Here is a 72,089-nt window from a genome sequence, read left to right as displayed (position 1 = left end):
TAACACTGGGTTTGGCCTGTTAGCAAGGGTAACCTACATACTCATATGGATAGTAAAAAACATAGGGAATGATAATAGAGAAATGGGGGGGGGGGGGGAACTGTGAACTACACAGCTTTAAAACATTGTCTTTACGCTTGAGTACTCAAAAAAGGGAGGGAAAGCAGATCCATCCCAATATCACCAGTTTGTAAAGGGTGCACCCTGTCCCAAACACAAAATGGTGTAGAAAAAAAACACAATCAAGAAAATGAAGAAGTCCCTCTTGATGGTGGAGCTGGCTATATGACAAACCAAATAGATGAGCATTGCAGTGTATGAAAGATCTCTCTCTCCTGGGGAGCTTTCCCAAATGGTTTATTTGATACTAAACAGAAAGCTGGCCTGGTTTCAGTCTCTTACAGAAAGAGCATAGTGCACCAGTTTTTCTCTCCCAGTATCTGCCAGCAAGGGTTTATGCTTGACTTTGGCTGAAAAACTGAAGCAGATAAGATGTGATTCTGATTTTGTGACAAAAGGCTAGGAAATAAACCTTTTCCATCCTCTGCTAAGATACTCTCTGAAAAGTTTAGAATAATTAACTCAGTCTCTTAGGAGGATGATCCAGTCATGTACTCCTGGGCTTAGATATCTCTGGGAAGGAAGTCTTTCAGACTTTCAGCTCGTGGACCCTCTGTCCCATGTTGGGATTTTACATGTAGCACAACTATGAAGCAAGAACAGCTGTCTGTTGTTATGTTTGCTAACCACAGTACCCCTCAGCCGGCTACACTCACCCTCTGCTTGCTGAGGTGGGCCCGGGCTCCCTGGCTACTGCAAGAAGCCACCACCAATGCTGCACAGCCCTGCCACCTCCCAGGTCTTCCGCCGATGCAGCAGCCCTCCCAGGGCTGAGCCGCCTCAAAAATGCCACCAAGCCGCCCCTGGCCACACCTGAGACAATGACGCCTCCCTTCTGGGCTGGCGCACCCCTAGGTGCATGCGCACATTTCTCCCGAAGATTTAAAGGGCCCACGGTGGGAAATGTCCCATGGCCCTTGCTGAAGATGTCATCAGCCTCTTTCTATTTAAGACAAGCTCTGGCAATCAGAGTTTGCCTTGGCAAAAGGTCCCACTGCTCTCCTTGAGTTGTGCTCCAGAGTGCCTGCATTCCTGCCTTCTTGCATTCATGCCTTCCTAAGTTCCAGCCTTCCTGAGTCCCTGCCTTCCTGCTTCTCGCTGCTCCTGCCCTTGGATGGACCCTCAGCCTTTGACCTTCGGCCTGGACCTGACCTTGAATATTGCCAGCTGCCTCTGACCTTCTGCCTGGACCTGACCACGGATATCACTCTGTCTTCACCCTTCTCTCCTGGCCATCTCCCCATGGTATCATCCACGCAGAGGCCCACCTAAAGTCTAGCTGGCCCTGGCACCCAAGGGCTCAACCTGTGGGGAGCGTGGGCTTATATTTATGAAGCCCCAGCTGGCTTCTGATTCCCGTGCCCCCACAGGTAGCACCAATTACCCCTCAGTTCAAGGATCTACATCTGTCTCCAACATCTGTCTCTCTATTTCCTCAGAGCGCAAACTTCTGCCTCTCCCTCTTGATACTTAGCTCTTCAGGAGAAGAGCTAATTGTAGGCCTGCCAGATGTACTCCTCTCTTCCTGGCTCTAACTCCTGGCTGTCTCCACCCTGTACATACAGAAAGAGCCATCCAAATTGCACCTTTTCTGCCTGAGATGGTCTTCCAGTATTTCTTTGGCTTCCTCCTCTGCTGGCTATGTAGTGCTATTCTCTGGACAGGCTAAAGAGTACAGCCTGTTCCTCAATTTGTTAACACTGTGAGTGCTGGATGCTGGTTCTTGCAGAACATTTGCCATTTACAGGAGAACACACAGGGGTTTTTGATGCATTTTTATATTCCTTCACTTTGGTTACAGTGACTTGCAGTCTCTGCAGGGTTGAAATGAGAAATTTCTACTTATCTGATAATTTCCTTTTCTTTAGGACAGTCAGATGAATCCAGAACAAGTGGGTTATGCACCTCTACCAGCAGATGGAGACAGAGAAAACTGACATCGCAATACATATACCCCTGCAGTGTCATCAGCCCATCAGTATTCTCTTCAAAAGCAACTGTGAACAGACTAGCAAAATTTAATAATTTCTCATTTCTTAACGTCTTAACGTCTAGTCAGATGAATCCAGAACAAGTGGGATGTACCCAAGCTACTCACGAATAGGGTGGGAACCTGCCCACAGTCCAGTCAGAATTGCATATGCAAAAGCTGCATCCTCCTGGGCTTGCACATCCAGACGATAATACCTGGAAAAGGTGTGTAAAGAGGACCACATCGGAGCACGGCAGATGTCAATGGGAGACAGCAATCTAACTTCTGCCCTAACCTGACTAGATAACTTCTTCCTAGCATCCAAGTATGCAGCCGTGATTACCTTCTTAATCCAGCAAGCTAAAGTAGCCCATGAAGCTGGCCCTCCCTGTCTAGTACCACTGTGAAGGACAAACAGACGATCCAACTTCCACAAAGGCTCAATAACAGATATCTTACAATATGTCTCTTGACAAACAAAGAACGCAACAGACGATACTCCTCTACATCTCTCTGTCCAGAGATGTCAAGGAAATGTACTGATTCAAGTGAAACTCAGTGACCACCTTTGGTAAAAAGGAAGGAACAGTAAGCAGCTGTACCACCCCTGGAGTTACCTGGAAAAATGGTTCCCAGCGAGACAAAGTCTGCAGTTCGGAAACATAGAAATGACGGCAGAAGAAGACCAAACAGCCCATCCAGTCTGCCCAGCAAGCTTTCACACTTATTTTTCTCATACTTATCTGTTATTCTGACTGCTGAGGTCAGGGCCCTTATTGGTAACTTTTTGGTTCTAATTTCCTTCCACCCCCGCCATTGATGTAGAGAGCAGTGCTGGAGTTGCATCAAAGTGAAGTATCAAGCCTAATTGGTTAGGGGTAGAAACCGCCGCAATAAGCAAGCTACTCCCACGCTTATTTGTTTACCCAGCCTGTGCAATTTAGTCCTTGTTGGCTGTTGTCTGTATATAAATCCTCTTTTCTTCATTCCCAAATTGCCACTGTTTTCAAGGTGAGGAATTGCAAGGACAGAGTACGTAGTGGTCTAAATGTAGGGCCTGCCAAAAACTCCAAAACCAAATTAAGACTCCATAGGTGCACCGGAGACCACAAAGAAGGCTGAAGATATTTCACTCCTTTCATAAAATTGGCCACATCAGGATGATCCAGTAAGGATCTACCATTTACCTGACCCCTGAATCAGGTGAGAGCCGCTACTTGTACCTTTAAGGAATTAAGAACCAAGCCTTTATTTAAGCCATCCTGCAAAAATTCCTAAATGAGCAGAATCTTGACCATGGAAGGGAGAGTACCGCGATCCTCACACCAGGCTTCAAACACACTCCAAGCCTACACATGGGTGAAGGAAGTGGAGAACTTTCTAGTTCTTAACAAGATGGAAATCACCGCTGCAGAGTATCCACGTTTCAGCAAGCAAGCCAGGCAGAGATCATCAGGAGATGCTGCTCTGCCCATTCCATAAGTTGATCTATTTTCTGTGTCACTTGTTGGCTCTTGGTACCTCCCTGCTGAGTGATGTAGGCCACAGTCATGGCATTGTCCAACATTACTCAGACCAAGCAACCCGGTAGCCTGTCACCAAACTGTAAGCATATCAGCCAGACTGTCCCAGCTTCCAGTCGATTGATGTTCCAGAGATACTTTTCTGCACTTCAGTGCCCTTGCGCTGTCAGTTCCTGACAGTGAGCTCCCCATCCCAGGAGATTCACATCCATCATCAGTACTTGCCAGTTCAGTGGGGATAGGGAAACTCCCTTCCATAGATGATCTGCCTGCAGCAACCACTGCAATTGAGAGCTGACCTCCGTCGGCAAGAGAAGCCAAACCAAATATTCTTGGGACTGCGGATTCCACCAAGACAGCAGGGAGCATTGAAGAGGATGCATTTGCATCCTTGCCCACAATACCACTTCCAGGTTTGCCACCATTAAGCCAAGGACCTTCAGGTAAGACCATAAGGATAGGCGCAGAGTGTTAAACAACAGACGGAGTTGAGCTAGAAACTTATGAATTCAAAATTCTGGCAGGAAAACTTTGCCCTGCTCTTTCCCCATGAATTCCAGCAACTGAGTAGGCTGACGACTGCTCTTGGCTAGGTTCACCACCCAGCCAAGCTCTGCAACAGGTAAAAACCTTGCGAGTCATCAGTTGGCTCTCTTCCAGCAACTTGGCGTAAGTCAGCCAATCGTCTAAACACAGATGTACTAGGATTCCATCCTTTCTCAATTCTGCCAAAACTACCACTATTACCTTGGAAAAGGTTCTGGGAGCAGTTGCCAGACCAAAGGGCAGCACCCAAAACTGAAAGTGGCATCCCAGAACTGCAAACCACAGGAAGAGTTGATATTCTAGTCAGATGGGAATGTGAAAATACGCCTCAGACAGATCCAGAGAGGTCAGAAATTCCCCCGACTGCATGGCCATTATCACTGAGCACAAGGTTTCCTGCGAAAATGCTTCACTCGCAGATGATGGTTGATGCCTCTGAGGTCCAGGATGGGACAAAAAGAGCCCTCCTTATTTGGCACAAGAAATAAATGGAATATTGCCCCGTATTTTCTTGAGACATGGGCACTTCAGGCTGAGAAGCCTTCAGACTGAGGAGCCTTGTTAATGTACTCTCCACTGCCCACTTCTGTGGAGAGTGACAAGGAGACTTCATGAACATTTCCTGAGAAACACTGCAAAACTCCATCACATATCCTTCTCAGATCACCTCCAGGACCCACTGATCTGAGAGGTAGCCCCCTATCTCCTGTTCTGAGAGGTGGGTCAGCAAAACTTCATTGGAAGGTTCAGGGAGTTCCACTACCTGAACCTGCACCTCTTCTGGGTTATTAGGGATGAAAGGACTGAGATCTACTGAAGCATCGAGTCCTCTGAAAGGTTGCTTCTCTGTAAGGCCAAAAACACTTGGATCCTCTAGCACAACCTCTCATGTTAGGGGAGTACTGCACCTGCTTCTTATCTTCCAGCAAATGAGGAACTGGAGATTTGCCCCACTTGCTGGCTAGTTTCTCCATTTCGCTGCCAAACAAAAGCGAGCCATGAAAGGGCAACTAGGTGAGATAAGCCTTGGAGGTCACATCGGCCAACCAATTTCTCAACCATAATTGATGCTTGGCTGCTAGTATCAAAGCCATCCCTCTGGCTGAAGTGCAGACCAAATCACATCCTGCATCTACCAAGAAGGCAGCAGCTGGTTCCATAATTGCCCTGGCATTTACCCCAGAGTCATCGACCACCTGGGAGAGAAGAAAACAAGAGCGAGCCACCTAGGAACAACAAGAAGTGATCTGCAAGATCACTGCCACAGCTTCAAAGGTTTGTTTAAGAATAGTTTCTATCTTTCTATCATGAGCATCCTTTAAGGCCACTTCTCCTTCCACAGAAATAGTGATCTGCTTGGAGACTGTACACACAAGTGCATCTACCTTTGGAAACCATAAGCACTCTCTTACCTCTGAATAAAGAGAGGGCAGGCCTTCAAAAATCTGACCCCCTTTGAAATTAGCCTATAGGGCGCCCCACTCAAGATCAATCAATTCTTGAATGGCCTCCATTATGGGGAAAAACAAGAGACTTTACGCAAGGAAACCAAAATGGGATTTTTCTTTGACTCAGATATTTAATCTGCCTCAGGGACTCCAAGCATTATCAAGGTCTTGGAAATCAGAGCTGGCAGCTCATCTCTATGAAAGAACCATTACATGGTTCTGTAAGTTTCTAACCCAGGGGGACTTTCACCATCCTCAAGAGAGGCAGGATCGGAGTCATCATCTGTGCCATCTGTATCTCTATCCGGAGGTTCTGCTGCCCCTATAGCAGTGCTCCGGCACTTAACAGAAGATCTAGTCAAGGTTCCTACCCGTGCCTCTGCCTGAAGGGCATTGGACAGGGGCCAAGAACTACATCTGAAGAAAGGATTGCAACCCCTGAAAAAATTCTACCCATGAAAAGGTAGAGGAATCTAGACCAGGAGGAGCCTGAGGAGTACTCACTGAGCTACCTTCCCCTGCTAATGAACCAAGTAGGCAAGTTCCAAATTCAGGCGCCCCACCTGAGTTGTCTTTACCCAGACCCACAACTATCTGAGAAGAAGCAGGCTTACTGAAATCAGAGGAAGACAATTCTCTCTGAGCCTCCAAACAGCACTGGCATAAATGTGCGGGCACTCTTGGCTGAGATGCCTGAATATGACAAGCACTGCAAAGAGAAAGATGCTTAGGCTTCCTAGGTATAGGCCCATTATGGCTGACAGTGAGCTGAGCGGCAGCTGGAGGTGTGCATCTAGCTGTTGTTTTGGGTATTTTTTGTATTATTCGCTCAACTAGGTGTGTAAAAATTATGCATCCAACACTTAGGCACGCACACCTAGGCACTTACCTAGGCAGCTAAAGAATTAAGTGCACAAAAAACTTAAGCACACAATACCCTTGAGCGCAGAGGGAAATGGTGCTTAACATGGGTGCACAGACTACAAGGTCCCAACTGTGCAACCAAAAACAGAGCGCACAACTGGACGCACAGCTAGATGCACATGCTGGACCAACAATTCTGTAGAGGGCAACCTTGGTAAGTGCGCGAAGTCATTGTGGCCTACCACTTGGTACACAAGGAAAGCCTTGAAGCAGAGCCTAACCTAAGAAGGATGCTCAACCTGCCAGGCTGCCCAAGTCCCTTGACTTCCCATGGAGCGGGACGAATGTCCGACCAGTGCGCCAAGCATGGAGACAGGGGGAGGAGGAAGACCTTCCTTCTAAGTCCCTGTAAGTCTCTGTATAATTTTTTCTTTTTATACTTACTAGAGCTCCTCCTTACCTGGCTGAGAACAGAGATGGACTCCCGCTGCATGGGGGAGAGGGCATGTGCTGTCACTGCCATTCTGGGCTTCCTACACCCGCTACCTATCAGCTGCTCAAGCAGCTAAGTCCACGGTGGCTGACAAATCAGCCAATGGATTAAGGCACTCATCTTAGGGATCACAGAAATCACCTCAGGAATTCTCAACTGGGGGAGGGAGCAATTGGTATCACCGCAGGAAAGTGGGGAAATTTATCTCCTGAATTCTCCTTGTCTTTAAAATGAAGCAATCCCCAGTGGGGAGCTGCATGTTCACCATCTGCTGGAGATGGAGAATACTGGCAGGCTGATGCTACTGCAGGGGTATATGTACTATGATATCAGCTTGCTCCATCTCCATCTGCTAGTAGAGGTGCATAACCCACTTGTTCTGGATTCATCTGACTGGTCGCTAAGAAACCCCTTTTTGACAGGTCCAAAATATATCACTCAGATTTAGATGCAGTTTGAACCACATTGTAAGGCTCCAACATATGATACGTTTTTGGGGGCAGGAATCTGGTTTATAGTAGTTTGCACAATATGGCAAACAAAATTCTGGCTATATTCAGAGTCACCTCCCCAAGACAAAATTAGAAATAACAAACCATAGGGGGTAAGTATATCAAATATATCACCAAAACAATTTATACAAAATCTTACAGAATATTTTATTTCAAATATATTTATGTTTCTAACATATTTTTACTAATTTTATCAGAACTAATATTAAACAGTAAATTTTTATTCTCAAAAAATAAAATATATACAAATCATACACTCATCATACCCAGGCATACAACTGCACATACTGAAAACACAATTCTCTCTATCTCATGCACACAATCTATTAAAAACCCAACTTACCAAAATCCAGCATTGTATAAACATGCGTAAATGCACTTTACCCATGTAAGTAGGCTTTTGAAAACTGCTATAATATATGCCATTGAATTGTTCATAGAATATTTTGTAAGTGCACTTTATGGGGCGGATTTTAAAAAGCATTTACATGCATAAATCTGGGTTTTACGCATGTAAATGCACTTTACTCGAGTAAGTGGGCTTTTGAAAATTGCTACAATATATGCCATTGAATCGTCCATAGGATTTATTCGCATAAGTGCACTTTACGTGAGTAAATGGCTTTTGAAAATTGCTACAATAGTAGTTACATTTATGCGCGTAACTCCTTTGAAAATTACCCCCTATGTGTGTAAATGGCTTTTTAAAATTGCTAAAATAGTATGTTACATGTGCAATGTCTTTTAAAATTACCTCATTTATCTAAAGATTTCAAAGTAGAGCAGAACTATTTCTCCTTCAGAAGAAAAGTAAAAATGAGGCTGTCTTCCAAATGTTTAGGACAGAGGGTGCACTATTAGAACTCCAGTTTTCAGGACTTATTTGTGCAGGGACTTTTTTCTCTGTCTGGGAATCATTTTATTGCTCTTTGATCGAGATATCCTTTTGTTTAGGATAAAGTCTAGGGCTCATAGGCTGATTTATACCATACTTTTGTCATTTCCTGTATTAAGAAGAAGTTTTTGTTGCGCTTCCCGGCCAAGTCCGCTCCGCGGCTGGTCCTGCTCGCCTCTCCTGTCCGTCTACCAGCTGCGGCCTCACTCCCTCTGCTGCTGCAGCAAGTTCGCGGCATTCCTGGCTCCCCCGCTCACTGTCTCCGATGCCGACCTCACAGCGGAGCTCCCGCAGGGGCTTCATGTCGTCCTGCTCATCGGCCCCGCCCCTAGGCACACGCGCGGCCGATGTCATGGTATTTAAAGACACCAGCGTGGGAAACTCCAACCCGTCGCCCTCTGTCATCACAACTCCCATGTATATAATAGGGATGTGTATCGGGCTTCGGACGATTGAAAATATCGTCGATATTTTCAAAATCGTCAGAAATCAGGGGCTCCCCCGAAACGATAGGAAAACCCCACGATATTGATCATGGGGGTTCTCTTATCGTTTTGGGGGAGGGCGGGAAAAACGGCACACAAAAATAACCCCTAAACCCACCGCGACCCTTTAAAACTAATCCCTTTGCTTCCCCCACCCTTCCGACACCCCCAAAAACATTTTACAGGTACCTGATGGTCAAGTGGGGGTCCCGGGAGCAATCTCCCACACCCGGGCCGTCGGCTGCCACTAATCAAAATGGCGCCGATGGCCCTTTGCCCTTACCATGTGACAGGGTATCTGTGCCATTGGCCGGCCCCTGTCACATGGTAGGAGCACTGGATGGCCCACACCATTTTTAAAGATGGAGCTGGTCATCCAGTGCTCACTCCATGTGACAGGGGCCGGCCAATGGCACAGATACCCTGTCACATGGTAAGGGCAAAGGCCATTGGCGCCATTTTTATTAGTGGCAGCCGACGGCCCGAGAGCGGGAGATCGCTCCCAGGATCCCCACTGGACCACCAGGTACCTGTAAAATGTGTTTGGGGGGTCGGGAGGGTGGGGGAAGCAAAGGGATTAGTTTTAAAGGGTCGGGGTGGGTTTTTTGTTTATCGGCTCGGGTGCAGCCGATAAACAAAACCACGATCGGGCCCGATGGAAAAAAACCCACATGTGAATCGGAACCGGAATCCGAACCGATTCCGGTTCCGATTCACATCTCTAGTATATAAAGTCTGGCTCATTCCCTTGAACGGTGTCTTGGCAATCGGGTTGTACACTCCAGTGTCTCTAGTTTGCCTTCTGCGTTCCAGTGTCTTTGTTCCAGGGTCTCCTGTGTCTCCTGTTCCAGTGTCTCCTGTTCCTTCGTCTCTCCATTCCTGGTAGTACCCTTCGGACTGATCTCACGGTACTGACCTTTGCCTGTTCTTCAACTACTCTTGATTGCTGCCTGACCTGACCTCTGCCTGAACTTCGACTACTCTTGCTCGCTGCCTGAAACTTGACCTTTGCCTGATCTGACTACGCCCGGATTGATCACTGTTATCAACGCTGCTTTGGCTGACTACTCTGGATTGATACTCTGGCCTTGATCCACGCTATACACTCAGACACTCTCTTCTGGCCTCCTGCGACCTCTGGACTTCCCTGTTTGGACACCGGATAACCAAGGGCTCAACCTGAGGGAACCCTGGGTTGCTATTGGTGAAGCTCCAGCTAGCTTCCGACTCCTCCTGTGCTCTGCCTCCTCGTGGCAGGCGCTCTCCGGGTCTGACTGGAGGGCCGTACCAATCCTGCACCAGGCCAAGGGTCCACCTCCAGCGCAACAGTTTTACCATATTTTGTATTTGGATCTGGATTTTAGCAATAATATTAATGTTTTGGCATGGGAGATGCCTATTGGATCTCACAGCCTAATTTATTTGCATGTTATGTTTTATGTTATTTAATATTATGGTTTGATTTTATTTGTACTGTATATGTTATATAGGGGATATTATTTCTACACTATATGATAGCAGATTGCTTATTTATTTGTCTATTGCTAGAGTATATTTTGATTATATTGTAATTTTATGTACTTTTGTACACTGCTCTTGAGAAGACCTGTAAAACCAGCTAAGAAATTTATAAATGAAATACAATGAAAACATTATGATTTGGGCCTAGATTCATTATTCTGCTATAAATATAGCAGAAATAGCAACGTGATTTAAAAAAAAAAAAAAAAGGGGTACACTTAGGGTAATTTTCTAGGTACTGCATCACATAGCTATTTTTGTTAAAAAAAAAAAATTTCTTTTTAGTTAAATTATGTAGAGTGTTAGGGATTATAATTATACAATGTATTTATTTTCAATCTTTACTATTTTCTATTTATTTATTTTGTTTCTATTTTTCTTTAGTATTATTATTTTTATCTTTATAATTTGAAGTTGTGAACCGTTTTGGTCGGATACTCTCCGTGAAAATCGGTATATAAAATGTTTTAAATAAAATAAATAAATAAATAAAATAAATACCACAAGCATCCATGATATTTTCACATCGCAAGCTGAGAAGTCCCTGGACAGGCTTTTATTGCATTTTGGACTGCTGGAGAGAGAGAGAGAGAGAGACTCTATAAAGGCTCACAAAAATGTTAACTATTTTTTCCACTGTAAGAGTGGGCACTAGTAACTCGGGGTGAGGTTTGTGGGGTGGGGTGGGTTCTGGGGGGCAATTTTACATGCACAGTCATACGAACAAACAGCACAGTTACTATCAGTGAAGATGATATAAATCTACTCTTCTTTCACCTGTCATCCTCCCAAATCACATTAAATCTTCACTGATGGTAACTGTGCTGTTTGTATGTATGACTGTGCATATAAAATTGCACCCCATTCCACAAGCCTCACCCGAGTTACTTGTGCCCCCTCTTACAGTGGAAAAAATAGTTAACATTTTTGTGAGCCTTTATAGAGTCTCTCTCTCTCTCTCCCTCCCTACCCCCTCCCTTAATGCCCAGTTATTTCCGATGTATATCCCGTGATAGTGTGCGTTACATTATCGCACTCAACATTAACCAGCTCTCATTTCCATTTACTCCACCCAAACTCCTCCCACTTGAATAAAATGTTCAAATTTGAATACAGATTTCCCAATGCTGTGTTTATTGCATGTGTTACGGCGTTATCATGGGCTTTAAGGCCCTACCTCCCATGATAGCACTGTAACACATTTTGATAAATGACCCCCTTGGTTTGGTATTGACAAATCACAAAATAGAAGCACAAAAGATCACAAAATTGTAAGATGCATTATCAAAACGAAATCCACTAGTAAAAAATGTAAATAATTCACTTTTGATAAAGGATATTGGAAAAGCAAAGGTCTCATGTACTCAGAGTTCAAGTAGCTCTGGCACAAAATGTAATCAATTACCCCTCTACTTCATTAAAAAAAAAATATTTTTACTTCAAAAAGTAAATGCTCTTTTGTGAGCAACAGTCTTTCTACAATATTATCAATCTCTAGAGTTGTGCAAAAATAATAAAATCTTATTTAAAAAATCCTACAGGAGTATATAAAATTTACTTAGACTGAAAGGAAAAAAAGAATGCTTTCACTGTGGCCTATTCCTTAATCTTTAGAGGTATCATGTATATTTGTTCATTAGACTGGTTAATTATATTTTTATAATACAGAAACTGTGAAACTTAGTTAATAGTTTGAGCAATTAAAGATAATTCCGTTTTTTCAAGAGCACTTAAGAATGCACAACTTATTTCTATATAAACAAATATGATAATATCAAAGTTTTTTCATTTATGATTGCCAACACTTGGACTGAATCAAATTATTTTGCTTCTGTGGAGGCCAATGTAATAAAATCCATGTTAAAATTGGAGTTACATTTTAGTGCAGGTTTTATTTTACACACATGCTAAAATGAATGGTCCCCACTGGATGCAGTAAGCTAAGGAAATGCTAATTGACCATGTAAAAAAAAGCACGTTACACAGCTTGTTATTTCTCTGTGCCATTTTATATTATAAACTTAAAACCTGCATAAAAAATATAAAAAGGAAGAAAAATAAATTTTCATCCCTCAACAAGCAGGCTAATCCTATTCTCACCTTAAAAAAATACAAAACAAAACTTAGCTGGATCTTCAGCCAAGCTCCTATACCCTCATGAATCCCCCTAAGCATGCCACACCCTTCACTTGTCAGGTACTAAAATGGTAATTTATTCATTCCTTTACTGGTCCTCTACTGTCAGCTGTCAGTGAAAGGATCAATTACTTTTCAGAAGGTTGTACTTTTACAGTTCTGGAAGTGGATTGGTCGTTTCACTGACATTTCACAGTGGAGGGACCAATGGGCAGTTGACAGAACAGGCTGGAGGAGGTGGGGAAGTTGGAAGGCTCCCGTTGTAGAAGTGGGTTCCATAGGGTGAGGGCGTTCTGTTCAGTCGGATTCTGTTTAAGATGAGGGGGCTGGGAGGGCCCACTGGACCGGCGGACCCAAGAGACCATACTTGACTCTAGATTGAGCAGTTCAGCATGCTCGGGGGGATTCGGGAGATTGGGAGAGTTTGCCTCAGGCCGGCTGTTTTATTTTTTTTAAGGTGAGGGCAGGATCAGCCTGTTTGGGAGGTGAGGGAGGACTCATGTGAGTGAAGTTTGGTACTGAGGGAAGTTTAACGCCTGCCTCTGAGCTGGCATTGAACTTCCGACATTAAAAGTAGACATGCTAGACAGCCTCCCCACTAGTTTGCCTGCTTGCATTGTAGGGTAATTAGATGTGCTAACCTAACTGCGGATTTAATAGCGTGGGCTTTTTCTGGCACTAAAACCACTATTACATACCAGGGTTAGAGTCATGTGGAAAAAAATGTGCTAAAACAGGAGTTAAAACCCACGGTAAGGACAACACTGCTTATTACATCAGCCCCATAGAGCATAAAGGCTAAGTATTTGACTTACTGGGTGCCTGTAATATAGTGTGTTCCTGTTTATCTCCCCTTCCCTTCTACAAGCACAGTTTCTTTCTTTACCTCTAAGTCCCTTATGTATAGGTCACAATTCAGTTCACTGTCCTGAGCTATCAAGGTATTCCAATCAGGCATATGAGCGTTAAATGCAAGCTAGAAAAAAGCATACAGAGAGAAAAACCCACATTCTTACACCTGATCAGCTGCTGTATTGCCTAGCAGCTGACTGTCACTGATTTGATTCTCAAATAGGGATTATCCTACCATCTTGCTAGCTCTCAGATTCTGCTGGCCTTGCACAGTCAGGCTTCAGCCTTGCAGGCTGCTTCCAGGGCTTTGTTTCTCTCTCAGCTTCTTGGCACTGATTTTTCTCTGACTCTTTTCCAGCTATTTTCTTTTCTTTGCTTCATAAAGAGATTCCATTAATACTACAAATTCCATCAAGCTTTGCCTCTTTTCTCCACTTTCTAGAGTTCCAACTAATGGCCAGCTGTCCAAGTTTCAGGGAAGAAATGTACACTCCCTCACAAGGCTTTATACTTCTACAAACGTTTAGCTATATGTGATCTATTTCTAAAAATAAATCACTAGTATATCCACTGTGTATATAGAACTTAGTCAGTAGAACTTAGTCTCTATTTGTTGATCACCTATTCATTGCCAAACTAAGACCTGGATTCACCATTCTATCACAGAATGGTGAATCCAGCGAAAACAGGGGGCAGGGGGGAGAAGTGGGGGGGCGGGCTTGCGAAAGCCGGCAGCCATTGCACAACCGCGGTGTTATCACTGCCGGCTTTCGCACCCAATAGTGCCATCATGAAAGGTGGCGCTATTGGGTGCGCTACTGGCGATGATAACGTGTCTTACCTTATCGCTGCCAGTGAAGACATTGCGGAGTCCGCCCCAATGCCTCCCCGACTCCTCCCCTCGCCGCCCCGACTCCACCCCGACTCTGCCCCGACTCCGCCCCTAACAAGCTATCGCACACAATGGGGTAGATTTTTAAAAAATGCGCGTTCGCGTACTTTTATTGGCGCACCAGTCGCAAACAAAAGTACGCTTCTAAAATCCAGGATCGGCGCGCGCAAGGCTGCCGATTTTGGGCAGCCGGCGCGCGCCAAGCCGCGCAGCCTGCCTCCGTTCCCTCCGAGGCCGCTCCGAAATCGGAGCGGCCTCGGAGGGAACTCTCTTTCGCCCTCCCCTCACCTTCCCCTCCCTTCCTCTACCTAACCCACCCCCCCGGCCCTATCTAAACCCCCCCACACCTTTGTCCATGGATTTACGTCTCCCGGAGGGAGACGTAAATCCACGCGCGCCAGCGGGCCGCTGGGGCGCCGAGATGCGACCCGGGGGCGGTTCCGGAGGGTGCGGCCATGCCCCCGGACCGCCCTGGGCCGAAACCACGCCCCCGCCCCGCCCCCGGAACACCGCACCCCGCCCCCGAAACGCCGCATCGATTGGCCCCGCCCCTGACACGCCCCCGACAAAAAACCCCGGGACTTACGCAAGTCCCGGGGCTCTGCGCGCGCCGGCAGGCCTATGGAAAATAGGCCTGCAGGCGCGCAAGGCCCTGCTCGCGTAAATCCGCCCGGATTTACGCGAGCAGAGCTTTTAAAATCCGCCCCAATAAGCCTTACAAAATGACCCCCTAAAATGTTTAATCACTGTTATTCAAATTACTGCTACTTTAAATTGCTTATTCTATCTACAGTAAAGCTGCAAATGGTCCTTTTGCTCATCTGTTGCTATTCTGATGCACTGTAAACTACTTTGAATGAATTTCATATTCAAAAAGGTTGGAAATAAATAAAAATAAATAATTTACATAAGTGTGTTCATTGTGCCTGGCAATATGTGTTTTTAGTACATATTTCAATATATTTAATGCTATATTCACTGAAAGGCATAAACCCTGAGTGAATAGTATGTTAATGACACTGTAATAACGCAAATTAAAATCCATGTTACCCTGCTTGTTTGGAAGAAAACTTTAACTATACCTCTACAAGTGTGGTTAAACTTTTGTGTGAATGTTGACATTAATGCATAAATGAACAGCTTTGCATATTAGCTTATCAAACAATTTATCCCATTAAGTCTGAAATGTTTGCATTTTAGATTTAATTATTTGCCTTTCTAAAGTCAAACTCAAGGTGAGTTACAATCAAATATGTTAGGTATTTTCTTGCCCTTGAGGCCTTACTATCTAGGAGGCTGGTGGAATAAGGTGTGCTTGGCAAAGTTTAACCCACAGTTCTGCATAAACGTTTTAATGGTAACTTTCAAACTGCTGGGTGGGCGCATGTGCACGTGCATTTGCTGGTGTGTGCACATCACAATGCTGATTTTGTAACATGGGCTCGTTTTTGTGCAAATGTTATAAAATTGGCTACCCACACGCACACGCGTGCATGATTTTGCATTAATGCATGCATGTGTCGCAAATCCCATCTCGATCACGTAAGGGGGGGAATTTTAGTAGGTACATGTGGCAATGCAATAGGCCAATTTCCCTGTTCCCTCCCGGTTTGCCCCTGTAAAGGAGGAAACTTCCTAAACCCTTTACCTAACCCTTTTACTCTACCAGCCCCAACCCCTAAAACCCCACTGACTACTCTAGATTTTTTTGTTTAATACTTACCCGTGGACCGTGGCAGCAGCAGGTTATATGGTCGTCCAATCCCAGCGTGCGCTTCTCCATGAAACTGACTTGCTGGCGCTGTCCCAGTCCACCTATGCCTGACCCACTCCCACCCACAATCCCTCCAGACCCCACCCCCGGCCCGCCTCTTCCCCCCCAAACCTTTATTATTCATGTACCAGGAGATATGCGCGTGGCTGCAGTCCTCTGAAAATCTGCCCAGACACGCACGTATCTCTCGGATTGGCTGTGTAGAGCTTTTAAAATTCAGCCTTAAGTGCGCAGACTTTACTCCTGATGCAGTAAGGATTTTTGCACACAAAATATATACATATAAAACTGTGCATACTGTTTACCCTACTTGCATGGAAATCCCATTCTAATGAATCATGAGCTATAGCTATTAAACTCTCAAAGTAGAGAGTTAAGCCAGCATATCTCTCTGCATTTGGGGGGGCATAATAGCTAATAGTATGTTGACCTGGATTTGTTAATCCAACTCTGTAAATCGCTTTGAACTTCTTGGTTGGAAACGTATTTAATAAATAAGGATGATGATGATAATGATATTGACTGCATAACAAAGCTAAGATAATACAAAATTACACTCTTCTTGCTAGTAACTCCTATCAGCAGATTTTAAAATATAGTCTGCTACTGATAATAAGCTCCCACTGATGACCAGATCCAGGAAGGAACAGTAGAGTGGAAAATCCAGAGCTGGGAAGAAGGGGGCCTTGTAGATCAATTCATCCCTCTGATCCTTCAGCAGCTGGATGCAAAGCTTTCCAGTGGTAATGCTATTTAAAAATATAGGCCTCATAAAATATATATATTTATTTACTTAAAAAAAACCACTTTGTAAATCAAGTCCAAACAAGATGAAAAAGTAATACAGATAAAGAACGACATCTTGAAGTATTAAATACAAATAATAGTGGAAGAGCAACTGAGATAAAGGATGAAAATGAATTTCAGTAATCAGAAAGAAAAGATGAACAGAAGTAAAGTTGTAGCATATCCACAAACAAAAGATAATATAATAATTTTGAATCATTCATGACTTTTACCATAATGTTTAGCATGGAAGTGATATTTTAAATGTATTTTTCTGTCATTATATAGCTGATGTACAAATTAGCAAAAAGATGTTTTTAATGTAGAATATGTTGGTACTTGCAGAGTAGAAAATAAATAAATTTCCTGCAGGGTCTATTCATCTCCCTGTACAAAAGAAGAACACTTAGTTGTCTCCATTATAATTTTGCTTCCTTGAAAATCATACATGAATATTTTTACTCTCCACATTTATGGGACAAGACACTGAAATATGTAGGAAATGTCTTAACCTGGATCAGTGAGCATCTTTAATTTCAAGGGTGGATGGATAGAAGCAAATAAAAAAAAAATCACATTTCTACTACAGAAAATCCAGAATTCTCTATTTAATTTACATAAGTTTATTAAAAATTCTAACCTGAGGCACTGTATGTATTCCAGATAATGCCTTTTATTTCCACTAGATTTTTTAAAAACAGTAACAGACAAATATAAATAACTATAAATTTATGTCTTTCATTCTTATGGGAAATCTTCAAAAAAAGAAGATAAATAAGAATGCAGTAGGAATGGACATTTGTTTTAAATGAATGAGTAAAACACAAAAAATGAGGTCATTTTAGGTTGAGAAATAGACTCACACGAAAATACCCATTTTCAGGTATTTGCGTATTTGTGCGTTTAAAGAAAGAAGGACTTCTGGTGGAAACAGGACTCAGCCTAATCCCATCCCTGGGACATGGACCGAGGCTGGGTCCTATTGCTGAGGTTAAGGTCTAGGCCTGAAGCCTATTCCTGGAAATGACACCAGGGCCTGACCAAAGCTAGGGCTAGGCCCAGGTCCAGTGTAGGAGCCTGGTTGAGGCCAAGTCTTGTTGCCAAGGCTTGGACTTGGGCCTAGGCCTGGCCAAGGCTGAGACCCATCACCACAACACAGACCTGGACCTATATCTAAGCCAGAGAAAGTGGCCCAGCATGAAACCAAGTCCTATTGCTGAGGCCTAAGCCTGAACCACCCTCACCCCCAAATTACCTTAAAGCCCACCCTCACTCCACTGGCCCCCAAAGTAACTCAAAGCCCACCCCTACCCCTGGCCCCCTAAAGTACCTTAAAGCCCCCCCCCCCAACACAAAAAAGGTAGGCCCAGTCACCGGACCTTACCTCAGTCACATGGCTGGGACAAGGTCAGGTAAGCAACTTTTTGGAAAATCATGCTGACCAGGATGGATGTGAAGGTGCACCCATCCCTGATGCAGGATCCATTTTAAGGTAAGGGGGCTCTGGAGGGGGGCAGGGGTGCAGGAGGGTGGATAGGGTGGTGGGGGTTGCTGTACCCTTTTTATTTTTGGAGGATTTAGGTGGGCTTTAAGGTACTTTGGTGGACCAGGAGAATAGGGGTGGACTTTGAGTTATCTCAGAGGGCTGGGGAGTGGGCTTTAAGGTATTTGGGGGATCAGGGGAGGGGTATTGAGTTACTTTGGTGGGGTGGGAAGTGGAGCTTTAAGGTACTTTGAGGGGCCAGAGGGTGGGGGTTGGCTTTGGGTTACTACTTTCTCTGGCAGAAAGCCAGGGGGATGGGGGGCCTGGACTTCATGGGGGGCTGCCATTGTATGCATAATTGTAACTTTTGTTTCTATTTTGTGGGAGTCAGGACCACCGCAACTGGTGGCCCCAGGTTGAAACAGAGCTCAGCACTGACCGGTGCTCAACCTCCCTGTTTGGCTGCATTTTTTTTGTTTGGGGCAAGCGGCCCTTTACAGCAATAGTGGCCCAACCTCACGGGACCACCATCACATTAAAGGGCTGCTTGACGCATTCTTATAACATAGTAACATAGCATAGTAATGATGGCAGAAAAAGACCAAAATGGTCCATCTAGTCTGCCCAGCAAGCTTCCCAAGGTAGTAACTGCCACTCTGTGCAGGTTACCCGCATGTTTCTCTTAAGGGTAGTAACTGCCGCTCTGTGCAGATTACCCCCATGTTTCTCTTATGTAACATGGTGTTTGGCCATGACACAAAGAATGTGCCTTACTGCTGCAATTTGTTTTGGGGGGATCGACTCTACTATTGAGGCGACACCCCCTACAATAGTAGGACCCTTCCTGCGAAAATACATCACGGCTTGATGAATTTAAGGGTTAGCCAGCTAAATAATGATATTCAGACTTATCCTGATAAGTTAACCAGATAAGTTAGACATGCCTCATAGCAGGTCTAAAGTTAGCCGGATAAACTTATCTGAGTAATACTTATCTGGGAATATTCAGCGGCATTGTTGTGCTGCTGAATATCCCATGTAAGTTAGCTGGATAAGAGTTACCGTGAGTGGCTATGTAAGTTAGCCGGATAAGAGTTATCCGGCTAACTTACAAAGCCGGCTAGATTTAAATATTGGCCTCCTATATGTGCTACAAATGCTTCCTCTCCCCTTTTGTATGAAGGAAATTCGGAAGCTAAATAGGCTTTTTGGTATCTTTTCTGGAGGGGAGAAAGGGTGCGAGTTTCATATCAGATCCTGATTGCCTTGAGAGAGGAGGGAGGTATGGGATTCCCTAATCTTACATTTTATAATCTTGTATCACATCTGTGGGCACCCAGGGACAGGTTATTACACCTTAATGACTATACTGATTTACAATTAGAGAAAGTCCTGTGTGCCCCACTAAATCTGAAATGTGTTCTTCAAGCTTCTAGGGAGGCTTTACCTGATAATATTGTCTTCTTTGTTGGTAATGTACCCCACTACGTTTGGGTAGTGACTCTCTTTGCTATGGTGGATAAGATGGGTACTAGGGTGTGAGGTTTCTGGTGTTGCCCTGGAAGCCACTAGGTCTACAAAGGAGAGGCTACGAGAATAAAATTTTGCTCACCTTCCTGTCGGGTCTTCCAAAAACAGGAAACAAGGGTCTGAAACCCTCCCAACAGGTCTCTCAAGGATAGGGAGGGAAGGCAGAGTCTTTGAAAGTATAATACTCAGAAAAACTGAATATAAACTTAAAGGAAACAGTTTATTTAACAGTTTGTCTACCAAAAAAATAACATAAGTCAGTAGTTCCAATTCTTGTGAGTTTACAAAAGAAAATTTAAGGCATAAAGTATTATTTTACAATAGAAAATAGTATTAAAGAACGCTTGTGTTTCCTATGTCACCTTTCCTCTTAGGATTCTTATTACCTGTCTGATACAGGTACCTGTTAATAGTGAGCTCTTATCAGGCAAGTATAATTGAGATATTATGTGTTAACTCAATACCTTATTCCATCCCCAGGATAGATAAATAGATAGATAGATCTTTCCAAAGTTAATTATAAAAGAAAATGATCCTTTCAAAACTTTCTTTCCTCAGGTTTTCAGGCTAATCCTCAGGTGTGATGCAACAAAAAAGGTAACTATGTTGGTTTATATTATTCTCTTTAAGGTTCTCTTTGCTTCACTAAGAAAAAAAATATCAGTGGTAGCACAGTTTCTTTATTTTTAGTCCTATGCAATGTATAAGTATGTAGTATTCTCAAATTATTACTGTATTGTGTCATCCCACAATTTTGTGGTGAACTAGGCTTTCATTTAGCTTTCTGTATTCCTTCCAGAATGGTTCCTATTTTCCTCACTGCAGCTCTCGCTTTGTCCTTTCCAGGTGCTAGATGCAAATGGCAGTAGGCGGTCTGTCTCTTCTCCTCTTCTCTCCATCTCCTGGTGCTGGTGTTTGAAGTTCTACCTATCTTTAAATAAATCAAAGCATGTGTTCCCTGAATATAATATCCATGACCCCCTCTTCTGAAGATGGGTTTAAATAATGTTTCTGTTAGGATTCATAGGTTAGTGGGCCCTTGGCCTGAGGTGAGAGATGGTACAACTCACACCGAGGAGCCCCACTGAGCCTCACCTTCAGGAGGTGAGGTCTGAGCAATAGGTGAAACAGCCAGCGAGTACAGGAAGAGCAGGAGATTGGGGTGTGGATAAGGTTGCCAGAGTAGGTCACCCTAGTGGTGGAGTGCTAAACAGGCCCTGGGGAGCAGGGAATGCAGGCAGAGTATGGAGGAATGCTTGCAAGGGCGATCCCTGGGGGTGGAGCCACAGAGAGAGAATCAGCACGGGACGTATGATGTAGGCTTACCCGAGGCATGGGGAAGCCCAAGGGTCTCTGGCAGTGCAAGAGGACACTACCCCGAGGAGCGATGAAGTGCAATACAGTCTTAGAGACAGGCAGGGCGCTACCCTGAGGAGCAGGGAGCATAATGAAGTAAAGTAAAATATGAGGCGCTGCCCAGAGGAGCAGGGGAGCATGGCACAGTTCCAGGTTTCACAATGCGCTACCCCGAGGAGTGGGGGGAGGGGGGGGGTGCAGCTAGTCACAAGTGGTGGCAATGGCCCATGGAGCAGAATACACCAGCGCTAGGTCCCACGAAGCAGAGAAGTGAGGCGGGGTACACCAACGTTGGTCTCCACGAAGTAGGGTAGTGAGGCAGTGGCCTGAGGGTGAGGTACACCTTCATTGGTCTCCATGAAGTAGAGTCGTAAGGCAATGGTCCACAGAGCAGAGCTCACCACACTGAGTCTCCAAGAAGCAGAGTAGAATGGCAATGGTCCACAGAGCGGAGTACACTGAAGTAGAGTCCCATGGGTAGAATAGTTCCTGGAGCAATCACGAGGAGTGGGGAAGATGGTAGGCAGCGTCCGAGGGCAGGGCCATCTGAGGAGCGGATAGCCAGAGACAGGAGCAGGGCCCCGGAGGAGCAGTTACCCAAAAGTGTCTCACGCCAAGGAAGCAGGAACCAGCGTCCATAACGAGAACAGCAGGATTCAGCAAGGAGGGAACTCATTGCCAAGTCGATTAGAGTCAGGCCCCAATGGTACTTAAGAGTTCAGGGCTAGTGATATCATCAAGGGGAGACACCCCTGAGGTTCCTACCCTGGCGTCTCTAAAAGAGGGCCATTGAGTACGTGCACGTGCCTAGGAAGGCCTGGGAGAGACATGGCGGTTGGCGGCATCCTCGCCGCCCTGGGGAGTCCTGGAATGAAGCCATGAGTGTCTGAAGCAGCTAGCCATAGCCACAGGTCTTCCCAAAGGACAGAGGGTAGCAACACACGAAGTGAGTAATAGCGGTCGCAGCCATCTGTGACCGATGGTCATAACAGTTTCTAAATGTGGTGTCTTCGGCATCTTATTTATTTATTTAGAAGCTTTTATATACCGAAGAAAGTTGGGAACATCTCATCGGTTCACAATTAACAGAAATGCAGCTAACAAGCTTTACAGAGACACTGAACAATCCATCTAAGCAAGGTGGGGAGAGAGTAACATATGGGGCTAGTCTTATTGAACTAGCCCCATAATCTTATTGAACTGATCTAACTTGGTGTGTAAAATAAAGGATAATCAGTTCCCACCCTAAACTCACTACTCACTACTTACTACTCTCTCTTGCTCCAAAAAAAGAGACCACATCACACCAACACTCATTGAACTTCACTGGCTTCCAATACAATCACGTATACTGTACAAAGCACTTTCCCTCATCCATAAAAGCCTTACAAATGAAAACCTCCACTGGATCAACCCTCCTCTCCTTCTTTGCTCGACAACAAGACCCACTCGCCCTGCCCTACAAGGAACTCTCTGCACACCCTCAATCAAACACATCAAACTTATCTCTACTATGAACAGGGCCTTTTCCCTTGCTGGCCCTACTCTATGGAATTCCCTACCTCCTGATTTACGCACAGAGACCTCTACTCCTAAATTAAAAAAAAGATTAAAAACATGGTTGTTCCTTCAGGCCTATCCTGCACTCTCTTCCCTTTCCACGAAAAATACTTAACTGCTGGCTATTCAATTACATGTATTCTCGCAATTGCCTCTCCCTCCCTCCAATTTTATGCTTCCTCACCCTCCCTTTTTCCTTTCAGTCACCCCAGGAGCCATATATGCTTGACTACCTTTCCCACCCTATTGTGCTTGTTATTACCCCTTGTGTTTCTCCTAGATCCTCGCCACATAATATCTGATGTAACCAGCATCTTACAATTTCCTCTCCTAAACCTTACGTAACCAGCATTTCAGCTCAGTCATTCTATGTCAGCTCATTGCAAATGACCACTAGCCCTGAATTGGAATATCCATCACTCTATGTACATTGTAATATAGTCTCTTGTATTTTGTAACATAGTTATCTTACTTTTCCTTTTATCTGCCTAAGATACCCAGTTTATCTGCCTAAGATAACCAGTTGTCTCAGTTCCCCCTTCTCAACTTCTTGATGTTTTATATTGTTTCTTTCTCTTATGCAATTAATTGTTCTATGTAAGGGCCATGCCCAAAAGTTCTGCGTTGTCTGTAAACCAATACGATGTGCAAACGGCTATCAGTATAGAAGAAACTCTAAATAAAAAAATAAATAAATACATAAAAGTGATTTGGTTCAAGCTTGTTCAAAATCTTTAACTCCTGGTTAACTTTTGTTTTTATTTGCTTCTATTTTATCGTATAGCTGTTTATTGATGTTTATTTTTAATCAGTTTTGTTTGTAATTTTTAATTATGTGTGTTGAAAATATATATATATATATATATATATATATACAAGCCGTTAAGCCCGTTAAAACGGGCTACATCCCTCTGTCTCTCACCTCCCCCTCATTCTCTCTCCCCTCACTCTTCACCACCTCCTCCCCCCCTCCCTCACCCACTCCTCCCTCCCTCCCACTCAGTCTCACTCACTCCCTCCCTCTCTCTCCCTCTCTCTCAGTCCCACTCACTCCCTCTCACTCAGTCCCACTCCCTCCCTCTCACTCAGTCCCACTCCCTCCCTCCCTCTCAGTCCCCCTCTCCCTTTCACTCAGTCCCACTCTCCCTCCCCCTCTCACTCACTCAGTCCCACTCTCCCTCCCCCCCTCTCACTCACTCAGTCCCACTCACTCCCTCTCCCTCAGTCCCCCCTCACTCACTCCCACCCATTCTCTCTCTCCGTCCCTCCCACTCAGTCCCTCCCACCCACTCTCTATCTCCGTCCCTCCCTCCCACTCAGTCCGTCCCTCCCTCCCTCGCTACTGGCCGCTACCGCCGCCGCCCGCTGTCGCCGCCCGCCGCCCGCTACCGCCACCGCCCGCTGCCGCTACCGCCGCCCGCTACGCCGCCCGCTACCGCCACCGCCGCCGCCATTTTTTTTTTATTTTTTTACGCACGGCTCTGACCAACGTGCTGGCCCGCACATGCGCGGTAGAGCTGCTCTCTACTGCGCATTTGCGGGCCGTCGGTCAGAGCCCATTTATAAGGTAGATACTATCTCTGTAAACCATTTTGAGCTACCTTGTTTGTAAAAGTGTTAGGAACGTGGACCCTTGAGACAGCTGGGATGGATGGTGATGCACTGTGAAAGCCCACAGTGGATGTCGCAGCCGGGAGGTGGCGCTGAAGAGGAACCTTCGAAGGTTTCACCCTTGGAAGCCCGCGTTCCCCCCAGGAGGAGCCCGTGAGGACCCAAGCTGCTGGGACTTAGGCAAGGTCCTCTGCGACTGAGGACCAGAGGAGAGCAGCCGGCACCAGGGGGTAGATGAAGACTTCACAATTGGAAGCCTGCGGTCCCCCCGGGAGGAGCCCATGAGGACCCGAGCCACTGGGACTTAGGCGAGGCCCCCTGGAGGGAGAAGAACCAGATACCTGTGGATGACGAGAAGCCGGAAGTCAGTGTACGAGCCAAGGTCAGAAGCCAGGAGTCAGAAGCTGAAGACGAATCCAGGAACAAAAGCTGAAGCCGGCAGTCAGTGGACGAGCCAAGGTCGGAAGCCAGGAGTCAGAAGCCGAAGACAAATCCAAGGGGGGAATGGATTTACAAATTGGTTTCTGAAGAGCCTAATGGTCTTAATCATAAGATCGAGTGGACTAGCTTGACTAGCACACAGTCAGATCATTCCATTCCCTTTTAAAATAAATTCAAGATGCTGGTCTATATTCTAGTCAATGATTCAATTTAGTTTTGGTGGGCAGATGGTCATTTAAAAATTAAAAAGAAAAAAAAAATTTACGTAGGAATGTTCTTTACGTCCAAACATGGTTAGTGATTGGTCACATTTCAAGTCAGGGAGTGCTTTAAAAAGACGTAGCCATGTTAGATGGTACGACTGAGCCTGAACATCTAAAGATCGAGAGAGTAACGTGAGTACGAACAGACTACAAATCATTCATGAAAATCGATGTTACAAATGGATATTACTAAGTATCATGTTAACTGCATTGTTTTACAGAATCCGCCCTGATGAAGCGTTAGGCGAAATGTTAACGTTAAGAAAAACCGCAACAAGTTTAAAGATAAGTGCTTTCTTCTAAGATGTTGGGAAAGTTTCAGATACAATATACAAGCAATTTCTGAAACTCTAACACGTTAATACATTCTATCTCGAAGTAAACAGTTATAAACTTGATGGGCTGTCACGGAGAACATAAGTTGCTGAGATATCAAAGCTGCGATGTAACGCCATTACAATTTGGCTGGAGAGCAGCATTCTCAAATATTTACTAAATTGCAGCGATATCGGCAGAGGTTTTTTGCCAGGCGGAATTTGTTTGTAACAAAAAGACATTTGATATCTATTTCCTAAAAGGAATGGGAAACAATTACGTTTTTATAAAAAAAGAAGAAAAGGAGACAATAAAGACCAGTGATTGAACTTACTGGCCTTAAAATCAGTGGTCAGTTAGACCTCTTTTTGCCAGTTCTGAGGTCTTTGTCTCAAAATCATAAAATAGTGTTGAAACATATTAATAAAGTATAATTTTAACAGCAATTAATGATATTGGGTAACTTATGACAGGTTCCTACAGTTAGCTATGTGTTGACTATTTTTTAATAACTCAACCGGAGAATCTTTCTGATCACTGGAAAGTTTATTACTCTTAAATTTAATATTCTCAGGGTATTCGCCATTCTTTCCATTCTCTTCTCTATAGCCAGATCCTTCTTAATAATATTTTTTTTATGGTTTCAATTTTTGATATGAAAGAGAAGATCAGAGGAGTAATTCCCTGGATATTTCTGACCTGCTGGAGTTATCCATAGACTCAGAAATTAAAGAAAGAAAGAAAGTATACAAACATTTTTTAAAGAAATACACACACACACTGACATACCTAGAGCTCTTAATTGAAAAACAGTTTAAACATATTTATAGTTCCTCTCCTCTGATACATTACTGTTCTCAGAGGTTTAATGTTAAAGCTGACCCAGAAATATCTAGTCCTGTTCATATGGAATACTGAATAGCCAATTAAATTGCACAGTCTCTCTCAGACCAGAATCTGAGGTAAGTATTTCCACTGTAGAACTTCAAAAGCTCATTAACTCTCAGACTCTATCAATTTATGCAGCATAAATTCACAGTGTGGTCAATCTGAAAAAGTTTATTTACACTTTTCAGTCACCAAGTAAAAAGAATATTAACATACCATTTTTATATACCTCAATTTCTCATACTCAGTAAATTTTCAACTGAAATAAGCCAATAAAAAACTCTGCATCTTGGCTGACTATTACTATACATATGCTGCCACTATGCTTACCTGGGTTGTTCTAATTTGAACAAAAGTTTTACATCACAATCTCATTCCTTCCTTTCAATCACATACACCCTCGTTTGAGTGTATTATCAAACAATTCCATCTGAATTTCAACCTTTCAGACACAGCAAAAGGGGCCCTATAAAAGGAGCAAAAACAAGAGCCGTCTGCCCTTCTCTCTCTGTGTCCCATTTCTCCACATGCAAAACCTCTTCTGCTCATAGGGACTAGTCATTAGTATATCCCTTGTGTTATATTTGTGTGAGAATGTGAACCCTTGTGCTGAGAAGAGAGATGTCTCTGCCCACAGGGAGGAGACCTGTGAGCCTCACCGTCAGCAGGCGTAGTCTTGGTGGCTTGGGACACAGCTAGAGGTAAAGACTATATTATGAAGGAAATGGATCCCGTAGTTGGTGTGTCAATACTCTGCAGTGTAAGAAAGCAGAATAGCTTCTACTGATGAAAGGCAGTAGTGGCCCGAGGCTCGGGATACACCACAGGAGTCCTCAATACAGTTCGTATGGTAGAAATCAAAAGAGGTACTCACAATAGATGGTTCATGGAGAGAGAGCGAGAGACTTGAGAAGCAGGTCTGGTAGTAGTCAGGCAGGTAGTTCCTCTGAGGAGCGGATGGCTGGGAACGCAGGAGAGCCTCCGAGGAGCAGGTACTCAGAGCGTTAGATGCCTAGACAAAGTCAGGATCAGGAAGTCCTTGAGTGAGGTGGATTCAGCAAGACGGAACTCCTTGCTAACTCGAAGAAGGCAAGGGCCGGTTAGATTAAATATGCTAGCAGTCTGATGTCATAGAGAGGAGATGCCCCCGAGGTTCCCGCCATGATGTGTTCAAAGGAGTCCCTTGCACGCGCGTGCCTATGTGAGTCTGGGTCCAAGATGGCGGTCGGAAGTGCCCACGCTGTCCCAGGAATGCCAGAGAGGTTGGCGGGTATTAGCAGAGTGTTATGACTGTCGCTGCCCGACATCTTCACTCTGCCCTCCTTACCTCTCTGGCGACTCCTCCTGCGGTTGACGGACGTTTGGCTGCTGCGGCGTCTGCCTGCCGTCCTCTCCGGCATCCCCGGACCAGCTTGTGCGCTGCCTCCTGCCATGCTGTTGAGCTGCCTTAGGGCACGCGCGCTGCACGGCCTGTAACCATGGTACAGGCCTTTATCCAAGACCAGGAAGGAGATGGTCTCCGAGTGGATTGACCCCATGCAAAGACAAATAGGTTGAGTAGAATAAGTGATCTCACCAGGAAGTGGCTCGCCATGTATGGATGATAGGAGCAGAGGCGTAGGTGTCCAGACAGTGGGGATTCATAGGTGCTCTATGAGTTGTCTGAGTATGAAGTTTCCTCCGGCACCGGAGTCTACTAGGGCTAATGTGTGGAATTTGAGAGTGTCCGAAATAATGGAGACTGGAAGAGTCAGTGAAGGAGATGGAGAAGTTAGACCTAGGAGGAATACTCCGACGGATCCTAGGTCTGCGAGTTTCCTGGACAGATAGAACAGGAGGGGACTGCATGGCCAGGTTGCCTACAGTACATGCAGAGACCCAATCTTCTACGATAATGTCTCTCCTTGGCTATTAGGTGGCTGTGGCCTAATTGCATGGGTTCTTCCTCCTCAATACTGGGTAAGGACTTGGTCTGTGTAACTGGTGTGGGATGAGAGCGTGGAGCTCCTGGTATCGTCTTTTTAGGACCCTTTACCTCTTGCAAGCGTTCACGCAGTCAACGATCAATTCATTCCGCAAGATCAATGAGGGAGTCCAAGGTATCAGGGAGCTCACGGGATGCTAACTCATCTTTGATGCGATAGTTAAGACCTTCCAGAAAAATAGTCCGCAGACAGCCCAGTTTCCAAAGTAACTCGGAAGACAAGGTTTTAAATTCAATAACATAATCAGCCAGAGGTTTGGTACCTTGTTAAAGGTGTAGGAGTGCAGATCCAGCAACGGTCTTACGAGCAGGGTAATCAAACACAGAACGAAACAGAGTAAGGAAACCCGTCAAATCACTGAGGATTGGATCATTATGCTCCCAGAGAGGAGAGGTCCAGGCCAGGGCTTTCTCATCTAAGAGAGACAGGATCTACGTAGTTTTGGACACTACATCTGGAAAATAGGAAGGCTGTAAGGAGAAGTGCATACAGCACTGGTTCAGGAAGCCTCTGCACAATAGGGGATCACCTGTAAAACGAGTGGGTGCAGGAAAGGGCACAGAAAGTCTTACAGATCCAGCATGTGAAGAGGCGGTAGCCTTGTCAGGAAGAGAAGCAGCGTTCAGTCAAGGATTGAGCTGATTGAAGGCATTAGTCAGAGTCTCTAAGGTTCTTTGCTGTTCAGTTAGATGCTGGCCAGGCCAGGGATGGCCTGGATGGCTGAGATCTGAGCCAGGTCCATGGAGTTAGTAATTTGTTATATTTATGTGAGGATGTGAACCCTTGGGCTGAGATGAGAGATATCTCCACCCACATGGAGGAGCCCTGTGAGCCTCACCATCAGCAGGCATAGTCTCGGTAGCGTAGGACACAGCTAGAGGTAGAGACTTTATTATGAAGGAAGGAAAAAATAATATCCACAGAGTTGGAGATGTAATAGCACAGTCCAGAGCAATGGGTAATACCCAGAGTGAGGCCACAGATGAGAAGATCCGGTAGTGACCCGCAGAGCGGGGTACGCCGGGAATCCCCTCTAACGAGTGTAGGTACCTCAGGAATACAGATCTGGTAGTGGCCCGCGGAGCAGGGCATGCTGAGGATGTCTGTACAGTAGATGTAGAAGAACTGGTTGAGATGCCGGAACCCAGAAGTGGCTCCCGTAGTTGGTGTGTCAATACTCTGCAGCGTAGGAAAGCAGAATAGCTTCTACTGATGAAAGGCAGTAGTGGCCCGAGGCTCGAGGTACACCGCGGGAGTCCTCAATACAGTTCGTATGGTAGAAGTTAAAACAGGTACTCACAATAGTTGGTTCCTGGAGAGAGAGCGAGAGACCTGAGAAGCAGGTCTGGTAGTAGTCAGGCAGGTAGGCCCCCTGAGGAGTGGATAGCCGGAACTGCAGGTGAGCCCCCAAGGAGTGGGTACTCAGAGCGTTAGATGCCTAGACCAAGTCAGGATCAGGAAGTCCTTGAGTGAGGTGGATTCAGCAAGACGGAACTCCTTGCTAACTCGAAGAAGGCAAGGGCCGGTCAGATTAAATACGCTAGCTGTCTGATGTCATCGAGAGGGGATGTCCCCGAGGTTCCCGCCATGATGTGTTCAAAGGAGGCCCTTGTACATACACGCATAAGTGATTCTGGGTCCAAGATGGCAGTCGGCAGTGCTCATGCTGTCCCGGGAATGCCGGAGAGGTCGGCGAGGATTAGCAGAGACCACCATTTTTCCCAAACTTGATGGTGCAGGGATAAAAGAGGTGAGCATGAGAGGTCGCAGCCGTCTATGACCGACAGGTGTAACACCTTGACATGGAGTTCCCACAAGCCTTAGCTTTGGCAGGACTGGCATAGCAAGCTGATAATCAGAATTTTTCAGTCTTGCTCTTCCTGGTGAGGTCATTCTACTTTAATCCCTCCCACCTTTTGTAAGCGGACAGGAAGACAGAAAAAAAACTTACAACTGATTCTCCCCATCTCCCCAAAGGCTTCTAAGTCTACCAGAGGTGTTATTTTACTTTCAGAACTGAAAACAAGACACTATTTGTTTGCTCTTTTAAACCCTGCAACCTGTCACTTAGTAATCTTGTCACAAGCTTCAGGCTGTTCAAACCTGATACACTACATCTCAAACCCCCAAGCAGACACATACACAGAGATGAAAAGAAAGCAAGCCACATCCCAGCAATACTTTCTTAAAGCCCCAGAACTCAGGTCAGTAAAAAACAAATGTCTTTACCCTCTTATTGTATTTTTAACCCCTGGTTAAACTTCCCCCTTCTTTAACATTTTGTTGACCTCAACATAACTTATTCCATCCGTACTCTCCTTAACGCTAAGATAAGCATAGATAAGACCAAATACATCTTAATCACATAATGTCATCACAACTTTTTCCAACAGTATTTTTCTCAATGAAAAAACAGTTACCTTACATTACTCATTCATTAGAAAGGTGACATTAATCATCCAGCTTCTGTTATTAATACATGTCATAATCCTGGTAGTAAGAGGATAACCTCCCTCGAATGATTCTAGTTGGTCTATGAAAACCTTCTTTATCCCATAACATCCAATTGTATTTCAGACTCTAGCACTGGATCATATGAGGTTTCCCCCCTGGGAGACTCTGGTATAGAACCCATGTCTCTCTCAACCTCAGGACCCTCCAGCCAAAATCATACTTTTTCTAGCTTATTTTCACTAAGCAGAGGGTCTGCTGGAGGATCTACTATCACTATCTCTGCATCACTAGGGAGTTCAGAGTTAGGGCTATGTGCTACATTTTCAGGAAATGCAAATAACCAAATATTATTTCTATGTACTACTTTAATTGTTCCATCTACTGATTTTATCTTGTAAGTGCTCCCTGGAGATTCATACATTTCTATCACCTCATATGGCTGCCTCTCCCAGCGACCGCTATTTTCCTCTTACCCCTGTAACTCCAATTCTGGATCCAATCTCCTCTCTGTATTATGGCTGCTTGGGTCTTTCTGTCAAATCTTCTCTTCCTCTATTTGAACTGATGCACTAATGTTCTTTGTGCTACCTCATATACAGTCTTCAGCTTATCTTGTTGCTGTTCCACCCATGGGTCAATTCCAGATGGTGGCTCCTCTGTTTTAGTCTGGAGGTCATATGGAAGCCTTGAATCTCTCCCAAAAAATTGGTAAAAAGGAAGGTACCCCATGGAACTATGTGTTCTCCTATTGTAGGTGAAAATCAGTTCAAACAGGTAATCTATCCATCTTCTTTTCTTTTCTTTAGACAGTGTTCACTACATGTCTTTGTATACAATTTGTTAAATTGTATACAATTTAACAAATTGTTAAAAGTATACAATTTGTTAAATTGTATACTTAGTCTCAACCAGTTTCTGTTAAATGCAAAATTCTTGTCACATTGTATACTTAGTTTCAACCAGTTTTTGTTAAATGCACAATTTTTGTAACATTGTATACTTAGTTCCAACCAGTTTTTGTTAAATGTAAAATAGTACGACCCTTGTCACACTATTCCAATTGTTGTTATGTGAACTGATGTGATGTACCCCAACGAATGTCGGTATATAAAAGCAAATAAATAAATAAATAAATAAATAAATAAATAAATAAATGTCATGTAAAGTTTTATTAAAATGTTCACCTGCAGATGGTATGGAGTCATCCAGCTCTTTTGTAATTATTTAATCACCACTGATTTGAAATTCTTACCCTGGTCGGAGTGTATACGAGCTGGGCAACCATAATGGTTAATCCACTTTTGTGTAATTGCTTTAGCAGTGATAACAGCCATCTGATTTCGGGTAGGCACTACAATGGTGAACCAGGTAAACATGTCTGTCACAATTAGAACATTCTCCATTCCATTAGAGCTAAGTTCTAGCAGGGTATAATCAATTGCAAGGACTTCTAGTGGGTAGGTTACTTGAAAATAACCAAACTTGGGAAACAAGTCTTTTGCAAAGACACATTGCTTACATTGTCTGATCCAGGTCTGCACATACCAGTCATGCTCAGCCAATAATAGTCATCTCTCAGACTTCTCAATGTAATTTCCTCTTCTGGATGTCTAGCTTGATTATGTTTCATTTGAATTATTTCTTCTTGTATTGCAGCTGGAACTACAAACTGCAGAACCTTCAGGTAATCTCATGGCTCTTGAACTTGTTGATACTACAGATTTTGACTGTATACCAGGTGACTCTTCTGCACCCATAACTTTTTCTGATTTTAAGTCCAATTAGTCCTATTAGGGTACAGCAGTGTCCATTTTTGCAGACAACACTAAGCTTAAGTTCAGATTTTGTTGTTGTAGCTGACATAACACTTCCAGTCATTATCCCAGAGAACTACACAACATTTTTGCTTCACCATAGGGTTTTTGCCTGAACTACAGGTGTTTCTCTTCCTTCCACAAGTATTTGTGAACTTTATTTGGCTCTATTTTGAGAAAGACGTTTTCAGAATCCTGAATTTCTGGTTCCTCCTCAGATGGTAAATGAGACAATATATCAGCCACCACATTTTGCTGCCCTGGTTTATAACATACCTCAAATGTCAGCTCTGCTAATTGGGCTATCCACCTCTGTCCCACTGCTTGAACATTTGCTGACTCAAGGTATCTCAGAGGGTTGTGGTGAGTCCATACCGTGAATTTCTTGTACATGAGATAGTCCTTATATTTTTCTTTTGCTGCTCATTTTAGTACCAGAAGTTCAAGATTGAAAGCACTATAGTTCTTATCATTGCACTCAGACTTATGAAGACCTCTGGTTGCATAGGAGATGACTTTTTCCTCTCCATCCTGTATCTGGATGAGTACAGCCCTGAGCTCGTTGAAGCTGGCATCCGTCATTAAGATAAATGGCAACTCAAATTGTGGAAATGCCAGAACAGGTGCACTATTTAATTTCTCCTTGAGAGTCACAAACACTTTTTGACATTCAGAAGACCACAGTAAGATCTGTCACGAGGGCATGGTGTGTTGACAGAAGATGTATTTCACTATCTACCTCAGTGTCTCCTTTTTTACTACTACTGGTAACCCAATCCACAGTTTGCCCTGGAAACAGAAAGGTACCATAAATAATAAGAAAGACTTTGGAATGGAAAATAGATTTTATTGATAAAACCACTCAAAAGACATACTCTTTGCACATTGTAGGGAGCATATGGGGATGGTGATACATAGTTTCTCACCAACTATCAAATCCAAGCATCCAAGCTTCGTTATAAAACTTTAAGGGAAATTGATAGCCCAATTTTTTCACCAACTTTAAATGTCTTGGTTAAATTGTTTTCTTTGCATAAAGGTTTTCTTTCACAATTATATCAGTTTATCATTGGCAGACTACAAGATCTTTAAAATATTGGCAGACATATAGAAGAAAGATATAGATTCAGCAATAAATGAGGAAAAACTGAGAGAATGCCATTCCTTGATATATGCAACTATGACAAATATAAGTCTGAGAATTGCAATTACAAATTTTCCATAGGTTGAATTTTGCTCCCATGTGAGCTCATAGGATGGATCTATCTCAGTCCACACCCTGTGTAAAATGTGGTGCTTCAGACATCACTTTGATCCATTGTTTATGGGAATGCCCTTGGAGTGGGATATTTTGGACAAAAATAAAACATGAACTGATTGTCATGACCAAGAAATATACATCTATGACATGTTTATTTCTGCCCTTTGGGTCATATGGAAGATGGGGTTTTTGTGGTGAAGGGGTATAAATTGTTTCTCTTAAAATTTTGTTATGTTGCTAAGAGATGTATCATGCTTAAATGGTTGCACTCAGAACCTCTCACTCTGAAGATGTGGCGATCTCAGCCAATTTTGGGCAGGCTGCATGCGCCGAGCCGCGCAGCCTGCCTCCGTTCCCTCCGAGGCCACTCCGAAATCGGAGTGGCCTCGGAGGGAACTTTCTTTTGCCCTCCCCTCACCTTCCCCTCCATTCCCCTACCTAACACCCCCCCCCGGCCCTATCAACCCCCCCCCCCCCCCCCCACCTTTATCGCTGGATTTACGCCTGCCGGAGGCAGATGTAAATCTGCGCACGCCAGCGGGCTGCTGGCGCGCCATCACCCGCATGTATCTATTGAAATCCCGTGTACTCTTGTTTGCGCCTGGTGCGCGAACAAAAGTACGCGTTCGCACTAAATTATAAAATCTACCCCACTTTGTGTTAATAACCACAATTCTGAGAAAGAAAGAAGAGAGAGAGAGAGAGACTAGCTATATGGCCCTTCTAGTGGTTAGGTTTTTATACCACTATAAGAGGCCCACCTAATAAGTCAAGGTGAGCTTTAGGTAGTCGTGTAGGGGTTAGGGTCCACTTTGACATGCAGAGTGAGATGTACGAACAGAACAGTGCACTCTTGTGAAGATTTGATGGCATTCGGAGTGAGGAAACTCACACAAAGTTGAGATTTGTACAATGTTCTCTCAACCTATCTTGATGGACTCTCAACCTAAGGGCTTATCATTACAAAGAGAGGACAACAAATTCAAATTAATCCAAAGCTTTACTTACATTGTGCGGATTAGCAATCTACTCCATCATTGTTGGCTGCTTTTAGAAAGAATGCACTGAAAAACCGGAAGTGTTTAAAAACTCCCTTGTCAGCACTTCTGATTGACATCAAAGAGGAGTTGCCGTAGTTGCCTGTGCTATTGATGTAACTGCATAGAATGTGGCATTTAGATCTCTTATATAATTTACTTAAAAAAGATCTAAAACGATGTGGACTACTATCAATACAGTAACCTGAGCACTCATACTATGGACTAATTGCAAACAGAAAAAAATAAAATAAATAAATAAGTAAAATGTAAACAACTAAGAAAATAAAAGATAAAAAATACAAATATAAAGTAAATTGTTATTAGATATACATAAAAATGAACAAATAGCTAAATTATAAAACTGGACAAAAGGCTAAATTATAAAAACCACTATAAAAGAACTATATTATAAAAACCACTATAATCTATCAGTTGTACGCCCCGTCCACGTCCGACCCATGCACAGGCCTGTGAACCTCTGTCTCCTCTGCAGATCCCGGGTCGGCCTCTCCAGTGACAGCCGCGAGCTCCTTCAGGCCTCAGTGTCCTGCAGCGGCGGTCGCTGGGCCTTCCACTGCACACCAGGCCTCACGTCGGAGTTCAGCGTCTCCCGTGGTGTTGGCCACGCCCCTACGCACACGCATGCGGACCTCCCAGCCTCTTGTAGGGCCAGGGTTGGGTCCTAGCTCTGAGGTGTGCCCTGATTGAAGGAACTACTTAAGGAAGTTCCTGCCTGCACTTCCTTGCCTTGGCAATCGGGTCGGCATTGTATTGTATGCTAGATTGTCACTGCGTTCTAAGCCTTGTTCCAGTCTCATTCCAGCCTTGTTCCAGGATCCTACTGTTCCCGCCTTGTTCCTGCATCCTACTATTCCAGCGTCCCTCTGTTCCTGCGTCTGTCTGTTCATCTCCCAGGTAGTACCCTCGGACTGTCTCTCTGGTACTGACTTCGGCCTGTTCCTTGACCTTCCTGTCTGCTGCCTGCATCCTGACCTCTGCCTGCCTTGTGACCTCATCTAACCTCTGGAACCTGACCTCTGCCTCAATGACTACTCCTCGGACTGACCCTTGGATTCTAACCTCTGCCTTGTTGACCACTCCTCAGATGGACCCTCAGATTCTGACCTCTGCCTGATTGACCAAAACTCCTGATTCTGGCTTTGTCCCTTGCCTTGTCATCGCCTACGTTGTTCTGGGCCTCTTTGCTCCATCTGACCTACAGTCTCGAGTCTGACCACGCTCCCTTGCTGTCTGTGGGCACGCCTGTCTACTATCTCTCCAGGAGACCCTGCGAGGCCCACCTAAGTCCAAGTGGCCCAGGTCCCTAAGGGCTCCACCCGGGGGGACCGCGGGCTTCCAGTGGTAAAGCTCATCCAAGCCTCTGTCTCCTCCAATGCTCCGCCCCCTGGGGGCAGGTGCTTCCTGGTCCCTACCAGGGAGCCATTCTCCACTGCTCCAGGACAAGGGTCCACCCCCGAGTGCAACACTATCTCCTTATTCAACCCTGATGAATGGAACATATTGTATTTAAAAATTAATTTTTGTTCCAGTTTAAGTAAAATATTACCAATATTACCTCCTCTCCAGTTTGATAAAGATTTAATCAGCACTACAAATTTGAAATCATTGAAAATATGACCAGCTGAGATTGCATGTTGAACCAATGGCTTGTTCTCTATTTTTCTTTTGATAGCACTTCTATGTTCAATAACTCTCTTATTGAATTGCCTGGTTGTTTTGCCAATATAGAATTTGGTACAGGAACAGCGAGCGGCATAAACAACACTGCTGCTCTTACAATTAGTAAAACTGTTGAGTACAAATGGTTTTGAATCATCGTTAAATACTATTTTGTCTGTTTTTAGATTGGTATCACATACAGAGCATGACCCACATGGTAGTGACCATGTGGCTTCTTGTCTATTTTAGGTTCTTGTGGCAATGCTGATGGTACAAGGAAATCTCTAAGGTTATTGATGTGTGTCTACTATCATTACAACTACGTCTTTAAAGCAAGGACAATATTCCTATGTTTCCTCAAAATATTAGCAATATCAACTGATTTCTCAGTATAAAACAGTGGACAAATGGCCTTATTGTTTTTTTCTTTCTGTTTCGGTTGTAATAGCTCTGTTCTATTTTATTCAGTACATGAGCATAAGCATCATCAACAACTCTTTCTGGGTAGTTTTCCTCTACAAATCTCAATTTCATTTCGATTGCTCTCTTGAAATGTGTCATCTCTTGTGCAGAGTCTACAAAGTCTCAGAAATTATGAATATGGTAGGTTGGCTACTAATGACCTATTGTGGCAACTATTAAATTCAAGTAATTTCTTCATATCAGTGGGTTTCCGATAGATGTCAGTAGTAAATTTACCTTGTTCTAAAGTAATCTCTATGTCTAAAAAAGGTATTTTACATGGATCAAAATTGAGACTGAATCTGAGATTTGGGTCCAAAGTATTAAGCCAAATGTAAAGAGATTCAATCTTTCTTTACTACCTTTCCAGATCATCAGAAACTCATCAATGTACCATCGCTACAGTAGGATGTTTTCCGAGTATTCATGTTGTCCTAAAAATATTTCTTCAAATTTACCTACATACAAATTGGCTACAGATGGTGCCATGGCTGCACCCATTGCCATTCCTGTGGATTGACTGTAAATTATGGGGTAGATTTTAAAAACTTGAATGCGCTTGTTCTACCCGGCAGGAACACATGAACACGCGATATTATAACCTGTGTGCACCGGTGCACACAGGTTATAAAATCAGGCGTTGGCATGCAGAAGAGGGTGCACATTTGTGCAACCTGCGCACGCCGACACCCACGGCCTTCCGCATTTCCCTTCCTGGCCACTCCAATTTAGGCGCGGCTTGGGAGGGAACTTCCCTACCCACTATACTAACCTTCCTACCCCTTCCTCTAAACTTCCCGCCCCCTACCCCTATCCTAACATCCACAAATCTTTGTCTTATCTTTTGCGCCTGCTATGAGCAGGTGCAGGTTGCGCGCGCCAGCACCCTGCCGGCACGCGATCCCCCGGCACAGCAGCAACCCGCCCCCAGACCTCCCGGAGTGAGGAAATTCACCCAAAGATGAGATTTGTGCAATGTGTTCTCATTGCACGAATCTCATCTTTGGGTGAGTTTCCTCACTCCGAAGGTCATCAAATCTTCACACGAGAGCACTGTTCTGTTCCTACATCTCACGTTGAATGTGAAAGTGGCCCCTAGCCCCCTACACTAATACTTAAACCTCACCTCGAGTTACTAGGTGGGCCTCCCATAGTGATATAAATACCTATCTAGTGTGAGGGCATCATGGCTAGGTTCTCTCTCTCTCTCTCTCCATCTATGTAGGCTGCTTAACCTCTGCAATTAAATTAATTAATTCCATTTGAACACACACAGCTATTTCACGCGCACATGTTATAAAATTTTGGGTTGGCACACGGAAGGGGGGTAGAGTTATACAAGTATGCATGGCGACACATCGGGGCCTTCCCCAGTTCCCTCCCAGTCCGCTCCAATTAAGGAGCGGACTGCGAGGGAGCTTCCCAACCCCCTAGTCTAATCTCCCTTCACCTTCCCCTATCCTGCCCTCCCCCATCCCTATCCTAAATACCTCCAATGCTCTTATTTTACCTGTTGCTCCTGCCTCTGAGCAGGAGAAAGTTGCATGCACCAAAACCCTAATGATGTGCCGGGCAACTCTAGCCCTGCCCGCCCCACCTCCGGACCGCCCCTTTTTCAAGCCCCTGGACTTACATGCATCCCTGGGGTTTACGCACTTGGTCAGGCCCTTAGAAAATTGGCCTGGCTCGCATAAAACCCGGCCACGCGCTTAAACCCCAGGCTTTTATTCGTGTAAGTTTTGAAAATCTGCCCTTAACTGTTTTTATTTATTTATAATTATTTTCATTATTTAGAATTTTCTGTGAACATTTGCATATTTTAATGTATTTATTTTCTTTTACCTATATTTCCTTATACATGTCTTGTGGATTATATGTTTTATTATTTATACTAATTCTTGCATTTTTATCATTTCTCTATTTATTTATATTTACCTTAATGTTTGCTTATTTTGTAGCCCCTGAAGCAGCCTTGTGCGAAACGCGGCCAGAGTAGGGCTCTTTTGTCAAGATAATTGTGTGAATTAATAATCCCTTCCTATGGCAACTGGTCTGTCTTGCTGTACATTTGCCTCCTGGCTTTGACAGACCACCTTCCGGTTTAATACTGCACATATTACACCAGGCCCTAGAACACCAATAAAAGCTCTTATTAAGAAACCAGGCTGCTATAGATCCCTACAGAGAAATTACATGCTAGCAAAATACCTCACCTCAGTCACATATGCAGAATACAGAGAGACCCTGAGCAAATACAGAATAAAGAGATCAGAAAGTATAAATAGAAACATGCTGAGAAGAACTGAACTGGAACCCACAACAAGCCAGCAACAATGGAAAAATAGAAACATTATCATTCTTCATTAAACATTAAATAAAATCAATAAATATAAAACATTAATCATAATAGTAAAGTCATATTCATACAAGAATATTTCAAACCTGTTAATGAATAGAAAATAAAAAATTTCCCAAAACCCAAAAAATATTTCAAAAATCTCATGAATAAAAAATCCAATTAAAAAATATTCTATTCCCCCCTCAAAAAAATATTTCAAAAGAGCAGAATCATCAAATTATACCCAATAATTAAACCTAATAAAGATTTAAAAATCTCTCCTTATCTGGGATCTCATTTCCAGTCACCTTGAGATTGTTGTGGATTGAGGGAGGTAGGGCCGCACAAATTTTATCTTCTCACTCATACACATGCACAATAACACATTCATTCTCTCACACACTCCCTCTCTCTAACATACACAGGCTGCCTCTCCCTCACCCTCGCAGATACATTATGGGCTGGATTTTCAAAGGGTTACGCATGCCTGGCCTATTTTCAAAAGGCCTGGTAATGCGCGTAAATCCAGGGGCTTTACTAAAGGGGCAGAAAGGGGTGGGGCGTGGGCGGGAAGGGGGGCAGTCCGGGTGTGAGGTCAGAGGCCTCCGACACAGCAGCCATTTGTTGATGTGTGGGAGATCACGTGTCGGCAGTTGGCCGGCACACGCAATTTACTTCAGCCCCAGGGCTAAAGTAAGTTTTAAAACAAGAAACAAAAAAGAAAAAGGTGGGGGGAAAGGGCAAGGGAGGAAGAGGAAGGGAAGGGAAGGTGGGGTGGGGGGGTAGGAAACAGGGGAAGGCAGCGCAGCTCAGTGCAGACTCGGCGCATGCAAAGTGCACAATTGTGCACCCCCTTGCGTGCGCCGACCCTCGATTTTATAACTTGCGCATGCCTGCGTGCACAAGTTATAAAACTGGGTGTTCATGTGCGCGCGCCGGGTACTGGTAGCATGCGCACCTTTTAAAATCTACCCCATGTGTGTATGTGTGTGGGGGGGTTCTCACAGGCACACATACACAAACACACAAGCTCTCACACAGACACATTCACAGGCACACAGGTTCTTACACAGAGACACAGAACTTCTCACACAGAAGCTCTCATACAGACACACACATAGAATCTCACACAGACACACACACAGATGGACATACAAATAGGCTCTCAGACACACACAGGCTCTCACTCATTCATATATACAACGAAGCTCACACACACACATGGTGTCCTGTATCATCAGACCATGGTGGGATGAGCTCCATCACAGTCCCACAGGCCTCCTGTGCTATCTTCAGGCCATGGTGGGATGAGCTCCACCATGGCCCCACGGGCCTCCTGTGCTGTCTATGGGCCTCTTGCTATCTTTGGGATGTACAGCCCACTGATCTTCCTGCTTTTGGGGGGGGGGGGAGGAGGGAGTGGAAGCTCTGCGCAGGCATGCAAAGGCATGCCCATACCCGGAAGCTGGGCCTCTCCTTCCGTCGATATTGCTCTCTTTGGCTGCTGGCTGGTTAGTCGCCGCCAGTGACCTGCAGCTTCTCCTGCCTCCACTGGCCTGCTGCAAATGTATGGTATGCACATCCGATTGCGCTAGGCCTGTCTCCAACATTGCAGGTCCCCGACACCTTCATGCCATGTTGACATAGTCCTGATGTGTCGGTATGCCTTGATACATCTGATGATAACTACTCTCTAGTTTAGAAATTAATTGAAAAGCCCAATCTGGAAATCCAAAATATGTATTAATTTTTTATTTAGCAAGTTAAAGCCCACCTTTTTACCATAATAGGCTGCACTGCTTCCCCCATTGACTATAATGGTAAGTGAATGAATGAATGAATAAAATAATCAAAATTTTTCTTTTGTTTTAAACAAACCTACTGAATGACTGTGACCTATAAAATAAATAAACAAATTGATACCAATTTTTTGCTTCTGCACATGCCTATTAGTGACTTTTGACTAAAGTAAAGAAATCCTAAAAGAAGATGGTTTAAAGAAATTCCTATAATTTTAATGAAAATATTCTGCAATTTTCTAGTGGTAATGCCCCTTACACATGGGATTAATAAAGCAAGCAACATTTGCAGCTAAAAGGACTTCCATTCTTCTAAGTGATGAGTAGAATAATAAAATAGTCTTCTATCTTTGCTTTCCAACTGCCAGCTCATGCTATGAGTTAGTTTTTAATATTTGAGCACACAGAGGCGAAGAAGAGGTTATTAGAGCCAGAAATGCAAGAAGCTAAGCCAAATGAATGTACAATCACATCATTTGGCAATCTGCTTTGGATTTCAGTTGTTAGATCATTTTTTATAGATTTGAATAATGTTTAATAAAATAACTAAAATCTTTACAGAAGCCAGAGTTGTATATCTTTTTGTACAATAACTTATGTAAAAATTCAACTACTGCATCCATTTAACAGTATAAGTATAGATGAGAAAAATAAAAGAAAGAGAAAGAAGAGAAAGAATTACAAAGAATGTACTTGCGTCAACATTGCCGGTTTGGCTTTCTCTCATTATTAAGTGTATTTCAGTTAACATCTCAGAGGGACTTCGTATCTTCTCAGGTTCTTTGGATTATATAATGCAATAATGTGGCCTTCTGAGTATAGCAAGGATGGCCATGAGATTTGGTTATTATTAGGATACCATTCTCTGAACAAGGAAAATTAATTTCTCTAAGTAAATGTAGAGCAGACTGAAATCATGCTTCCATTTGTTTGTATGTCAAAGTTCACCTTGATGTCATCAATAACTGCATAACCAAACAGATGTTTTTAACTAGGGAGTACTTTGGGGGCTGAATAACTTATTAGAAATATTTAAAACTAGAGATGTGCTTCGTTTAATGATATCGGTTCGGGCTTCGGATTGGGCGCTCCATGGAAAATTTCATTTTCCCATGGTTCGTTTTATTTTTTTGTTTGGCAATTTTCGACGAAGTGCGTTAGTGCGCACTAATGGGCCTTACTGTGCACTAACAACCAGTTAGTGCACCCTATCTCAGCATTAGTGCGCAGTACACCAAACGAGATAGTGTGCACTAGCTAGATGTTAATGCGCATTAAGGCCCATTAGTGCACATTAACAGGTTAGTTAGTGCGCCCTAATAGAACTTACAGGGCACTAAGTATGTAGTAGTGCGCTGTAACTAATGTTAGTGCACACTAAAAAAATGCAACTTAAAAATTAAAAAGTATCAATTCAGAGGAGTTTGTTAGTAGAAAAACAGTGCACACTAATTGGTATTACTGCGCACTAAGAGATATGCAGCGCGCAGTAACTCCGTTAGTGTGCACTAACACGAAATACAAATTTTGCCGAAATTTTGGCAAAAATCACTTCATACATCGGCGCTGCCAAACCATGACGAATTAGACAATATCGTTGACATTGTCTAATTCGTGAAAAACAAATGCACATCCCTATTTAAAACACATATGGGATTCTGATTTGTGTTTTCATAAGAACATAAGAAGGTTAGATCAACATCCCTCAAGTCCAGCATCCTGTCTTCAACACTGGGCAGTTCCGGTCACAAGTACCAGCCAGATCTCAAAAGTAGATTTATTTCTTGTTGCTCACTACCAGCAATGGCTTTCCCACATCTACCTAGCTAATAATTATTTATGGAGCTTTCCTTCAGGAACTTGTTCAAACCCCTCTGTAATAATTGTCTTGACTACATCCTCTGACAACAGATTGATTACATGCTTAGTGAAAAAATACTTTCTATGATTTGTTTTAAATCTGTTTATTGTAAGTTTAATGGAGTGTCCCTGGTTTTAGTATTATTTGAAAGAGTAAATAAACATCCCCTATTTACCAGTTTCTCCCCACTCATTATTTTATTACCTTCAATCATATCCCCTCTCAGTTGTCTCTTTTCCAAGCTGCACAGCCTTAATCTGTTCAGCCTTTTTTCATATGGCAGCTTTCCATCCTCTTTATTATTTTTGTTGCCCTTGTCCATAGCTTTTCTAGTTCTGCTAGTTTTTGGTTTCTTTTTAGATTGGGCAATAAGACTGCACACAATACTGAAGGTGTGGTTGCATTATGAATCAATACTGAGACATTATGAAATTCTCCTTTATTCTCCAATCCATTCCAAATAATTCCTAAATTCTATTTGCTTTTTTGACCACTGACATTCACTGAATGAGAATTTCAACATATTAGAGATGTGAATCAGAACTGGAATCGGTTCGGATTCCGGTTCCGATTCACATCGTGGGTTTTCTTTCGTCCGGCCCGATCGCGGTTTTGTTTATCGGCTGCACCCATCTTTAAAAATGGCACGGGCCATCTTTAAAAATGGCGCGGGCCATCCAGTGCTCCTTCCATGTGACAGGGGCCGGCCAATGGCACGGATACCCTGTCACATGGTAAGGGCAAAGGGCCATCAGCGCCATTTTGATTAGTGGCAGCCGATGGCCCGGGAGTGGGAGATCGCTCCCGGGACCCCCACTGGACCACCAGGTACCTGTAAAAAATTTTTTTGGGGGGTCGGGAGGGTGGGGGAAGCTAAGTGATTAGTTTTAAAGGGTCGGGGTGGGTTTAGGGGTTATTTTTGTGTGCCGTTTTTCCCGCCCTCCCCCAAAACGATAAGAGAACTCCCACAAACAATATCGTGGGGTTTCCCTATCGTTTTGGGGGAGCCCCCAATTTCTGACGATTTTGAAAATATCGTACGATATTTTCAATCGTCCGAAGCCCGATTCACATCCCTACAACATATTGTCTACAAGGACTCTGAGGTTCTTCTCCTGGGTGGAGGTGAATCCTCCACCCAGGAGGATTTATGCGTGTAGGGGGGTTACACATGCCAGGCCTATTTTCAAAAAGCCCGGCGGCACGCATGTAAGTCCCAGGGCTTGAAAAAATGGGCAGTCTGAGGGAGGAGCAGGGGCGGGACGGAGGCATGCCAGAGGCCTCTGCAGTCGGCTGGCGTGCACAAGTTACGCCTGCCACAGGCAGGCGTAACTTGTGAGATATAGGTACGTGTTGGGTTTTTTCCGGGCTGGGGGGGCGGGATAGGTAGGGGAAGGAAAATTCCCTCTGAGGCCGCTCTGATTTCGGAGCGGCCTCAGAGGGAACAGGGAAAGCCAGCTGGTCTCCCCGAAGGCTCGGCGCTCGCAAGGTGCACTAGTGTGCACCCCATTGCACGCGCCAACCCCTGATTTTATAACATGCGCGCGGCGGCGCACACATGTTAAAAAATCGGGCGTATATTTGTGCGCGCCATGTTGCACGCATAAATGTACACCAGGCACATACCTTTTAAAATCTGCCCTATGTGCATAACTTTGCACTTGTCTCCATTAAATTTAATCTCCCATTTAGAGGCACAGTCTCCTAGACTCACAAGGTTCTTCTGCAAACCATCACAATCCATTGTAGTTTTAACAACTTTGAATTATTTTGCATCATTTGCAAATGTGATCACAGCACTCATGGCTCCCTTTTCCAGATCATTTATCATTTCCAGATCCCTGGGGCACTCCACTATTGACCTTTCTCTATATGGAAAACTGACTATTTAGCCCCACTCTCCATTTCCTGTCTTTTAAAAAGTTACCAATTCATAATAGGACGTTGCACCTATCCCATTATTTTCATTTCCTGTGTGTGCATGCACCATGTGACAGTTTTTACACTGGTGTGTATATGTGAGGGTAGTGAAAAGAGGATTACACACACACTGATACACAGGGTCAGTGCAAAGATATTAGACACCATAGGCAAAACTTAAAACCTTCCTTCCCTCCACTGCTCCGGTCACACCCAATTAAAAATTATGCATTTATAATAGATTTTGCATAAACAAGAACATTTAAAGTACAGTCTTCTGAAAAATAATATCACTTACAACATATATATTATGGGGCGGATTTTCAGAGCCCTGCTCGCCTAAATCCGCCCAAAACCGGGCGGATTTAGGCGAGCAGGGCCCTGCGCGCCGGTGAGCCTATTTTACATAGGCCTACCGGCGCGCGCAGAGCCCCGGGACTCGCGTAAGTCCCGGGGTTCTCCCAGGGGGGCGTGTCGGGGGCGGGCCCGGTCGTCGCGGCGTTTCGGGGGCGTGTCGGCAGCGTTTTGGGGGCGGGTACGGGGGCGTGGCTACGGCCCGGGCGGTCCGGGGGCATGGCCGCGCCCTCCATACCCGCCCCCAGGTCGCGGCCTGGCGCGCAGGAGGCCCGCTGGCGCGCGGGGATTTACTTCTCCCTCCGGGAGGCATAAATCCCCGGAGAAAGGTAAGGGGGGGGGGGTGTAGACAGGGCCGGGCGGGTGGGTTAGATAGAGGAAGGGAGGGGAAGATGAGGGGAGGGTGTTAGAGGATTCCCTCCAAGGCCGCTCCGATTTCGGAACGGGGGTAGGCAGCGCGGCTCGGCGTGCGCCAGCTATACAGAATTCATAGCCTTGCGCGCGCCGATCCAGGATTTTAGTGGATACGCGCGTATCCACTAAAATCCCGCGTACTTTTGTTTGCGCCTGGAGTGCCAACAAAAGTACGCCAATGCGCCTTGTTTGAAAATCTACCCCTATATTTACATGTAGTGCTACAAAACCCAGCAAAAAAGTAAAAAAGACCCTTGGAATTGCTATCAGGTCTATTTTAATGTGTTTGGGTATGGGCTTAGCCCTTAAAAAGCCTCAAATAAAATTAATTGCAATTTTAATATAGCAAATCTCCCACACCAAAACTCGAATAATTGCCAGCACTCAAACACTACCAACCCTACTTATGAAATGACAACATTGCAATTATTACACAAGCCCTATTATGTCAATACACCTATTAGGAAAACAGAAGAAGCCAAGCTGCTATAGATTCCTACACAGAACTTACACATTAGCAGAATACGTCAACTCAGTCATGCATGCAAAATACAAACAGACCCTCACCAAATTCAGAATAAAATGACCATAAAGTGATATTACAAACGTGCCGACAAAAACTGAATTGTAAACCACAAAAATGTGAGACAATATATGTACTGCAACAATGGAAAAACAAAAGCATCACAACTCCTCATAAACGTCAAACAATAAAATCAGGAAATATAAATCACGAATAGAAGTAAAACCATACTGATGAAAATAAATATTTCAAAATAGCTGACAAAAAGATCATCATCAAATAATTTATAACTCACATAAATTTTCCAAAGACCAATAAAATATTTCAAAACAACAGACACAAACCGCACCTAATACTTAAAATTTAAAAAAGATTAAATATCCCTTGCTGCCCATACCTGGGAAATTTTAATTTCCAGATGCCCTGACACTGTGGTAAATTAGCAGAGGCGAGGAGAGGGGTTGCTACTCTAAATCTTTCTACTCTCTCTAACATACATACGATTCAATGAATTGGTGAAACTTTTGGCCACAATGGCCAGGTAGAAAGGCTTACCGTGGTTCCTCGTCGGCAGGAAATGAACCTCAGGGCCGGCAGCCAGAGTTACCAGCAGGGTATTGGTATAGATAGTCCGGAGTCGAGGTAGGCAGCAAAGAGACAAAGTCCAGTATCCAAAACAGGATCAGAGGCAGGCGGCAGGCAAGGCAACATCCAGTATCCAAAGCAGGGTCAGAGGCAGGCGGCAGGAAAGGCAGAGTCCAGTATCCAAAGCAGAAATCAACGCAAGGCAAGCAAGGCAGGAGACACACCAAGCTGGACCTATTGCAAGGCACTGGCAATCCTTCAGAAGCCTCCTTATATAGTCCTGGGTGAGGAAGTGGTTCCTGGGAGCCTGGAACTACTTCCTGTTGCTGCTCCTATAAGTGGGGGGAGGAGCCAAGCACCTACATCAGATTGGGGGTAAGGCTGCCCCTGTGGGAGCCATGCTGCTGGCTCCCTGCTGTCTTAGCCGATGATGAGGACCGCGCAGAGTACCGAAGAGACCTGCCTCTGCCCCATTGATCCCATATGAACCCCTGAGGACTAATCTTGTTGCGATCCCGGTCGCAGTTCCTGAAGACCCCAATGCTCAGCTGGCCTCCCAGACACCAGTACTGGCCTGCACAGGACTTTCCCCACTGTGGCGTCTCCACGAGGGAGACGCCGTTGTGTCCTCCGGCTTGGCCTCACCCATTAGCTACGCGCGAGCGAGCAAGGAGGTAGCTCTTAAAGCTGCAGGTGCGGGAAACCTCGGCCGGCCCCCGGAGTGACGTCAGACGCCGGCAGGGTATTTAAATCCGGGTCTGGCTCCAGAAGATTGCCTTGCAACGAGGTTCACTCCGGCGTGAATATCTAGTTGCTGTTCCGTTCCTGCTCCAGCCTTGATCCTGCTTCTGTTCCTGCTCCAGCCTTGATCCAGCTTCCGTTTCTGCTCCAGCCTTGCTCCTGATCCTGTTCCCGCTCCGGTTCCAGTCTCGTCTCCTGATCCATTGGCCTGTCTTTCTGGTAGTGATCTGGCTCGTTTCCTGGTTATTCTGTCTGTCTCCAGCCCTGATCCTCAGATTGTTCCATTGACCTGCACCATCTTCTCTGAGACATCGGGACTCGTCCCTGGGAGACTTCGCCTAAGTCCCAGTGGTTCTGGTTCTCACGGGCTCCTCCCGGGGGAGCTTCGAGTCTCCAAGGGTGAAGCTCACCACTGGTATCTCGGCATCCTCCGCCTCTTGGCCACTCCTCTACTGCGGAGATCTTCCATCCTGCTCTCTCCGCTGGCTGGCCCAAGGGACCACAGTTCCTAACAGTTTCTAACAAATCTAAGTCCTTAGGGGTAGAGCTTCAGGTCTGGGCAGTGTTGAAGCATACAAGCCTTCTCAGCTTGCTTGGCTTCAGATGCCTTTATTCTAAAGGCTTCTTATACCCTTGGATGTCATCATCTCGACCACCACACAAACGAGTAACTTTCGATAGTTCATCTGACAACTCCTCTGGTGCAAACTGTACAGTGAGCCACCATCCCTCATCTACCACTACTAGATCGTCTGCCTCCTCTTCTTCTATGGACCCTCAACATTTTTTAGACCAACCACAGAAATACAGTTAATTTCATGCAGTGACCCTATTCCTAGTACTATTTGAAAGGGGAAATAGCCATTACCTATTAACATGTTCCACACCACTCATGATTTTATAAATCACTATCATATCTCCTCTCAATCATCTCTTCTCCAAGCAGAAGAGCCCTAACCTATTTAGCCTTTCTTCATCTCTTCACCATTTTTGTTGCCCTTCTGTGTACCCTTTCTAGTTTTATCTTTTAGATGTGATGACCAGAACTTTACATTTTACTAAAGGTATGGCCGTACCATTGATCTATACAGAGGCATTATGATATTTTCTTTTATTCTCTGTTACTTTACAAATAATTTTGAACATTTTCTATTTAGGCTTTTGATGCACACTGAGCTGAGGATTTCAGTGTATTGTCCACAACTCCAAGGTCCTTTTCCTTATTAGTTTATTTGATTTAAATTCCATCTTTCAGGCACTTCAAAGCAGATTACATTCTGGTACTGTATTTTCCTGGGTGATAATGCCTACTATGGATTCTAGAGTATTTTTCAAAGGGACTTCATGAAGTGGCAGTTACTATTCTTAACATAAAGCTTGGGGGTGACCAGCTTAGTCATGGAGGTAACCAGCCAGCACAACTGAGGCAACAAATTCATGGCTAGGTTATGGCATAAAACAATTATTTGTGAGACACTTTCGCATTGCAGCCCAATTAGCCTTGATGCTTTTGATGTAACTCCAACATCGCTCTTTACTTTAACAGCAAGAAAATTGGATTCCGATGACAGCCAACACTGTACCCCAACTTTTATTTTCTGGGGTACTGAAATGCAGACATTTGGGAATAAACATTATGTAGCACAGAACTGCTTCTACGGCCCAAACCAAAAGCAAAGCGCATTCAAGCAGCACTATTTGAATCAACAAGAAGATTGCTCACCCCATAAAAATGTTCCTAGCAGTAATTTTGTTATGGGTTTGACAGTTACTTAGTTTTAATTGTAAATATTATACCCTTAACGTAAGGCTTGGGGTTAACCTGAACAGAGCGGCAGTTACTACCCTTAACATAAGGCTTGAGAAAACCTGCACAGTGCAGCAGTTGCTACCCTAACAGAATGGGGGTAACCTATGGATAGGCATTTGCTGGCCTTGACAGTGCTTGGTGGTGGTCTGCACAGAGCAGCAGTTGCCACCACATTCAAGCTGTGGGGAGACTGAATGGACCATTTGGTCTTCTTCTGCTAAATGTTCCTATGTTCTGTGAGTAAAACAAATACAGAAATGTCCCTTATGAAAATCTTCCAGGTTATATGCAGGTAAAATTACGTGCACATACCCTGTATGTGCATAATTTTGAGCATGTTGGGGAATGGCATTGCAGGGGGCTGGATCTGGCCAGGGTTTGTATTTATGCGCATACTTTCCAATTCTGAAAAGTATTCATGCAAATTTCCTCCAACACTTTCCTCTTAAAAAGTAACAGATATAACTTTCTGCAGATAGTTTTTATGGGAAAGTTTTAAAGCAAACTTATATGCAAGACATATAAAAGCCTGCAAATGTATGCAGGCTGTTGTATTACCCCCCACAGATAAGATTATTTTTCACTCTGTAGAACACTTTGCACTTATCTACATTTCAACAACCACAGTATTGCTGCCTCCTTGGCCTGAAAAGCCAATCCAAGAGCCTAAACACACCAATACTGACTAAGTTTTGCTGTACCCAAAACACTACTTTGGCCTTACAAATATACACAGGGGCCAACATGCACTGACACAATCCACATGCTTTGCCCTTATGAACACCACAGGGTCCAACATGTACTGAATCAATCTGCCTGCCTTACCCTTACCAGCATCACAGGGATCAAAATGCATGTATTCAATCCGCATGCCTTGCCCTTAGCAACATCACAGAGGCCAAAATGCACTGACACAATCTGACTTACTTGCCCTGTTAGTGTTTATCATCACTAGGGTCTTGCCAATCCTGCTGACTTGTCCTCCCAAAAAACTGGAGCCTGTCACAACATTCTACATGATGAGTTGTCTCCATCCATAATACTGGGACCTGTCACAAAAGGCTACCACATGACTTGTCCCCAACCAGAAAACTGGAGTCTGACTCAGCCTACTTCCTCCTGACACATCCCTAAAAACAACACTGGAATTTTAATCCTCTCGATTCTTTCTGACATATTCCCCAACAACAACACTGGGCCTGACACTATAGGGGTCTGACAGCACATCTAGTAACAATCTTACAATACTGTACCCCAACACCAACAGCACAGGGGTCTGGCAGCACATCCAGTAGCAGCCTTATATTGCCATACACCTCACATGACCTCAGTAGTTTGGGATATCCTTTGCCTGCCAGTCATGTTCTAAGCACCATTGCAAGGTCATGAATCCACCGAGTTCCTCTGCCTGTTTGTGCCACTACTAAGTCACAACTCTGCTCCTTTGCCTCCTTTTCTCCAAATGCAATGTCTGAGGCAATACTCTGCTGATATCCCTTGCCTCCTTTTTCCCAAATGCAACCTCTGAGGTATGACTCCACTGAGTTGCTCTGCCTCTTTTTCCCCAAATGCAGCCTCTGATACAAGACTCTGTTGAGTTCCTTTGCCTCACTTTCCCCAAATGCCACCAGTGAGGCATGATTCCATTGACCTCCCCTGTCAGCTTTGCTCCAAACAGTTGTTGAGGTGAAGCAGGTAGGGGAAGACAGTGGAGTCACGATTCTGGAGTAGTGTATGCAAAACACCACTGGGGAATGACTCCACTGAGGTCCACTGCCTCTTCTCCAAACACTACCACTGAAGATTAAGAATAACTTATCCTCTATCAGCTTGTCTTACTCCAACCCTAACCACTGTGGCCTGACACTTATAACTGCAGCATGCCATGTTTCAACCATTACCATTGAGGCCTGACCCTTACAGCTACAGCATGCTATTTTCATACCCTAACCACTGAGACCTGACACAGCTACGCCATGCCATTTTCAAACCATAAACACTGGTCCTGACACAGCTGCGGTATGCCATGTTCCAACATTACCACTGAGACCTGTCAATTACAACCGTGGCATGCTCTACTCCAACCATTACCACTGTGACTTGATATTTCTAGCTGCAGCATGCCATACTTCACCATATCCACTCAGGAGTGAGGTATCCTGAAAAAGCCTGTCTTGCTGCAGCCATGACATTCGTGGCCTGACATTTCCAGCTGTAGAATCCTATGTTCCACTATATTTACTCAGGCCTGATGTCTCCTACATAAACCTCCAGCCATGAGCACCATAGCCTGACAATTCCAGCTGTAGCATCCCATGCTCCACATATCCACTAAGTCCTGACGTATCCTGTATAAGCCTGCCTTGCTGCAGCCATCCCCTCTGAGGCCTGACACTTCCAGCTGCAGCAACTCATACGCCACCATATCCATTCAGTCCTTATGTATACTACTTAAGCCTGTTTTGCTCCAACCAGAGACCTGACACTTCCAACTTCAGCATATCATCCTCCAACAATATCAGAACAGTGTTAGCAAGGCTCAGGAAACAATTATTTCCAATAAACTTGCAGTCCCTAAGAATGCTACATTTCCTATCTGAAAGATATTTCTCAAATGCCACATGGGACTAAAACTGACAACACCACAATTTTGGGGGCGTTACAGCTACATTCCTTGCTGTGTTGTCCAGCTCCTACCATTCCAAATTTTTTAAATTATTAACTGATACCATTTCTGCAGCTCCTGCTCCAAGTCATTCTTGCCACATTACAGTGCTCGCTCGCTGCGGTGATCTGTGTATATGTAAGAATTGGCCTTTGGAGGTATAATATGGGCACCCTTCTTGCTGCATTGCTCTGCTCCTACCATTCAAGTTTTTATGATATATCAGCACCACTGTTGCCACTGTTGTTCCAAGTTGGTCTTGGCACCTGAGGGTGCTTCCTATTAATCCAGCTATGTTCAAAGTTCTTGCCAAATACTTTACCCTAAAGTAACTGCCTATTTTTCATCATGCCCTAGCCATACATTGCTTTGCAAACCATTCTTCATCTATGGAATTCACTTTCTTGTCATCTCTTGCTCTTGCCACAGCTACCCATTGTTTTGCACACATGAGGCACCGCTACACGATCCATCACTGATTTCATGACCCATTCACAGTTCCACTGTTCTGTGCACTTAGGTATCTACCTACTACCTAACTATTACGTGCATGGCGTCCTCCATGACACAAAGATATCCTACTGGATCAATCAGGTGCAGCCATAATTTGACAGAAAGAAGCCTCTCCCTGTACGGTTGTCTATATGATCCAACAGAATGACTGGTATCCCCCATGTCACTCTGGCTTAATGCTATGCCACTCATCTTACACCTTTGGATCCTTGTGCCGCTTGGCCTTGCTGACATGTACAGACTTTACATCTTGGGATTCTTCACTCCTTTCTGCCACGGTACATCACCTGTCTGGCATACTCCAGCTCTTACACTTTGAGGTCTTCTTGCCAATCTGGGGTACTGCTGTCCACCTCGCTCATGCTTTTGAAATCTTGATACCACTCTTCTGATTCTTGGTCCCATTATCTGTACCTTGGGATTTTTTCTGCCACATTTTCTGCTTCATTCCCCCTTCAAAGTGCCTTAGGGTCCTGATGCCACTTTTGGTGCCACTTTGTTCTCTTGATGCCATCAGTTGTTCATGACACTGTATCTGGGCTAGCATTCTTATTTAAACTTTAGGGTATTCTTCCTTCTCTTACTGCTTCTTTGCATCACTCACTTTGCATTAAAAAAAATCTCCTTCCAATCCGTAACCTGGCAACCCCTTTGTGGAGCCTTATGTTACTATTTATGCCACTTTTTTTGCCACTTTGCCACACTCTAAATATCTTGCAGTTCTTTCCCCCTTCTGATGATTTCTTCGCACAAGTTTCATTAGAACTGATTAAAAAAAATCATTATTCTAGAGCCTGTAATAGACTGTAATACTTCCCCTTAGATTTTAATGGAAAATGAATGAAACTAATGACACACATAAATGAAAAAAAATGTTTTTTTGGCATTGAAACTCATGAAACAAATATGGATCCCAATGAACCAAATGAATGAACCAAAACATTTTTTGGTTCTGCACATCCTTAGTCAATAGTTTTATTCACCAAGATCAGCAACTATCTTTCTGCTGGAAATGTTTCTAAAGTTTGGATTTGGATGAGCCAAGTCCTATGAGCTTCAGCATAGATTTGAAGGAGGCATTTCCTGATGACTGATCTCTATCCTGAATACCACCAACAATAAAACTAAATAAAACCAAAAGCCATCAGCAAACAGAATATATGTGTTAAAATAATATATCAAATATTTTGGTTTATAATTGTAATTACATAAATCAACTCTTTGCTATTCCACATATTTCAGACGTTTTAGAAGTATATATACACAAGCATTTTTCCCATAGACACAAAATGGGAGAAAACTGTTAGTATATAGACTCCTTTAATGAAGTTACCATATAATTGTCGCATAAGTTCATAGAATGTCCTAACTCAAAATACCCAACCACGTAATAAATATTTCTTGTTTTGTGTTCTTGGGAAAACATGAAGCTCATCACTCTGCACACTTCAAAACTGTGGTGATACTGACTTTGCAATATATCAGCAGCACAGTCAAGCTGTGTTTATATCTTTATTTTCCCCTGATGGCATATGACAGTAGACCTGGGGAACTTTCAAGCTTCAATGAAATACTCTACAGCAAGTGCCATAAAGCACTCATAGCAAATGCAATGGAGTGTATTTTTTTAAATGGCATAGGCAAACTGCAGTTTATTTTCAAATATATCATATTTTCCTCTTTTACCAATTATCTTATTTCCTCTCCTTATCCTTAATTTCATTTTTACAGTTACAGTCATTTTCTTTTGCTGCTGCATGTTAGTAGATATGATTATCCTGTACTATCTCTTTCCATGAAGGGAAAAATGATAGCACAAGTTGTAGTCCACTGGTTTCTTATTCTTTATAGAATGTAAGTTGTATATTAACCATAATGCTTAACAAAAAACTACTATGAAGTTATTTCATAAAATAATAATAAAATACATAAGGGGCTCCTCTGGAGCCCTTTTCAAAAACTGGTGTCACATTGACTACCTTCCAGTCTTTAGGTATTGTGGTTGTTTTAAATGATAGGTTACAGATTACTAGCAATGGTTTTACAATTTCATGTTTGCGTTCTTTTAGGATTCTGGGGTGGATGCCATCCAGTCCTAGTGATTTGTTATTCTTTAATTTGTCAATTTGATTTATTATATATATTCCATTATCACAAAGATTTGTTTTAGTTGATCAGAATGATCACCATTAAATAATGTTTTGGGTATAGGTATGTGATATGGCTACATTGTTCATCCTGGAAAGCCTGGAATAACTTGCACAGAGCAGCAGTTGCAAACCTAAGGGGGACATGATTGGATTGGTGAGGTTGGGTTCTATGTGGGAATTTGATCTGCTTTGGGTAGATATGCATAAAATCACTGCTAGGCAGATTAGATGGGCATGTTTGGATTTTCTGCTATTATTTACTATGTTTCTATGTTCCCAACAATCTCCTTTGGCCTGTCTTACTACTGTTTTCCATTTAACTTCCTAATACATATGCTCTTATCTTTTTTCATCATTTACATTTAGGTCTACATTCAGTTTTATGAATGATGCCATTTTGTCTTTAATTGCCATGCTGGCAGTTGTTTGATGTTCCTTTGCCCTTTTTTAAATTCATGGAATATATTTTAGCTAGGCTTCCAATTTCTATGCCTCATATAAACTTTTAATCTTGGCAATTACTCCTTTTTTCTAACTAATTTCCTCATTCTATTAAACTCTCATTTTTTAAAGTTATATGTTATTACACTAGTTTTACTTAATATTTTTCCTCCAGTGATTATGTCAAAATTGATTACATTATGATCATTATTGCTTAGTGAGTCCATTACAGTAACCTCTTGCAGCAGGTCATGCATTCCACAGAAGACTAGATCTAAAGTAGCTGCCATTCTCATCTGCTATATGAAGCAGTCATTTATGACACCTAAAAGCTTAACATCTCTAGGATGTCCCATGAGATACTGACCTAGTCAATGCTAGAGTATTACAACTTAGCATTATTATTGTGTTGATAAATGCATTTGCTTTTCTATTTTTAAGTTTAATACTTATAAAATTTTTATTTTTCCATGATAAGTCATAACATCTTAATTAGAGATCAGTTACCATTTCACAGTCTGCTTTTCATCTTGGTCAGGTGTACAGTAGTATACACCCACTGCTATAGTCTTACCTGTCACACATTGAATTTCTATCCATAAGTATTCCACAATGCATTTGTTACAGTAGGATTTTTTTTTATCATATTTGACTCTATGCCATCCTTTACAAATAGTGCCACCTCTCTATCTATTTGATCTACCTTGCCACATTGATATCATTTATACCCTGGTATCATAGTGTCACATTGGTTATCTTCCTTCTACCATGTCTCTGAAATGTCTATAATTTCTATACCATCGAACTCTCCAATCGTGCTATTCAGACTTCTGGTATTTGCATACAGGCATTATAAAGTATGTTTTATATTTGTACTTTTAATATTTGTATTCACATTCTGCTTAGTAGAATGTACAGGCAATGTAGAGTCATTTACATCTGTGTACTCTTTATCTATATCCATCTGGGCTACTTCAGCCTTAGCCACAACATCTCTACTGGGTTATTTCAACTTCCCTGGCTTGCAAGTATCAGTGGAAGATATCTCCCTCTGAATCATATACTATCAGAGAAACTGTTGGATTTCTTGCATCATCTATGCCATCTACTCTCTTTCTGTCGTAAACTGAATAAATGGCGTAAAGCACCATCCCCCATCAGCCTCTCTGCCTACAAGCTCACTCTGCACTATTACAAGAGCTCCACCTTAAAAGCAAAAAGGGACTTCTATGCTCATAAGATCCATGACCTCATCTTCGACGCTAAAGCCCTCTTTGCATTTGTATCTAACTTAACACAAATCAACGCTCCAGACATTTCACTCAACCAAGCGCAATCAAAAGCAGAAGAATTGGCCATTTTCTTCCAAAATAAAGTCACTAACCTCCTAACACAGCTTACCTCCAACACCACCTCCCCTTCCAGTAAATATCACCACTCCGACAAAGACATTTCTCTCAAATCCTTTGAACCCATCACAGCCTCAGAGATCCAAGCAGTTTTGAAGAAAATGAAACCTTCCTCACATTCCTTCGACCAAATCCCTACTAAACTGCTCCTACTAATCCCCGACACCATCTCCAGATCACTGGCTGAAATCATTAACTGTTCTTTATCCCAGGGAATCTATCCAGACCATCTTAAACTGGCCTCCATCAAACCACTACTAAAGAAACCAAATCTGGATCCTAAAGATCCCAATAGCTTCCGCCTGATCTCCAACCTTCCTTTTATAGCCAAGGTCATGGAAAAATTAGTTAGTACGCAACTATCTGATTACATCGAAGATCACAATATTCTGTTCCCTACCCAATATGGTTTCCGAAAAGCATTAAGCACAGAATCCCTACTCATATCCCTGACAGACCACCTCATCATGGGCCTCGACAAAGGTCATTCCTTCTTACTGATTCTCCTGGACCGCTCGGCAGCATTTGACACTGTTAACCACTCCATACTCCTAAATCAGCTGTCGAATATAGGAATAACAGGAACTGCATTGGCCTGGTTCAAATCATTCCTCGGTAACAGAGGCTACAAGGTTAAAATTCACAATAAAGAATCACACCGTCATCATTCCTCCCTAGGAGTTCCCCAGGGTTCTTCCCTATCCCCCATGCTTTTCAACTTTTACCTTCTTCCATTATGCAACCTGTTAACCAAACTGAACCTTAAACACTTCTTATACGCCAAAGATGTCCAGATCGTGATCCCCCTTAAAGAATCCATCACAAAAACACTTGAATTTTGGGAAATCTGCCTTCAAGAAATCAATTGCCTACTCAATAGCTTAAACTTAATACTAAATTCTTCAAAAAGTGAACTCCTTCTCATCTCCCCGGAAAACAGTAATATCACCACCAATCTGCCAGCCAACCTTCACATCACCCAAGCAAGAGACTTAGGAGATATTATCGATAATCGTCTAAATCTAAAATCATTTATCAACTAAGGACTGTTTTCATAAACTTCATGTCCTGAAAAGAATAAAACCACTCCTTCACTCTCAAGATTACAGAATGGTTCTGCAAGCAATAATCTTCTCTAAGATATACTACTGTAACTCTATCTTATTAGGCCTCCCGACACACACCAAACCTCTTCAGATGGTCCAAAACGCGACTGCCAGACTACTGACAAACACGAGAAGAAGAGACCACATTTCTCCCATCCTTAAAGACCTACACTGGCTGCCAATTCACTATAGAATCATTTATAAGTCCATTACCATTATCTATAAAGCCATCCATCACCATGCTCCACTCAACCTACAAATTCCATTCAGAAAACATACCTCCTCCAGACCCATTAGAGAAGCTTACAAAGAATCACTTCATGTACCCCATACCAAAACCTCTCAACATATTACATTTAGAGACCGGGCCTTTTCCACAGGAGGACCATCATTATGGAACTCCATTCCACCGGATCTTCGACAGGAACCGTGTTTTCTAACATTCAGAAAAAGCCTCAAGATGTGGTTGTTCATTCAAGCCTTTCCAGACCCCAACTGAATCTCAATCCAACGACAACCATAGTCAGATTCCTAGAACATTGTAAATAATTGCTTTTTCTGTTAATTTCCTTTAGCCTTTCTTTCTTCACCCAGTTTTGAACATCCTTGTTTTATTGTAACTTCATAGTTTCTCTTCACCAGTTACTGTTTATTTTATTTTCATTTTACACCCCCTGTTAAATGTAAACCAGCATGATGTAATTCCTATCTTGAATGCCGGTATATAAAACTACTAAATAAATAAAATAAAATAAAATCTAGTTTAAAAGCTGCTCTATTTCTTTTTTAAATTCTAGACCAATAGCAGCTACACTGTTGAACAAAGTCAGATTTGAGTCATGGAAGTAGAGGGATTTTATAAGAGGCATGCATCCATGCCATAATCAGTTTCACCAGTTCACCCACCAGTTCACCCAGTCTAAAACTAACTCCTCAAAACTCCTTCTAGTTACCCTAGACCCCTCAAACCCTTCATAGATGTATCTTATTTTTAACTTACACCTCCTCCATAGCGTAAGTATACTTACATGGCATTGGACCTGGGTGCACACACAGGTGTGTAGGTACTTGCTTGCACATCTCTTGGCCCCACCTTAAATGCCCATACCCTGCCCATGCCATGCCCTTTTTTCATTCCAAGTGAGGTATTTGAGTGTCGGGAGATGTGCAAGCATGTTGGTGGCTTTTAAGATTGGGTAGACACCTGCATGTCCCACAAGTGCACATATCTCCTGATTATGGCATGCACCCGACTTTTAAAATTCAGCTCAAACTGAGCACCTTAGTTATGGGCTTTAAAGTTACTGACTGGGTTAGAAACTGGTTGAATGGAGGAAACAAAAGATAGTGGTAAATGAAATTCACTCCAAGAAAAGATTATCAATGGGACACCAGAAGTATCTGTATATGTGGAAGACCTATCAGGAAATATTTGTCTTTTTACTGAAGATATTAAACTTTGCAACAGGATACATACTTTGGAACATAAGAACAAAAGATATGCCGTACTGGGTCAGACTGAGTCCATCAAGCTCAGTATCCTGTCTCAAACAGCAGCCCATCCAAATCATAAGTACCTAGCAAGTACCCAAACATTAAACAGATCCCATATTACTAATGCCAGCAACAAGCAGGGTATTGAATTCGTGTATCCTTAGGCCGAGGTGGAGTTGATGCAACCTGCAGGGAGAAGACCTGGGGGTCACCACTGTCAGCAGATGAACCTGGATAAGGCAGAAGCCCAACTGGAGCTTTGCCTTTACCAGCCCATGTTCCCCTCAGGTTGAGCCTTTGGGTGCCGGAGCCAGCAGGTCTTAGGTGGGGGCCTCTATTGATGGAGGAGAGATACATCGAGGTCACTGGGTTGGAGTGGATATAGATCAGGTGAGTCTGGCAGCAGACAGTGGTCAGAAGTATCCAAGGACAGACAGTGGTCAGTGGCAGGCGGCAGTCAAGAGAATCCAGAAGTCAGGCCAAGGTCAACAGTGGGTATCCATCTGAAGGGAAGGAGGGACAAATAGGCAGAGCAGGAGGACAAGGAGAAGAACAGGCAGGAAGCAAGGAGACGAAGATAACCGAGAACTAAAGATAAAGACACTGGAACTGAAGACGAGGATAAGGACCACAGGAACTGAAGATGAAGAATGCTGGAGCAACTCGCACTACTAAAGTAGAGAGGCCTGTTTCCAAGGTAATAAAGTGGTGAACAGGAGGACCTTTTATATGCCTAGTGGAGTGAGGTCATCAAAGTGCACTGTCGGGCTTTTCCTGCTATGGGCCCTTTAAAAGGCATGATGTCAGGCACACGCATGCCTTAGGAGCAGCCTGGACGATCAGCAGCGGCCAGCCATGCAGGAGAGTGAGGGAGCTTAGCGGCATCGGTGAATGATGCGAAAGGCCCAGCCCGAGGGATAAGAGTGGCGATTTGCAGGAGAAGCCCACGGACAGCCAAATGCAACATTACCCCCTCCCCCCTTAATCCCCCACCCTGAGGCTTGGGGCTTCCAGTAGAGATGTTGAGGAAATCCTTCAGTAGATTAAGGTCCAATATGTTGGAGGCTAGCTCCTAGGAATTTTCTTCTGGACCATATTTCTTCTATGAGAGAAGGTATTCAATCTTCTTGTCCCTACAGTGTGAGTCCAAGACTTGCTCAACATCATATATTGTGTCTCCATTGGTTGGTACTTATCATGGTTCGGGTGGCACGCTAAAGGGCCATGAGAGTACCAGTGGTTTAAGTAGTGATACATGAAATACGTTGTGTATCCTTAGCATAGCTGGGAGTTTTAATTGATATGTGATGGGCCCCAGTTGTCAGAGGACAGAGAAACGTCCAATGTAGCATGGGGTCAGGCGATTTGAAGGAACACACAGGTGTAAATGCTGTGTGCTCAGTCATACTCTTTCTCCAACCTTAAATTGTGGTGCTGGTCTTCTCTGGGCATCCACAGTTCTCAAGGCCATCAGAAGCTTTCTGGATTAGTAGATTGGTCTGAGGCCATAGTTCTTGCAATTCCTGTGCAGATATTTGGACCACTGGTGAAGGCACTGTTACAGGTAGTGGAAGAGGATGCAATAGTTTTTTCCACTAGATCAGTTGAAATGGAGAGGACCTGGTGACTGCATTAGAATGGGTAATGTGAACAAACTTGGCCCAGGATATGAGAGTGGCCCATTTGTTCTGAGGCTCATTGATGTAGGATTGAAGGAGGGTTTTCAAAGTTTGGTTGGAATGCTCTGTTTGTCCATTTCCTTGGGGGGTGATAGGCGATAGTGAAGTCTAGAGTGAGGCCAATTTCTTACAGAGGGAGCACCAGTATTTTGCGAAAAATTATACTCCTACTTCTGACAAGATGTTTTTTGGCAAGCCATGCAGACGAAAGATATGAAGAGTAAACCAGCATGTCAATTCTGCTGCAGACAGAAGGCCCAGTAATGGAATGAAGTGTGTCATCATAGAGAAATGATTGATGACCATCCAGATCACTGTAGAGGGGAAGTTCAATGATGCAATCTGTGGACAGGTAGGTCCAAGGTTAATAGGGGGCTGGCAGCAGCTATAACAGTCCCCAGAGTCTGCCATGCAGCAATAGTATATAGAACACACTTCTTGTCAAAACTTTGTTTTGATGGGTGGCCATGTCCACTTCCAGTTTAAGCCCCATCCCTATTCCCATCCATAGCCAATCAGCGTTCACTTCTGGGTTAAGCCTGCCTCCCAGCTAATCAGTATTTGCTTCCAGGTTAATCCCCACCCCTTTTTACACCTTAGCCCCACCCCTTTATTACATAACCAGGGCCTCAGCACTTCCCTATGGAGTGCTCTACATTCAAATACTATTAAGACTAACAGCTTATTTATGTAAACGTTTGTGTAAATTGTCTTAAAGAAAGCTTTCAAATTTTCATACATCTTTTATATTTTTTTATTCTAATTTTCAAATGAGTAATTTTAACAGTTGCATTTTAAAAAATGTGTAGTTTGTAGAATTCTGCTGTACCCACAAGAAATTCTACATTGTCTAGTTTGTAATGTTTGTCATTAATAAGGGTCTAATTTTTATTAGGAGAAAATGTTCCATTTGGTAAGCAAAAATTCATGGAAAAGGCTTGCATTAATACTTGTTTCAATCATGGCAATTTCAATCACAGCAATATCAATAACATTTCACTCAAATATTAGACTCATAACAAAGAATTCATAGCTGTAAAATATTGTAGCAGATGACTATGCATTTGCTTTTTCAAATTGCACTTCATACCGTTTTTCGACGGCTTTGCCCATCTCCAAGTCCTCATCACGGTCCTCTCCTCAGCCGGCTGGGTGTGCAATTTTTCCTACTGAAGAGTCTCAAAGCACTTGATCCACAAGTAGTTGTCGGCCTCACAAGTCTTTGGGGGCTTTGTATGGTTCAAGCCGGCAGAAGAGTAAGAGGCAGCCAGTAAGGAGCGCTGCTTACTAACTCCTGTCGCCGGCGGTAGGCAGATAGGCCGGCGATGCATGGGGAGTAAGAAAGATAGAAAGATTTTGCTGCTGTTGCTGGCTGAGGTTGTGAACCACTCCCATCTTCCCCGCATGGAGACCACAACTTTGTGGCACACCTGAGGTTTCCCCAATGGGCCAATTCCGGTTCCTGCTGGCCCACTTCTGGTTTAAACTCTTGAATCAATGTCAGGATGCCAAACTTTGTAGCATGTTGCTCGGTTATCATTTTAGCTTCCAGACTGTTAAGCTGCATTTCTTTCACTCTTTGATCCATTTCAGACCTTGTGTGTCCCTCTCTGCTGAACTTTGATAGAATGTACATGGATTTTATTTTTCCATAGTCAAACTCTGGTTAAGGAGTTATTTGCCCTTGAGTTAAGTGAGTTACTCTCCTGATGGCTATGTGGGGCTGTGAGATAGTTCAAATGAGATCTGTCTGGCTCAGTTTTCTCACTGCCACAAATTACTTTGTGTGTCTAATATCGCACATTTAAAAAACTTTGGTTATATGTTGTTGAGCACAAGTAATATCATCTCTCAATTAAAAATGTGTCTGTGTGGGTGCATTCTCCCCACTGAAAGTGTCTCAGAGCACTTTCAGTGGGGAGAATGCACCCACGCAGAGATGACATAAACCCTGAAAGCACTGTGAGCAAAATGTTTTATGGAAGCATAGAAAGCATACTGTTTTACTAATGCAAAATCAAAATATAATATCAATAATGATGATAATAAGCCTAACGATTGTTTGAATACATTTTTCTTTTATAGTCAAGCAGTCTGTACTGTGCATGTCTGACTGTGATGTCATTTCCTGTGACATCATTAAACACGACTATCTTCGCATAATCTAAGGAAATGCTGTCTCTAAAAACAAAACAAAACAAAAAATCCATTGACTGAGCAACCCTTCAAATGACCTCTTTTCTTATGGGATCATAAAACATGGCTACCCCGCATGATCCGCAGATATGTTTACTGCACATGATTGACCTGTGCTTGCTTGGTTGTGAAGTTATTTTCTGAACCCTATACTCCCCTGGTGCCGCAGCACCTACACAGACAGATAGAATACAATGTATAGTTGAAACCATAATATCTTTATTATAAATATGTTTATATTGTTAGGATTTGTTGGTATGTGGGCCCTGGGCCAAGGTGAGAGATGGTCCCGCCCATGGGGAGGAGCCCCGTGAGCCTCACCGACGGGAGGCGAGGTCTCAGCTGCTGGTGTAAGGGACAGCAGGAACTGGAGAGAGCACAGAGGAGTAAAGTGACTGTGTGACTTTACACAGAGGAGTAAAGCCACACAGACACAGGGGTGCCACGGAGTCTGTGAAGTGGGGTATACCCAGAGAGAATTCCTCAGTAGAGATGATATGGCAGTGGTCCGCAGACCTGGGTACACCGATGATGGTTCCTCAGCAAAGGTAGTATGGCAATGGTCCGCAGAGCGGGGTACTCACTGAAGTAGTAGAGCTGATTCCAGAGGAAGCCCCGGGAAATGGGCAGGCAGTGGTCCTAGGCACAAGGCCCTCCGAAGAGCAGATAGCCAGAGACGAGGAAAGGGTCCCCGAGGAACGGGTACCCGGGACGTCTCACGCCGAGGAAGCAGGAGCTGGAACGGGAAGTCCATAGTGAGCGAAGCGGATTCAGCAATGAGGGAACTCGTTGTCAAGTCATAGGCTGTCAGGGCCAGCCAGCTTAAGAGTCCACGATGAATGATGTCATCCGGGGGAGATGCCCCCGAGGTTCTCACCATGACGTGCATAAGATTGGCCCGAGAGCGCGCGCGCGCCTAAGGAACTCCAAGGGCAAGATGGTGGTCGGCAGCATCCACGCCGTCCAGGGAGGCCCAGAACAGGGGCAGGAAGGCTGGCAATAGCTGGCTGAGGCCGCCAGTCTACTAGGGATGTGCAGAGGGATGCCATATTTTGCATTCAGGATTCGTATTCGTCGGGGGGCAGATATATTGCATTCAGCAAGAGGTGCCCCCGATACATACATGCGTTAATTCTTATTCATTTCCTGGCTAAAATCGAATTAAGTACAACACCCCACCCTCCTGACCCCCCCAAAACTTACCAAAACTCCCTGGTGGTCCAGCGGGGGGTCCGGGAGCCAACTCCTGCACTCACACCCTCGGTTGCCAGTATTCAAAATGGCGCTGATAGCATTTGACCTTCTATGTCACAGGGGCTACCGGTGCCATTGGTCAGCCCCTGTCTCATGGTAGGAGCAATGACAAGTTGGTACTCAATATCACTTTTAGGACACAATCCAGAGAAACAAAGAAAAAAGTTAAAAGATTATAGCAAAGTAACGCCACCAGTCATAATTTACATGGAATAAATAAATGAGTGCATGGCAGTCTTACTTACAGTCTTACTTACAGTATGAAATAGCATTGGCCTATCAAACCATGCTTTAACTCAATTTTAGTTCTTTTCAATTTTTTTCATTTCTTAAAATGGTTCCAACACCATAAAAAAAAGGTATGCTGGGCCTGTCTAGGATGATTACTTTATAGTCTTGTCAAAATTTACTCTCTATGAATGTTAACGATTTGTGAAAACACCCAGCTGTTTTACAAAAAAAGAATTTCTTCCACAGTTCGGGATGGAACCAGGGTCTTTAGAATGGAAATCTAATGATCTTGCATTCTCTAAACTACTACAGTTTTAGCAAGAGGCAAGACCTTTTTAAAACCATTGAAATACTAATTTTCTTTTCAGCATGTCTTGGGTTTGGGTGTGTGTCAGCTATTGTTTCCTGATCACAACACAGCCTGATAAGTTGGTACTCAATGTCGCTTTCATGACACAATCCAGAGAGACAAAGGAAAAAAATTAAAAGGTTATTAAGATACTAATGCTACTGGCCATAATTAAAATGGAAAAAATCTGTGAGTGCATTGCAGTCTTACTTACAGTATGAAAAGGCATTGGTCTATCTAACCATTTTTTGATTCAATTTTAGTTTTTTCAGTTTTTTTTTTATTTCTTATTAAAGAAACATTTTATGTATGTTTAAAAATAAAAGGAGGGCTATGGATTCTTGTTTTACCTTTAGTATATTATTTTTCCACCTGCCCTCTGCCTCCCTTTGCTGCATGAGGTCAAAGTCATGGGCCAACTACAATATCCAGTATGCAACATTCCTGTACCTATCTGTGAACACAGCACACAGACTTTAGTTTGTTTCCTAAAATGCAAACTGACCCTTTTACACCTTCTCTCTGCTTTCCAATTGAAACATATTATAATTTTATTATACATGTATTTATATCATTCTTTATGACATAAGGCATAAGTGCTAATGCTTTTAAATATTGTTCAAACAAAACATCCTTTAATTAGAAAAAAACTGTTGATGGGGTATCTGTAATTATCAAGGATTATGTGTTGCCAAACTAAAACTGCACTGTCACCCTCTTACAAAACGTGCCCCTGCATGCCCCTCGCTTCATCAGGGTTTCAAAAACAAGAGAATATCTGTTTCCAGGAGATATGAGAGGAAAGGGGTGGTAACAAAAACTACATTCCTCATCATGCCTCATTCCTGACTTCTCTTCGATGACATGAAGACAAGTACAAACTTGTTATGGACTTGCTGGGCATGCTTCGAGAGGGAGAGACGAATGAGGGAAGTCAACTTCCAATGGATTTCATCATAAGTCTACTGCATTAATTCACAGCATGGCCAGACAGCTACAGCATATCTCAAAGACTCCTCTGTGTATTCTTGTAAAACATGAAAGGAAGCAGAGAAAGTGGAAAGAAGGGGGGCAGATGAAATGGTTATGTGTCTGAAACATTTGTTAATAAACACAAATGGGCCGATACAGTAAAAAATGTGGGAGAGTGGGCAAGAAACCCGCTCTCCCGGCGCGAGCACAGGACACTCTCCTGTGCGCGCGATACAGTAAAAAAATTTATTTAAATTAGGCCCGCCTCTTTTTGGACAGGAGCGGCGGCTGTCAGCGGGTTTGACAGCCGACGCTCAATTTTGCCGGCGTCTGTTCTCGAGCCCGCTGACAGCCACTGGCTCGGAAACCGGACGCCGGCAAAATTGAGCGTCCGGTTTTCACCCCGACAGCTGTCGGCCTATTTTAAATTTTTTCTTATTTTTTTTTTACTTTTCTTTACCCTTCGGGACTTCCGACTTAATATCGTTATGATATTAAGTCGGAAAAGCAATTTTTACTGCTTTTCTGTGCACTTTTACTGCTTTTCTGTGCACTTTCCCGGTGCCGGCAGAAACTAGCACCTACGTTTGGGTAGGCGCTAATTTCTTAGAGTAAAATGTGCGGCTTGGCTGCACATTTTACTTACTGTATCCCACGCGCATACCTATTAGGGACATCAACATGCATTTGCATGTTGAGGGCGCTATTAGGTGCCGCGGGTTGGACGCACATTTTCCTCCCCTTACTGAATAAGGGGTAAGGGAAAACGCACGTCCAAGAGCAGGCTGATACAAAGTTAACAAGCCTCTCAGGATTCCAGAGTGTGATAAAAATGCTCTCAGCTGGAACTCTGCAAAACTATATGACCCGGTACCAAGGTAAGAAAAAAATTTTTTATGGGAAAGTTGGAGGCGGTCACATTTCTGGGATTTTTTGTACCCTTCAGCAACTGCAGAGGAGCTCCAGGAAGTGTCGGGCAGGCGAGTGGCCAAGCACAGGCTGGAGATGCTGAACCCTGGCCTCTGCCGAACCTGATCGCATAGAAGAGACCCAGCAATGCAATGTTCGTCTCTGGAGTAGCCCTCCGGCCTCTCCATAGCCCTTTCAGACCTGTCATACGGGATCAGCAGATGCGACAAGATGAACAGAGGCTGAGGGCTGGAACATACACATGAAGACTTGGAGTGAGATGAGACTCAGCTTGGTTGAAGAAGGTGAGATAAGACTCAGATTGGTAGAAGAGAAGGTCTGAGACGGGACTCAGATTGGTTGAAGAGAAGGTCTGAGACAGGACTCGATTGGTTGAAGAAGATCTGAGACGGGACTGAGGTTGGTTGAAGAAGGTCTGAGATGGGACTCAGATTGGTTGAAGAGAAGGACTCCAAAAGAGTCACAAGTTGCTAGAAGAGTACTGAGTAGGTACTGCCACAACACGTGCCCTACACAGCCAGTCAAGGCAGGTCATGGACCACGCTGGTGGTCCCCAACTCAAGTTGCTTGAAGGTTGAGACAACTCCGGTGAGGCCTGCACCGAGGCGCACCCTCCACAGCCAATCAAGGCCAGGCATGGATCACGCTGATAAGGAACAGGTTTTAGCAGAGTTCATTCGCATGGACGGAGGCAGGCGCAATGGGCATCCAAAGACCCAGACAGGATTCAGGATAAGAAGCTCGTAGATGGGACTCAGAGCCAGGGTTTGGAGTAGAAGCTTGGAGACGGGATTCGGAGCCAGGAACACCGAGAAGGGACTCGGTGAAGGAACACTGAGGTGGGACTCAGTGCAAGGAGGATTAAAAACCGGGAACTTCTGGAGGTTGCGCTGCCGAGGAAAAGGACATCTGGATTAGTGGAGAAGATCAGGACATGAAGACATCCGGAGAGGAAGAAATCAGGACTTCAGGGGATCTGAAGGATGACACATCAGGAACATCAGGATCTGGACGGACGAAGACATGGAAGCCGATAAGAGACCTTGATGAATATGAAGACAATCTTATCTCTAATAAACCACATTCAGTAGAATGCCAAGGTGACAGAATATATTTTAAATTGTGACAATAACCCTCATTCGGGAGACAACATTCAATATGTACAACGTATTAATTTAATGGGTTATTTAACCCGCTCCAAAAGGTGAATGGCTCACCATATAGATATTAGATAATCATCGGGTTATGTCACAGTGGACCCTAATTGCTTTTTTTTCCCTTTCCTCTTTTTTTCTCTATTTTTTCTTTATCTTTTTTTGTTTCAAAATATTTCTCTTATTTAACGAGTCCACAATTTAAATGTCCTGAAAAGGGTTCTTCATATATCCACAGATGAAAAAATACTTATCATAGTGTTGAACCACGTTGCAACTCCAAAAACGCCCAGTTCTGTGCCGCAGCTCCAAACTTGGACTGCGTACACCACAGTGCCCGACACAGCGTGTGTTTCATATAAGGAACTCGTCAGGGGCTCGGGCTTCAAATCCACTATAATATAGAAAAACATGAATTACTTTCACAGCTATTTTATGTTGATGTAACAAACTTTAAATACATACATTTCACTGCGGATAGCCTCCTCTCGGCGTTTCTGATGTATTTAAAAAATGGAGCCGCCATCTTGACAAAAGGAGGGCTATTTAAAGTTTTAATTGACTCAAAAACAGACCAATCACTACCCACTTCCTGTTCTTATGGCAACCAATGGGTGATATTTCCTCATAACAATGACATCCATTCAATGGTGTCATTCATACCCAATGGGTCCACTGTGACATAACCCGATGATTATCTAATATCTATATGGTGAGCCATTCACCTTTTGGAGCGGGTTAAATAACCCATGAAATTAATACTTTGTACATATTGAATGTTGTCTCCCGAATGAGGGTTATTGTCACAATTTAAAATATATTCTGTCACCTTGGCATTCTATTGAATGTGGTTTATTAGAGATAAGATTATTATATTATTACCACAATTTGTTTCCAGTTGTTAGATATCCAGAATATGAAGACAAGACATGGAATTCCAACATGGAACAGAGTGCCAACAAGAAGCTGGATTGCAGAGAAGTCCAAAGGAGGACTGACTCCTTGCGAAGGCAATGAAGAAATGAAGACAGGCCCTTTTTATAGGGCTGAAGAGGGGACTCCCATGATGACATCACAGGAGGACCACTCCTTCGCTTTCCCTTTAAGAGGCGAAGAGAGGAGCAGCCCCGCGCCTAAGGAGACAGGAAGTGGGCAGGACCTTGGAGAGTGGCATCCCTGCCGCTGAGAGGAGCAGAAGCAGGCCACAGGACGGGCCTCTACGTAAGCGGCAGTGTCCATGCCGCAGGGAGGCGAGTGAAAACGGCTCCATGATGCAGGCAAGACTGAGGATGGAGCCTCTCCGACTGAGTGCAGAAGACAACGTCGGTGGCCCCCTGACCACATGAGAATGCTGTCTGTGGCCTTTTGGCCGCGTAGGAATACACCCGGACGGCTCCCTGCCGCCAGGTAGTAACAGGAGCATTGGCGGTCTCCAGACAGCGTAGGGATGCTGTCAGCAGCTTCCTGGCGCAAGGGCTGAACGGGAGCGGCTCCAGCCACACTGGAAAAGTGTTGGCATCCTCCGGCCATGGGAAGAAGCTGCAAGGAAGGAGGTAAAGAGGGTGAGAGGATGCCCGCGGCTCCGGCTGCGGGCAGAATCAAAACAGTACTCCCCTCAAGGGCCCTCCCAAGTCTGATACTCAGACTTGGAGGATTCAAGGAGGTAGAGGTAGAATATTGAATGCAGGCACCTCCTGCAGGTCGTTTAACCCAAAAAAAAAAATTTCCAGAAAAAAAGAAAAACTCTTGGGATGCAAAAGTATAGGCCCATCACAGGAACACCCTCACCGGGCACATGGCCTTCGCAATCTGCTATGGGAACGCTGGAGGTGGTACAATTCTGGGATTTCGTGTACCCTTCGGCCATGACGGAACTGCAGAGGAGCTCTGGGAAGTGCAGAGGCAAGTGAAGAGTATCCAAGCACAGGCTGGAGATGCTGAACCCTGGCCTCTGCCGAACCTGATCGCATAGAAGAGACCCAGCTACGCAATGTTGTTCTCTGGAGTAGCTCTCCGGCCACTCGATAGCCCTTTCGTACCTGTCGTACGAGAACAGCCGATGCGACAGGACACACAGAGGCTAAAGGCTGGAACATACAAACGAAGACTTGGAGTGAGACGATACTCAGGTCGGTTGAAGAAGGTGAGACGAGACTCAGGTTGGTTGAAGAAGGTGAGATGGGAGTCAGATTGTTTGAAGAGAAGGTCTGAGATGGGACTCAGATTGATTGAAGAGAAGGACTCCAAAAGAGTCACAAGTTGCTAGAAGAGTACTAAGTAGGTACTGCCACACCACGCACCCTGTGCAGCCAGTCAAGGCAGGTCATGGACCACGCTGGTGGTTCCCAACTCAAGTTGCTTGAAGGTCGAGATAAAGACTCTGGTGAGGCCTGCACCGAGGCACACCCTCCACAGCCAATCAAGGCCAGGTGCGGACCACGTTAATACAGAACAGGTTTTAGCAGAGTTCATTCGCATGGATGGAGGCAGGCGCAATGGGCATCCAAAGACCCAAACAGGATTCAGGATAAGAAGCTCGTAGATGGGACTCAGAGCCAGAGTTTGGAGTAGAAGCTTGGAGATGGGATTTGGAGCCAAGAACACCGAGACAGGACCCGGTGAAGGAACACTGAGTTGGGACTCAGTGCAAGGAGGATTAAAAACCGGGAACCTCTGGAGGTTGCGCTGCTGAGGAAAAGGACATCTGGATTAGTGGAGAAGATCAGGACATGAAGACATCCGGAGAGGAAGTCATCAGGACTTCAGGGGATCTGAAGGATGACACAACAGGAACATCAGGATCTGGACAGACGAAGACATGGAAGCCGATAAGAGACCTTGACGAAGATGAAGACAAGACATGGAATTCCAACATAGAACAGAGTGCCAACGAGAAGCTGGATTGCAGAGAAGTCCAAATGAGGATTGGCTCCTTGCGACGGCAATGAAGCAATGAAGACAGACCCTTTTTATAGGGCTGAAGAGGGGACTCCCATGATGACATCACAGGAGGACCACTCCCTTGCTGGCCCTTTAAGAGGTGAAGAGAAGCACGGCTCCGCGCCTAAGGAGACAGGAAGTGGGCAGGACCTTGGAGAACAGCGTCCCTGCCGCTGAGAGGAGCAGGAGCAGGCCTCAGGATGGGCCTTTACGCAAGCGGCGGTGTCCAGGCCGCAGGGAGGCGAGTGAGAATGGCTCCATGCCGCAGGCAAGACCGAGGATGGAGGCCTCTCCCATGGAGAGCAGAAGATGACGTCAGCGGCCCCTTGGCTGCATGAGAATGCTGTCGGCAGCCTCCTGGCCGCGTAGGAATGCACCCGGACGGCTCCCTGATACTGGGTAGTATCTGGAGCGTTGGCAATCTCTGGAGCATGTAGGGATGCTGTCAGTGGCCTCCTGGCCATAAGGGCTGCAAGGGAGCAGCTCCAGCCATGCTGGAAAAGTGTCAGCGGGCTCCAGCCGCGGGAAGAAGCTGCAAGGAAAGAGGTAAGGAGGGTGGGAGGCTGCCCACCGCTTCGTTACAAAAATGTATTAAATTGTGGCTTTTTCTTTTTAAACTTTCTTAAAATGATAAGAAATATATATGCTGTTAGTTTTAAAAAAATGTACAGGTTTTAAAAGGTTTATGGTTTTCAATACTATAGTTTTCTAACACATATTAGTCATTTCAAGTCTACAATATTATTTTTCCTTTTTTTTTTTTTTAAAGATTAATATTAAGTCTTATGATGGGGAGAGGAAGGGGATGAATGGCAGTGTGTTTAGTCCCATACTCCTCCTTGCTGGGTCAAACACAGATCCCTGCTTGCAAATTTGTTATCAGTGAGGAGAAGAATGCTTGAGATCCTACACTTGTGCTCTGCCAAAGAAAAAAATCTTAACTGATTTATTTACACAAAGATAAAAAAACATTCATTTCTCCCCTCTGACTGTGATTAACAGTGAGAATGTGAGTGATTGATGCAGGAATGGCTGTAGGATTTAAAATAAATGGCTTCCGCAAATTCTGAAGTACACTATCTGAAGAAAAAAAAAGGGAATTTCAGATGTAAAACAAAGTATGCAGGGAGGGACACCAGAATATGAATATTCTCTGCAGTGTTACAGAACTGTGTGTGTGTGTGTGGGGGGGGGGGGGGGGGGGTGCAGGCTGTGGTATTGTGTCACTGTTAATGAAAATATTCTTTTTTGCATGGTGAATAGTAAGGGGAAGCTCCTAATTCTGCTCTGTGGTTACAC

The sequence above is a fragment of the Rhinatrema bivittatum genome, chromosome 1, assembly GCF_901001135.1.
Source record: "Rhinatrema bivittatum chromosome 1, aRhiBiv1.1, whole genome shotgun sequence".
NCBI classification, from domain to species: domain Eukaryota; kingdom Metazoa; phylum Chordata; class Amphibia; order Gymnophiona; family Rhinatrematidae; genus Rhinatrema; species Rhinatrema bivittatum.
The sequence above is the reverse complement of the archived record's forward strand: the minus strand, read 5'-3'. Positions refer to the sequence as shown.